We start from the raw sequence: 60,948 nt of genomic DNA on the forward strand, positions 1-60,948 counted from the left end.
GAGAGGGCACGGGGTGGGGGGGCAAGCCCCCGGTGGGCCGGGGTCACAGCCCCCACTGTCGTCCACAGCTCCTAGAATGGGCAGACCTCTGAGTGTGCGTTTGGAGGGGGTCACCCCGCCTAGCCCGCCTACTCACTCAGCAAATCTTGCTGCCGGAATGTCCTCGCTGACGGCAAGGAGAGAGGCCAGAGGGAGGCCTGCCACAGCTCCCGGGGGCCCTGGAGGTGGCAGACCCCGGGACTCCGGGTTCCCACTGACTGGAGGCACTGAGGACAGAGTCCGGCCAAGTTTAAGTTATTCTCCCGTCTCCTGGCAACACTTGATGTCCTATTTATGCATCTGTCTGGTCTGGAGTGAGATGACCGGCGACCTTCACAGCAGGTGGACCGAAGGGGCCGTCTCCCCCCACAGGCTCCCGGCTCTCCTGGTGTGTGGGCCGCCCACCGTGCAGTGCGGGGGGGCCCCCTCCCCATTGGTGCTTGGGGTTCAGAGGCCCTGGACTGGCTGCAGACTGAGAGAGAGCTGGGGGAAGGGGACCCCCTGCTTGTGAGTATCCCGGAAGGGCTGGTGGCACCTCACACTCGGTGTCCTGTACCGAGTCAGGGTTCCGTGTGTGTGTGTGTGTGTGTGTGTGTCCCCAAGCCACGCCCACAGCCCAGTGGGCAGCAGGGAGACTGGGTTCTCCCCAGGGCTTTCCACGAGGAAGAAACTCACTTTCCTCCCCTGAGTTCTCAACACTGGATTCATCGTCTTCTGCAAAGTTACTGTGAAGTTAATGTAGAGAGAGGTGGTGAGTTTATTGGTTAACCAACGCAGTTCCGACGAAATCTCTATGTATTTAACGCCCTGATTGTGTGGGAACGTGTATTAGAGGCGCGAGCAGGTGCAGTTCGAGGGGAGCCTGCCGGGTGGGGTCCTCGCGGGCTGGTCCAGCCTCCTCCTCACGGCCTCGTGCTGCTCTGCCCCTGGGGTGACGGCTCCCGGTGACCCAGAGGACAGTTGTTTGTGCTTAGCGTTTGGCGGGAGGTTTCCTCTGCACGCACCCGCCTGCCACGACATTCTGGAAACCGGCGCCGTCTTCCTGTGTTCACATGATCGTCTTGATGATGACCGTGGTAATAAAGTCCGCCCCAGGTGGAGATGGGCAGGATTATTCCTGGGGACCGGGGTGTGCGCGTCCCCGGGTGTGTGTGTGAGGTGTGGGCGCTGCTGGTCTGGGTGGGGGGGGGGCGGGGGAGGGTCCCGGTGGGCAGTGGCCACTCGGGGGGCCCTGTCTCAGGTGGCATCACCTGCTGTGCCCCGTGGGGGGGGCGTGGGCCAGGGCAGGGCTGTGGGTGGGTCGCCCCCACTGCCCTGAGCGAGGGGAACGGGATGCAGCCTGGGACCCGGTCAGAGGCCTCAAACTTCTTCGGGGGGAGGGGGTGTCAAAGGGGGCCCCTGCTGGGCAGCCACGGGCCCTGGAGCTTGGATCTGAGGCTCCTCCCGACGCTCCGGTCCTGGGTCCTCCCGTCCACCCGCCTTTCAGAGGCCACCCCAACTCCCGTGTGCCCCCCCACATGCCCTTTGCCCAGAGGCCTGGATCTGGGCAGTGCTGGTGGGCCTGGCCCCAGGGGTGGGGGGGTAGGGGGGGCTCTGGAGCCCTGAGCCAGATCAGAGATGGCAGGTGGGCTCGGGTGGGTGCCCCAGCCCTTGCCCGGCCCTCGCGTGGGAGCGGGAAGCTGGAGGCTCTCAGCACGTCCCTGGGCCCGGGGCAGAGGAGCACGCGGCCTCACGTGCAGGCCAAGCCTCGCTCTGGCCAAAGTGTCCTTCGGGAAGAGCGGAAGCAGGCAGACCCCGGGGCAGGGCAGGGACCAAGGGGTCCCCAGAGGTGGTGCTCAGCTGAGCTGGTGCCGAAAAGCCTGCTGTGTTTGTGGCTAGACTTTGAGGCCCGACCCGTCCCGGTCCCAACCGCAGCTCGTCGCTTCTCGGAGGTGGTGCCTGGTGCCTCCCCTCCCCCACGCAGCCCGCCTCCCACTGAGCCTTCCTCCTGGACCGGAGCCACTGTCCTGCAGGGGGACCCTGTCATGTTCCCAGTTGGGCCCGTGACTCAGCGGCCCTCTCAGAACCAGGGAGGAGGCTGTTGCCATGCTAACCAGGCGGGGGGGGGGGGGGGTGGGGGGTGGGGGAGGGGCCGACCAGGGCCCGGGCTTCCAGGGTCCTTCCCGCCGGCCCAGCGCTGCCAAGCTGTGTCCACACCCAGCCCGCTGCCCGGTCTGTCACCCAGGCTGCCAGCTCCGTTCCTCGCAGGCTGGAGCCGCCCAGCCTGACCCACTGGCTGGATGGTAAACCGAGGCACGTGGAAGGGTCTGGCGCCTCCGCCTCCAGCTCCTCCTGCATCGTCACCTCCAGCAGATCCCCACAGAAACGGACCCCTGAAGTCTGGACCAACTCGCAAGTGGAGGGCGCGGTGCTGGCCATCTGCACGCTGGCGACCTGTAGGAGACGGGGGCGGGCTCCGGTCCCTGTCCCTCCTTTCCCTGCAGCCCTCGCTTCCGGGCTGTTCCCCGGGTCCCGCCGCACCCCCTCTGTCCGTACTCAGGGCAGAACGGGTCTGTGCATCTCCCGACCACCCCACCTGACCTCCCCCACGGCAGCCTGTCAGAGTCCTTCCGGGCAGGGCCACCGGCCCTCATCCTTGTCCCCAGGGCTCTTCTGCCCGGCTGCTCAGTGCACAACGGGAACAAGGGCGGGGCGCACAGCTTTGGAGGGGAAAGGGGGTCAGGCCCGGCAGGCGCACGGGCAGCGGCCACCAAGTGCGGGCCGCCTCCCCGGGGCGGTGCCCGGGTCAGAAGGCGCCCAGGACAGAGGGCACCGCAGAGCCGGCCGAGCCGTGCCGGGTTGCAGGTGACAGCAGTTTGCGGTTTGGGGACCGGCGCCGTGGGCCCCGAGCCTTGTCACGGAGCCACCCGCCCCCGGCCCTCACCCTCCCTGCTGCGGGCCCCTGCAGCTGTCCCTGGCGGAGCCCCCGGGCCGTGGGAGGAAGATGGGGACAGCCGTCTGGGGCCTGGGGCGGCTCCAGGCTGCGGGCCTGGGAGCTGATCTGCTCCGGGCCCGAGGCGGGCAGGCGGGCGGGAGGCAGCTCCGGGAGCAGACCAGCCGGGCTCACGGCGCCCAGGCGCCCACCCAGCCCAGCCCCAGCCTGCCTGGCAGCTGGCCCTGCAGAGACGTCAGTGGATCTGGGCATCCCCGGAAATCTCGGGGGGGGGGGGGCGGGCAGGGACTCACCTCCCTGATCGGGACCAAACGACGTTTCCGGCAATTTGAACAAAAGCCTGTGTGCAGAGACCCAGCCGTGCCTTCCTGTCGCTGGCTTGTCCGCCGCTGCATGGCGAGCTCAGGCCACCAGGACAGAGCAGCGCGCACCGGGCGGCTCCCACGGCACTCGTTTATCTCCTCGGAGTTCTGGGGACTGGAAGTGTGAGATCAGTTGTCACAGGGCCGGTGGCTCTCGAGGCCTCTGCCCCGGGCGTGTAGATGCGTCCTCTCCCCGTGCCCTCACGAGGCCACCCCTCTGTGCGTGCCTGTGTCCTGATGGCCTCCTCTTCGAAGGGCACCGGTACCATTGCTCTGGGGTCACCCCGGGAACCTCGTTGTAACCTGAACGCCTTTGTAAAGAGCCCATTTCCAAATACCGTCATCTTCTGAGGGGCCGGGCGTTCGGGTTTTTGGAGAGGCATTTCGGAGGGACGCAATCCAACCCCTAGCCAGCGGTGTTCCAGAAGAGTGCGGAGGCCCCGTCTGAGCGAGCCGCTGCCGTGCTCCCGTAGCTTTGGCGAGGTCCCGTTCTGTCCTCCCATGTGCCGGGGACCCCACGGGCTCTGAGCCCGCCCTGCCCACGGGCCGTGGGGCACAGCTGCCTGCCTCTGCCTGGCTTTCGGGGCCTCAGCTCAGGGAGGACCCCGCCCTGCCCACGGCCTCCACACCTGAGCCTCACCCCGCGCCAGCTGCGGCCCAGGGCTCGGCCCCTCGGCCCAGCCGGCTGTTCTCCAGACTCTGTCCCCTGCAGAGTGTCAGGTACACCCAGTTTCTTCCATCTGCGCCCCCCCCCCGGCCAGGGCCAGGAAGGGAGGCGGGGGCGTCTATGCCCCCCGCCCTGCCTCACCCAAGACCCCACCCTCTCTCTGCGGGGCTCGCACCCAAGGTCCCTGTGTTCACAGAGGGCTCACGCCGCTCCGGCTCCGCGTCCCGTCTCTGAGGCCAAGGCTTTCGGCGTCCAACGGCCTGCGGCCAAACACATCCAGCACCCTTCGCTGCGCTCGGCGGCCTCTCCCCCTGTCCCCGCGCCCCCGCTTGCCCAACAGCAGTGCCCCCTCCGGAACCTCGAGTCCAGATCCCCCAGCACAGCACCAGCCGCGTCCCCGTCCGACCAAGCAGCTTCTGCGACGCGGACCACCGCCGTGGCCACCTCCTCACCGTCTGCCCCCGCCTTCCTCCAGCTCCCCGGTCCTCACCGGGAGTCTCTGCCTGTCTCCTTCTGTCCTGGTCCTTGGCAAGCCCGGATGCACGTAGCCCTCCCCTCACCGCACAGCCCGCAGAGGGGAGGCTCGGGAGGGCTGCTGACCCCGTTCCGACAGTGTCCTGGAAGGGCTGCAGGGGGGCCTGGGGGGGGGGCTCAGTCGGTGGAGCGTCCGACTCTTCAACTCGGCTCAGGTCACGGTCTCACGGGTCGTGGGGTCGAGCCCCCCGTGGGGCTCTGGGCTGACAGCCCAGAGCCTGCTTGGGATTCTGTCTCTCACTCTCTGCCCCTCCGCCACCCATGTTCTCTCTCTCTCCGTCTCTCAAAATAAATAACATTAAAAAAAAAAAAAAAAAAGGGACTGCAGAACCGGGGGCCAGTGAGGCCACCACAGAGGACGAGACATCCTGGACACGAGCATCCGCGTCTCAGAAGACGACTTGAAGGCGCCGGGGGGCGAGGCAGGCGGCAGCACGCGGACAGGTGTCCACACGAGAAGCGCCCAGTGCGGCCGGGAAGTGTGTGCGGCGGCGGGCCGGGCAGGCATTTCTCGAAAGAACTTAGCACGTTCGCGGAAGGGTGCTCAGCGCCACTCATCACGGGGCGGGGGTGTCGATGGAAACCACGGCGAGATCCCAGAACGCGCCCGTCCGCAGCCCGAAGGCGACACCAGCCCCGGGGACGGGGGGGGGGGGGGAGCCGGCCCCTCGGCAGGGGAGGGCCAGCCCCTCAGGAAGTCAGCCGTGCACCTGCCGCTTGACCCGGCACTTCTGCCGTGGGGGCCATCCAGTGGGAATGAAACGCGTGTCCCCCAGAGGGACCTTCCTCAAGTGTTCGCAGCACCAAAGGCCAGAAGCCGCCCGAAAGCCCATCCCCCACAGACCGGGCACACCACTTGCACGGTCCTCTCCCCGCGGGACAGCACGTAGCAATGAGGAGGGGTGGCTGGCAGGCCACCACGGCGTGGGCCAGTGTCCCTGTTCTGAGAAGGCGGGCAGGAAGGGCACCTGCCGTACAGTCTCCTTGGCGTGAGTTTCTAGAGCGAAGTCACGTCCAGCAGAGCAACCAGACTTTAGCCTCCGTGGGGGGGACGAGCATCGGCCGGGGGCACCTGCGAACTTTTCTGGGGCGACGGGCCGTTCTTGAGTTTTGTAGGGCGGAGTGCTACGTAGCTGTCAGAGTGGGTAAGGTTTACAGTGAAGACTGGTGCGTTCTGAAGCGTGCACGTTTAAAAAAATGATAAAAATAGTTGCAAAAGGGCAAGAACAGAGGCGTGGAAGCAGCTAGAAAGCGGGAAGAGGGCAGCTGTTGAGACCGATGACACAGGCAGGGGGTTTACTGTACCTCAAACACTTGCATGCGCGAGGCGCCCCGGGGGCTCGGCCCGTTAAGGCTCCGACTTCAGCTCAAGTCACGATCCCAGGGTTCATGGGTTCAAGCCCTGCATCGGGCTGTGTGCCGACGGCTCAGAGCCTGGAGCCTGCTTCGGATTGTGTGTGTGTGTGCGTCTCTCTCTCTGCCCCCTCCCTGCTCACGCTCTGTCTCTGTCTCTCTCTCTCTCTCAAAAAATAAATATTCCTTTAAAAAACTTGCATATTTGACACTTGCCTTAACAAAATGCTTAGAAACACTAGGGGCGCCTGGGTGGCCCAGTCGGTTAAGTGTCCGACTTCAGCTCAGGTCATGATCGCACAGTTCTGGGGTTCAAGCCCCCCGTGGGGCTCTGTGCCGATGGCTCAGAGTCTGGAGCCTGCCTCGGATTCTGTGCCTCCCTCTCTCTGTCCCTCCCCAACTCACACTCTTGTCCTTCTCTCAAAAATAAACAAATATTTAAAAAAGTTAAAACCAAACCCAATGCTTAGAGACACCGTTTGGCATCAGACTGGCGATGACGACGGCTCCGTCACCTCGGTCCCTGGTGGGGCCGCGGGGCAGCGGCGCTGTGACAGACGCCTGGCAGGCGCGAAGTCGGCCAACACCTGATTCCGGGGCGAGTTCGGAGCTGCTGCCATCACGGCGACGCGAGCGCTTCGACCCCGGAGTTCTGGGGATCTGTCGTCAGATAAGCTCGGACGTGTGCAGAACGGCGCGCGAGGCCGGGTGGCGGAGCGCTGTTCCACCCGGCCGGGCATCGCTGAAGGCTCGAGCACTGTCGGCAGGGGACCCGCCAAGCCGCGGTATTAAACGGGACACCACGGCCACAAAGGTGCCTGCGTGGCACCGCACGGCCTCCGGAAGCCCCCACCAAGTGGGAGTCACAGAGCACACGGGTGGCAGCGTGCCACCCTCCCGCCACGGAGAGCGGAAATTGTAAGCATGTGAATATTCGTTTGCACGGTTAACAAGATATTCTTGGAAAGATGTTGAAGAGAATAATCGGTAACTCGGGAATTCTGGTCCCTCATGGGGAGGGGACTTGTTCCCTGCAGGACGGGGAGAGGTGGGGAGACCTGGCTTTATTTTGGATCGGGTTACTGGGCATTAGTTGCCAACCTACGTGAATTAGGTTCCGCCTGAAACCCCGCCCTTTACCCCTCACCCCTCCCTCCTCTGCTCCTTCTCACGGACGGCTTAATTCTGTGTGCGGTTTCCTTCCTTCCTTCTCGAAGTGTTGCGTCTTCATCTTCATTCTGGCATTAAAACGGACACAGTGGACCTGCTCCCTCTGGCTCGTGCCCCCTCCCACCCCGTTTGTCCCTGCCTTTGGGCTCCCACTAGGACTCGTTTCTTGGGTATTCTCCAATGTTCCTGTAATGCGGATATTCTTTGTCCCCAGTGTCACCCAAAAAGGCTGCTGCACGATTCTGCAGCAGGGTAGCTGCTCATTCCTGCCTTTTCAGTTTGGGCTTTTTTCCTTTACTATTTTTGCTTGTTCGTGTTTCAGGTGAACTCTAGAACCGGTTCCTCTAGTTCAGAGGGAAAAGCTGTTTACTCCGCAACCCCCGCCAATACAGCCCCTTCCCCACGACTCCCCCCCCCCCAGCACTGCTCCCGAAACCAGCCACCTCCACGCTGCCTTCCCGTCACGTGGCCTCCTCCGTCTCAACAGCATCTCGCTCCGCTAACCACTCCCCGCTTCACTCGCTGCTCTCCCAGCTCCTTTCTACCCCACTGGCTTCGTCCACCTCCATCTCCGAACACGCCGGCACTCGGCCCCCCGCCGGGCTTCTCCATCAGCGCCGGTTCCTTAGGGAGCCTGGCCCTTTCCGTTTCGACAGATGCCATCTCCTGTTGGTGCCCCCTGAGCGGGCATTGCCTGCCACCAGCTCCCCTCTGCGTCCAGTCACAGATGCGACGCCTACACACGCCTCCTGCGTGCCTTCCAGGAGCACGGGATGAAACCCGGATCCCCCCCCAAACCGGTTCTCTCCCAGCTGCCCCCCTTCCAGCAAAGGAGAGCCCCGATGAGCTCGTCCTTCAAGCTGGGAGCCTGGGAGCTCCTTCTTCTTACTCCCCAGGTTCCACAGAAAGTTCTGGGCTCCTGTCTGCACAACCTATCTTGGGCCTGTCCGCCCCCGCTGGCAACACCCTAGTCCAAATCACAATCGTGGTCCACAGATACCGCGGCGGTCTTCCGAGGCACCCCTGAGATCAGATGCGGGTGTGGAATCCCCGCGGGTGTGCGCTCCTCGTCCCGCCCGCAAGGACATCCTGCCCCTTCTTTCCCTCCGACCTCGCCTCCCAGCACCCTGTCCTGGGCCTTTCCTAAGGTTTGGGGTCACCAGCCGCGGACCACGCCCCACAGCGCGCTGTGTGCTTTCCTGCCCAGCCTGGTGAGGGGCGGCCGGAGGTCTGGGGCCCCAGCCAGAGGCCCGGGGGCACCGGGGGGTCCGGGGTCCGAGAGGCCGGGACTCCCGCTCCTCGCCCCTCCGGTCCCAGGTTACACGCCTCCTCCTCACTCTATTCCCACCGGCCGCCGGTCTTTGATGCCGCCCGGGGAGGTTCTCGAGGGGACAATCGTCACGCCCCGCCCTCCCCGAGCTGGCCGGTGGCGAGGAGAGCGGCCGAGGGGCGCGGGGCGCAGAGCCACCGACACGGAGGACTCGACCCTCGGCCCGCAGCCCCCAGCCCGCCCGGAAGTGCCGGCCGGACCGCGCATGCTCGCCCCGCCTCCCGCGCGCTCCCCCGTCACGTGGGACGGCGCGCCGGCGCTCCCGGAAGTCCCCCGGGAAACGCGAGCCGCTGGGCCTCGGGTTCCGCCCGGCGGCGCTGCGCGGGGCTGAGTCCGCCGACGGGTGCGCTCGCGGAGGACGGAGCGCGCGGGGACGGCGCCGGACGCGTGGGCAGGGGGACGGGGACCCCGGGTCGTCCTCGCTGCGCCGGCGGGACCTGGCCGAGGGGCCCCGGGCGCCTGGGGAGAGACGCAGAGCGCGCACCCGCGCACGGCTACCGGCTGGCTGTGTTCAGGCCTCAGCCCCTGCCGAGCCCTCCGGCTTCTTCCGGGCGGCCGCAGCCCTGCAGACGGGTGGCCGCCGCGGGGCCTGGGCCTTGCTGGCGCCGGGTGGGAGGGCCAGGGGTGCTCAGGGTCCGATCCTCCGCGCTGCCCAAGGCAGCCTGCCTTTCCTGCCGAGCGCCTGCAAACCTCTCGGTGGGGACTCTCCGCGGCCCGGCTGGGCCCGGGTTTGGGAGGACGATCCTGGTCTTGCCCCTGGCCGGGCCCTGGCCGGGCCCCGGCCGGGCGGGACGACGCGCACGCAGCCGGGTGGCGTGCAGATCAGGTGGAGGAAAGGTTTGGAGCCAGCCGTGGAATGGAGAATTCCCACCCCGTCTGCAGAGGCTGAGATCCGGAGCTCTGCTTTTTCTCTCTCTCTCTCTCTCTCTCTCTCTCTCTCTGCCCTTGCCCCGCTTGTTCTCTGCTTCTCTCTCTCTCTCAAAAATAAATTGGAAAAAAAAAAAAAAAAGCTTTCTTAACCTTAGCTTGGATGGAGGGATGGTCGGATGAATGGATCACTGCTGTATGAACTGATGCATTTTTGGCTTCAAGTAGCAGAAATACTGACAAGTGCAGTCATTTGAACCATTGGGGCTTTGTTTTTCTCCCATAACGGGAAACCTGGAAGCAGGAAGGTTTCTGTGAGTTCAGCAGCCCACAGGTGAACTATCTCTGTAATCCTGTTGGCCTTTTCCTCATGGTCACAGAGGGGTGCCATAGCTCCAGACGCTACCTCCATGTTCCAGGCTGGAGGAAGGTGGAAAAGGATAGTGACAGAGATGTCTGTCTCTTTTATCATGGAAACAGTTCCCAGATGCTCCCCGGTAGGCTTCTGGCTACGTCACTGGGCAGAACTGTGTCACATGACAACACTCCTGCAGCATAGTAAAAGAGAAGAGAGTGGGGTTAGTGGCTGGGGGGGACATCTGTCACCGTGGCTGTCCAGTGTCTTTGATGGCTCCCACATTGTGAGTCCCGTCTTCCTTCCCGCTCAGAATTCGGAGCTCCCCCTTCCCCCGGGGTATGCATCCCCTTGTCCCCTTGCCACTAGGGGCAGATGTCCGACTTGGCGGGTCGTGGGTGGGGGGGCTACTGGGGCAAAGGTGGTGGGGTCTGCTTCCTGCCGCTGCTGGACACCGCAGTTCTGGGCTCGGTGGAGGCGGCAGATCCCTTACGCAGACCGGTTCTGGCGGCGGGTCCGTGTTCTGTTCTTGGAAGCTTAGCCTGATCTTCAAGCCACCTCACGGCTCCTAAATCCGTATCTGCTGAACAAGTGGGTTCTGTGGCCTGCACCCGTGTCCCCTCAAACATGATGTTGAAGTCCTAATCCCCAGGACCTGTGACTGTGACTTCATTTGGAAGCGGTCTTCACAGACGTAATCAGCTGGGAAGAGGTGATCAGGGTGGGCCTTAATCCAACATGACCCGTGTGTCTGCAGGAAGAGGGACACTTGGATGCAGACACAGGAGGGGAGAGGCGGACTCGAGCGGTGCAGCTGTGAGCCCCGGAGGGCCAGGACTGACGGCCACACCAGCAGCTAGGAGGGTGGCGGGGAGGCTCCGGAGGGAGCACCGTCCTGCCAACTCCTGGATTCCGGACCGGGCCTCCAGAAAGTGAGAGGGGAAACTTCTGCTGTTCTAGGCCCCCCAGTGTGTGGTCTCTAGTTCCGGCAGCCCAGCGAACTCCCGCAGCAACCAAGAACCCAGCGGCTCCTCAAACCACAGTGTCACGGGCAGGAGGGGGGGAAGGGAAAGGGGGGCGGGTGGACGGGTAACCAAGTGCCAGGGGGTGGAGTTTGCTTAGTGTTGAGGCTCCCGCACGCTTAAGACCGAATGATTGGCCCAGAGTTTTCTGCCTGTGCTTTCAAAGAAGCAACAGAACTCCCCTACCTGGCAGCTGCCCTCAGGCACCCTCCCTCCACTGTCCTGCCTACCTGTGCAAAGGGGTGGGGAGGAGGGAAGGCCCGGGGGAGTCCTTGGCCTCACGGGAGCACCGTGTTCACAGCGGGATGGGTGGATTCCACCGCCCGGCCCCCTGGGAGCCAGGTGAGGGAGTGCTCCACTCCAAGAAAAAGGGTCTGAAACACCTGTGGGCTGGGAATCTCGCCCCCCCAGCCTTCCTGGAGGGACCCTCGTCCTTGGTCCCCGGGGGCTGGATTCACCCTCCCTGAGTTGGGCTGCACACTCTCCCCGGGGGGCTTCCCTGTGGGAGGCACGTGTGCTGAGAGGTGCCCAGTGTCGTGGCTTGGAGGGGGAGGGCCTCTCAGAGGAAGACCTGGGTGCGGGGGGGTTTAGGGTGTTTACAGAGGGGTGGGGAGGGCGTGGGGCTCCCGCCGTCAGGTCAGGGGCAGGGGTGCTGATGCTGGCTGAGAGGCAGCTTAGGGGCCTACCCCCATCAGCCCTTCCCGGCCCTGGGCGGTGGGGGGGCCCCAGAAGTGCCTGCACATAGTCACGTGTTTTTGAAAATGTGTAACAGTTGTACAGAAGATAAAACATAAAATGTGAGCACATGAAAGTGTAGAAATATATGAAAGTGTAATGTGCGTGCACACGTGCATATATGTACACATGTATATACACATACACACACACATACACATGCTTCGGCCGCCAAAAGAGCGCTATAGACTGTGTCTCTGTGCGTGTCTGCGTCCCAATCTCCTTTGCTTTTAAGGACACCAGTCACACTGGGTCAGGGCCCACCCTGATGACCTCATCTCAACTTGATCACCTTTGTGAAGACCCTATTTCCAAGTGAGATCACAGCCTAAGGTGCTGGGGACTAGGGCTTCCACAGTAAAAAAAATTTAAGTTCCTGTATCTATTTTGAGAGAGAGAGAGAGGATGCAAGCGCGAGAGGGGCGGGGGGGGGGGTGGGGTGGGCAGAGACGGGGAGGGGCCCTGAGAGGGGGAGGGGCAGAGAGAGGGAGAGAATCCCAAGCAGCTTCTGCGCTGTCAGCACAGAGCCCGACCTGGGGCCGGATTCCACGAACGGTAAGATCGGGACCTGAGCCGAAATCAGGTGTCAGACGCTTACGGGACTGAGCCACCCAGGTGCCCCCCCAACAATAAATTTTTAAACTCCAGGAGCACACGATTCAGCTCATGCCTATAACTATGTGTACACTAGGTATATGTGTGACTGTGTGTGAATAGATACGTAAATACAGATCCGTGTGTGTGTAAGCTTTTCATTTATTTTCTCCTTGAAGAGGAGGAGCTCCCAAGTGTGTATTTCAGGCCGGACGAACCTGCAGTTGCCCGTGTCTGGACGCCAGGGGGCGCCAAACCCTGGAGCGCTGCAGGTGTGGGGATCTGGCTGTGGGGGGCGCGCCGGGGCGGGGATGGGGGTGGGGGCAAGGACTGCCCCAAACGTCTTCCCGCCCCCTCCCAGGCTCCTGCCAGTGGCTCCCACTCCCTGTGGGAACCCAGCTGGCCAGGGAGCCAGAGGATGTGTCGTTCTGAGCCGGTGGCCTGGGGGCGGGCGTTGGGGGAGAACAGACCAGTACAGCTCACACCTTGCGGCTCGGCGTCCACACCTGTCCTTCACTTGCGTGTAACCCTCATACCCAAGAAGAAAGAAATGAAGTCACAGAGGAAAGTCAGCGTGGCCATACTTCCAACCCAGCTCTGTCCTGTGGTGGCAGCCGCTACTAATCCTCTTTGTAGGAAGCAGAGGGAAGGAGAGGATCCGAACAAACCAAAAAAGGCCGGGTTCGGTGAACCTTAGAAACGCGTCGCCGCTACGACACTCACCCTAGCATTGGCTGAGCGCTGGACGAGGGCACGAATGGAAGTGCCCACACTGCCCGGCCCATGCTGGACCCTCCTTGGACGGATGGGGGATCAGCAGGGATGTGGCCCGAGAACTGCACATGGTTTGGAAACGGATCACGTCCTCCAGCGGATTGCTCTGCCAGACGTCTGCCCCCGCCGACCCCGTGCCTGTGCCAGCGACAACCTGACCCAGTGCCCCGTCGTGTGTGCTCAGGATGCAGGAGTGGGGAAGCATTTTTCCTGGCCGAGGTCGGGGGCAGTGGCCGATGTGGGGCAGAGGTGTGGAGGCACAGGTGGGAACGGGGTGCAGGTATGCTCAGGGGCACGGTCTGGGGGCCGCTGGAGAAGCTCACCTGGGGACTCCAGATGACGCTAGAAGGCCCCAGGGCCCTTCTGGGTGTGATTAACAGCAGGCAGCAGATTCCTGTGGCCCCACATGCAAATGGGAAAGTAAGTATTGGGGACGCCAGATGCTGACAGGGGTGAGGTGGTGGCAGCGATGGCCTGGCTGGCTGGGGCGGAGGCCGGAGAGGATTCAGACGGGGCTCGCTGGCGCCCGGGGGGGGGGGCAGCCGGTCTGGAGCTGAAGGAGGGAGGGTAGAGGGGACAGGGGAGAGTAGAGGTCTGTGGCCATTGTAGAGACTTTGACTTTCTTTCACTTTCTCTCACCTTGAGTGAGTGGGAGCCCCTGGGGGGTTGGATCCCCCGAGTGACAGGGTCAGACTTGGATTCCGACCGCATCTTCCTGGCCGCCGCGTGTCGAGCACGCACGCAAAAGCGGAAGCATCCGGAAGGTCAGGCGGTGCCGCAACTGTGCGAGATAGTAGTGCGGGGGGAAGGCTGGGGGGAGGCTGGGAGGACCGGGGTCCTGCTGAGGCGGGGGGACCTTGGTCCTTATGCTCAGGCTGTGGTGGTGGGGGGGGGGGCACTGCCCCTGGGACGGTGGACCACAGCTCGCTCAGCCGGGCCCCCGGGGGAAATCAAGCACTTTAAAGTTCCCAGATGAGGGCTCGCAGGGAAAGGTTTGGTCCATCTGGGAAGCTCTGCGGGCTGGGACGTGGGGGAGGGGTGGAGGACAGGGGTCCCACAGAGGCGAGCCCTGGACTCTTGCTCTGCAGCAGCTTGAAACCAGGTGTCTGCATGGAGAGGCCCTCTTCCTCCTGGAGTTCAGGGGTGCTGGGCCTCCCGGATGTTCTTAGCAAACTGGGGCACCCAGCCCTGGGGGCTCTTTGCATGCGGAGGAGGGGGGCTCTGGGCATCGAGGGGCGCTCGGTATCCCGAGGGACCCTCTCAGCATCCCAAGGGTCCTCAGCATAGGGAGTCTCCGCACGGGGCGGGGGCTCTCAGCATCCGCTCAGCATGGGGGGGGGGGGAAGCGCTCAGCACCCTGGGGACCTCTCTGGAGGCCTCGTCCCCGCGATCAGCGCGCCACCTGGCGGCCCTACGCCGCCAAGCACCCCGCGCAGGACCCTCCTCTCTTGGGGCCGCGCCGGGGGCTCCTCGGGGCAGACCCCCTGCGCACCCCGAGCGCGGGGCTGCGGGAAGGTGCCGCCCCTGAGTGCAGCTGGAGCGGGTGGGAATCTGGGGTTCCGCCGGGGGGTGGGGAGCGAAGACCTGGGAGACCCTCCCGGAGCGCGCGGGCCAGGGGGTGTGTGCGGGGCGGGGTCGCGGCGGCGGCCCTGGGGGACCCGGGGGAGCGGCGGAGGGGAGCGAGGGCTGGTCGCGGGGGCTCCCAGGAGAAGGGGGGACGCACGGGGGCCGCCTGAGGAGAGGAGGGGGCGAGGACCAGGTAAGCGGGGAAAGGCCTCGCTGGCGGCCGGGTGTGGAGGGAGGGGCGGCGAGGCAGGTGCCCAGGGCCGGGATCTGCCGGACGGGGAGGGCTGGGGGGCGCCGGGAGGGGGACCCCAGGTCTGGTACCGGGGTCGGAGAACAGGGGGGTGGGGGTGGGGGGCTGGAGAGGTAGCCGCGGTCCCTGCGGGGGCGGGGCGGAGGGCAGGCAGCGTTCAGGTGGGGACCCAGCAGGGGTCTCCGGGCAGTTTGGGGCCAGCATGGTGGGGGGAAGGGCTGGAGGCGCTCCTGTACCCCCAGGACTGCCGGGGGGTGGGTCCCTCAAGGAAGACGCCGGTGCCCACACTCAGCCTGCCCTCTGCCCCTTCCTCCGCTCCATCTGCTCGATTCTCTCCCAAACAGTCCCTGCAGCCTCTCCCCAAAAGCGGCTCCATCTGGGGTCTCCGGAGGGTGTTCTCTGTGGCCACCCAGCCTACGTGCCCCAGGCACTGTCCAGGGTGCCCTCAGGTGCTGTCAGAGTCGTCCTGGGGGAAAACGGCCTGCATCTTCCCTGGGGGACCCCCACGAGGTGGCCGGCCGCAGAGGGGCAGCTGGTAACACGGCTCACTGGTCCCCAGAGGTTTGGGGCCCCGGGGCCTCTGTGAGTGGGGGACGTGGCTGGTTTGGCGGGGGAGGGCAGGCAAGCGGGGAGCCTCCCCATCGCCTCACCCGGACTGTCTCCGGGTCCCTCCTGGCCTTGGCTGGATAAAGTGTTTGTGTTTGTTTGAAAGATTATTTAAGCTTACTTCACGTGTGTGTTTTAAACTTACAAGAATGACAATGTGTTAAAAATCATGCTGGGTCTTTACGGAACATGTTTCCCTTGAGGTGTGCGGGAGCCCAAATCTTAAGTGTGCGGTGAGATGACGTCACGGGTGTGGAGGCCCCAGCGGCAGTCGGTTCGCCACCCCCACCCCTCCGCAACCAGCCTCTGACCTTCACTCACACGTCAGCTCTGCCTGGCTTTCGGCTTCAGCTTTCTCTCAATGGGTAATGTGTCCCTGGGATTCGTCCCGTGTCCTACGGACAGGCCACCGCCCACCCTCCTGGCCGTGGGCACGTGGGCCGTTTCCAGTTTGGGGTGGTTAGCAGTAAAGCCACTCTGACCGTTTTGTCTATTTTCTGGTGGATATAAGCAGGCCCTGATTGTGTTTCTCCTTTACTTTTTTTCGAAGTATAATTTGCATCTAATGAAGGCGCAGACCGTTCCTGCCAGATATTTGTAAGATATTGTTTATATGCAAAGCCTCTTACCTGCTTTATGTTCTTTTTAAAAACTTAAAAAATTGAGATATAACTCACCTACCATAGGGGCGCCTGGGTGGCTCAGTCGGTTGAGCGTCCGACTTCGGCTCAGGTCATGATCTCACAGTTGGTGAGTTCGAGGCCGGCGTCAGGATCTGTGCTGGCGGCTCGGAGCCTGGAGCCTGTTTCGGATTCCGTGTCTCCGTCTCTCGCTGCCCCTTCCCTGCTTGTGCTCTGTCTCTCTCTCTCAAAAACTAAATAAATAAATAAATAAACATTAAAAAATGTGAATAGCAATTCACAGGCCGTAAGATTCACCCCTTTAAAATCTACAGTTCGGTGGCTTTTAGTATTATTCAGAGAGCTGTGCAGACGCCGTCCGTCACTGTGACCCAGTCGTGGCCCATACCCCTCAAAGACCCCCGTCCCCGTGAGCAGTGCCTCCCCACCCCACACTGGCAACCGCCGCTCCGCTTTCTGTCCCCATGGATTCGCCTGTTCCGGAAGCTTCACGTGAACGAGTCACTCAATATACGGCCTTTCGTGACCGGCTGCTTTCGCTTGGCGGAACGATCCGGGGTCCCCCGCGGGGCAGCCTGTGCCGCTACCGCACTCCTTATTCTGACGGAGTGTTTCCCGCGGGACGGAGCGGCCGCACTTTGTGTTTCCGGTCGTCTGCGGATGGACATTTGGGCCGTTTCTCTTACGAACAGCGCTGCCGGGAGGACGCACGTCCACGTGGTGCGTGGACGTGCGTTTTTCCTGCTCTCGATTAATTACCCGGAAGCCGGATTTCTGGCTCACGTGGTGGCTCCGTTTCAACTGCTGGACAAGAGTCAGGCTGTAGCCAGAACGCCTACGTCATTTCCGCCCCCAGCGGCGGGGCGCGAGGGGCCCGGTCTCTCCGTGTCCTCGCCCGCACTTGTTAGCGGGCGTCTCTTGGCTGATAGCTGTTCTGGTCGGAGGGGAGTGGTATCTTCTTTCTTATTTTTTAAATTTTTTTTGCTTGTTTATTTTGACAGAGAGAGAGAGCGAGAGAGAGAGGGAGCGTGGAAGGGGCAGAGAGAGGGAGAGAGAGAATCCCGAGCAGGCCCCACACCGTCAGCCCGGAGCCCGATGCAGGGGCGGGAACCCACGACCCCTGAGATCATGAGCTGAGCCGAGATCGAGCCAGATGTCCACCGCCCGAGCCCCCCGGGCGCCCCCCCCCCCCCACATACACACACCGCTGAAAGACCCCTGAGGCGCTAACTGACCGCTGCCCTCGCTCAGCTCTCGCCCAGCCCTGTTCTGTAAGGCTGCATGGCTTTCTTCGTTTCGGTCCCGGCCTTCCTTGGGGGCCCCCTTCAGTGTTTTCTATTTCTGCGTCACTGTGGCGAAGGGAACAGAGCGGGTGCGGAGGGGGCCTTCCCTCGAGCCTGGAGTCTGGGTAGGAAGACAAGACCATGGCCGGGCCACCTGCAGGCCAGGCCCGGGGGGCCTCAGGGTTCCCTTCAGCTGCCCGCCGGCCGTCGCCTCCACACGCGGCCACGCACACGGTCTGGGTGGGTAAAGTGGGACAAATGCGTGCCCGCGGGCCACGTCGAGGGGCTGCAGGGACAAACAGCAGGGCAGAGAGAGGGTGGGGCCGGCAGGTGCTCCTGGGGGAAGAGACCATCAAGCCGGACAAAGGGGAGGGGGCAGCAGCCAATAGCGTGTGCAAAAGCCTGAGTCCCGAAGGTGGTGGCCCCCAGCTTGAGGCTGGTGATGGGGCCGGAGGGGAGAGGCTGGGTCAGCGGGCCTCCTGCAGGCGTAGGCTGGCCGCTCGGCCCTGGGGGCCCCAGGGAGCCCGCTTGTGCTGGGCGGGGACAGGAGCCACATCACAGGTCAGGAAAAAGGGGTGAAGGAGGCCAGGCCCCACTGCCATGTGCCGGCCTGGGTCCCGAGACCCGAGGGAATGGCTGCTGTCCTCTGGACTGGTCTCCGGGGAGGTGGCTCTGACCCCGGAGAAGGGGAGGCCGCGGGCCTTCGGAGAAGGCAGGTTTCCCCTCCTCCGCCCCCGGCGACTCCCCCTCTTCCCGAAGCGGCCTCCCCTCCCCAAAGCGGGGCCCGTCCAGACCCTGGTGTTCCCACTGCGCCTGCAGCCTTCAGCCCACCCTACCCGGAGCGGGGACTCCCCGACCTGCGGGCACTCCTGGTCAGCAGACCCTGAGACCAGGAGAAAGTGGGCGGTGAGAAGGGAGTGGATGAGTGAGAGGCGGTGGGTGGCAGCCACGGTGTGCACAGGAGGCCTCTCCACCAGCAGGCTGTGGGACAGAGCTAGGAGCCAGCCCCCCCAGGCGCAGGGGCCACGGGGCACCAGCTTCTCCTCACCCCGTCTTCCAGGGCTCATCAGCTATGAGACTTCCATCCACCAAGTTCTTAATTTCAGTTATTTTATTTTTAATTCTAGAATTTCCATCTCATTTTTTTTTTCAGAGCTTCCAGGCCTCTGGTAGAATTCTCCATCCTGTCATTTATTTCTTGAATGTTTTTTTTTTTTTTTTAATTTTTTTTTTCAACGTTTATTTATTTTTGGGACAGAGAGAGACAGAGCATGAACGGGGGAGGGGCAGAGAGAGAGGGAGACACAGAATCGGAAACAGGCTCCAGGCTCTGAGCCATCAGCCCAGAGCCCGACGCGGGGCTCGAACTCCCGGACCGCGAGATCGTGACCTGGCTGAAGTCGGACGCTTAACCGACTGCGCCACCCAGGCGCCCCCAGACATGGATTTTTAAATAGCTGTGATTAAAACATTCAAGAAATAGGGGCACCTGGGTGGCGCAGTCGGTTAAGCGTCCGACTTCAGCCAGGTCACGATCTCGCGGTCCGGGAGTTCGAGCCCCGCGTCGGGCTCTGGGCTGATGGCTCAGAGCCTGGAGCCTGTTTCCGATTCTGTGTCTCCCTCTCTCTCTGCCCCTCCCCCGTTCATGCTCTGTCTCTCTCTGTCCCAAAAATAAATAAACGTTGAAAAAAAAAATTAAAAAAAAAAAATAAAAAAAATAAAAATCCATGTCTGATAGCACCAATATCTGGTCACCTGTGAATCTGTTTCTTGCATTCTCTCTCTCTCTCTCTCTCTTTCTTTTTTAGTTGTCTTTTGTTTCGGTTCCCTGGCATGCCTGGTCATTTCTGAGTGGATGTTAGACATTGTGTAGGAAAGCTGTCCGAGGTGGAGACAATGTTTGTTTTAATTTTTTTTTTAATGTTTATTTATTTACTTTTGAGAGAGAGAGAGAGAGCATGAGCAGGGGAGGGGCAGAGAGAGAGGGAGACACAGAATCTGAAGCAGGTTCCAGGCTCTGAGCTCTTAGCACAGAGCCCGACCCGGGGCTCGAACCCACAAGCGTGAGATCATGACCTGAGCCAAAGTCGGACGCTCAACCGACTGAGCCCCCTGGGCGCCCCTGGGGCCAATGATTGATCCTAGTTGGCTACAGCCTCACGTCCGGAGGCCTCGTCCGGAAGGCCAGCGCTCCAGCCTCCGTCTGCAGGGTCAGCAGACCGCTAGCCATGCTGCCTGGCATTTAGCTGCCGCTCTCTCGCCTCGCTTCCCAGCCCCCCACCCCAACTAGCCTAGAAACGATCACATACCTTGAGGGGAAAGGAGGAGCAGGGGGCTGGGTGTAGTTCGGTCTCCCCAGGCCTGTGGGAACACTGGAAGCCTTGAGCTGCATCCTGCGTGGCCTCCAGGCCCATTACCAGCCACAAACGAGCACATTTCCTCAGAGGGAAGGGGCTGATGGGGAGGGCTCCCCTCAGTGTGAATCCCTCTGGAAGGACCTCCACCCCTCAGGTCCTGACTTCCTCAGGGCTCACTGATAGCTGCAATCTGCTATGTGCTTTTCAGTCAAACGTTCAGAGTTGTTTTTGGTGCAGGGTTTTGTCTGATATTTGCCATCCTTCATGGCTAGAAGCAGAGGGTTTTGCTTTGTGCTGAGACTTTACTTTTGGGTGCGCGGAGTCTTGTGAATGTGATTAAAAATTAAGTGGTCTAATAAACCATAACGAGTGCTGTAGATTTGGTGGGTACATGATAAGATTCATCTACCGGATGCTCTGATGTAAGAGTGTTAGAGTTATATACCTTTGTGTGCATTTTAATTGTATAACAGAATAATGAAAGAGAGAAGGTTGCATTTATTTTAGTAAGAAACATACATTAAGAAAGAAAACAGGGATGCCTGGGTGGCTCAGTCGGTTAAGCATCCGATGTCGGCTCAGGTCATGATCTCAAAGTCTGTGAGTTCAAGCCCCGCATCGGGCTCTGTACTGACAGCTGGGAGCCCGGAGCCTGTTTCGGATCCTGTGTCTCCCTCTCTCTCTGCCCCTCCCCTGCTCATGCTCTCTGTCTCTCTTAAAAATAAACATTTAAAAAATTAAGAAAGAAAACATACCGAGATAGAGCATTTTCTTTTCTTTTCCTCCTCATAAAATTTGACCTGAGAGCAAAACCTTGAATCAAGACCCTCTGATTTCCCTGGCACGTGGCTTCTGGTGGGAACCTTATGCTCAGCTCGGTGCTAGTGCAGTTCCGGAACAGTCTGCGAGCCACAGTGTATCGACCACAAAGGAAGCAGCGAGCACATGCACGCCTCGTTCCCACACTTGGGAGCTGACTCTTTGGGTTCTGCCCTCCTCTGGGAGGCTGCAACCACTTATCTGTATTGGAAGAACTCGGATTTCTGCCTCATTTGATTTGGGTCCAGCTTGAGGCCACAAAACCTTGCTACATTTTCAGCACTCCCCTCTTTGAGCCACGGAACCAGGAGAAACAGTCGGTGCAGCGTACGGGTCCGGTATGCCACGAACACAGAAGGGCCGTGTGACACGTGTTGAGGTTGTAAAGCAAGGTCCCTGATTTGGGGCAATGGACAGGGGTCAGAGTGGGTGCCGGGCTCCAGGCCCTGGCTGCGGGGTGGGACTCACAGGTAGGTCACGCCTAAAATAGTATCTATAAATGCTGTTGTAACACATTTAAAAAATATGTTGACTTTTGGTAAAAGTTTAAAACTATACAAAGAGCTTATGTGCATGAGTCAAAATACACAAAGGACGTGAATGTCGAGTGTCAAAATAAATAGAAATATATAAAAATAAAATTAAATCTGAGACATAAAACAAAAAATTCCATCATGCGACTCAAAATAAAAAGCATCTTGGTTAATAAAAAGTGATATTTCAATATCTCAAGAAGTCTTTGATTAGAGCTATAGCAGAAGGCTTTTCTGCCATCCTTCAGTGAAAGGCCAGGTTCAGTCTTACTGACTGTAGATGGGATGTACTTTAGGCCATCAGCCTCCACCCCCACCTGCACCAGCCCCCCCCCCCGTGCACCTGCCCCCCCATGCACCTGCACCTGGCCCCCCCCACACCTGCTCCCCCATGCACCTGTCCCCCTGTGCACCTGCCCCCCCATGCACCTGCACCTGGCCCCCCCACACACCTGCTCCCCCATGCACCTGTCCCCCTGCGCACCTGCACCTGTCCCCCCATGCACCTGCCCCCCCTCCCCGCACTTGCTCCCCTATGCACATGACCCCCCCCCCCCCCGCGCACCTGCCCCCCATGCACCTGCTCCCCCATGCACCTGCCCCCCATGCACCTGCTCCCCCTGCGCACCTGCCCCCCATGCACCTGCCCCCCCCCCGCGCACCTGCCCCCCCATGCACCTGCTCCCCCTGCGCACCTTCCCCCCCATGCACCTGCGCCCCCCGCGCACCTGCCCGCCCCCTGTACACCTGCCCCTCCCCCAACCCCCGTGCACCAGCACCTGCTGCAGCCGGGAGAGACTGAGGCCGTGAACTGTGGAAGGTGAGCAAAACACCCCCTCCTGTCTGAGGGCCACCCTGAGAGAAGACCCCATGGGTGGGGGGATAACTCCCGCAGCCCTTCATCACCTGCCTTGTCCACCAGGGGGACCGCAGGGGTGTGGGCAGGTGTGATGAGTCTGGCGCTCAGCAGAGATGGGTTCTGTGTTCTGGCTGAGTGTGCAAGAGACCTTCTGGCTCCTCACCGTCCTTCTCTGTCCCATAGCGGTGGGGACATGGATGTGGGGGGACGGGGCAGAGGGGGCAAGAGAGTAGGAGGAGGGGCAGTATGGGTGGGGGAGGGGCTTGGATATGTGGGGGAAGCACCGGGCAGGGGCGGAAACGTGAGGGGCAGTGGGGTGCTGCCTTCCCTGCTCGTGGACCCCTGTGCAGGGATCACTTCCAGGAGGGTGCAGGCAGACGCTAACTCCCTGAGGAGGAGGCTCAGAGAGGACCTGAGGGGGCGCGGGCTCGCAGCCTCTCCCCCCCCCCCCCCCCGCGCCTTAGCCCTCAGGTTCACCCATCCTGGGGCTCGTGCCACGTCTGCCCCAGCCCAGTGCCCTGCTGCTCCCAAGCCAGGCCCTGGAAGGACGGATGCCCTGGTCCCAGAGTCGACGGCGTCCTCCTTCTGCGCCTGGGTCTCAGCTGGGGCGAATAACTGAGCGCCGACTCAGTGCTGCTGGGGGGGGGGGGGGGGGCGGGTCGGTTTGTGGGCCCTGCCCTCCTGCTGCCTGCAGATAATGACCCCGGCCATCAGGCTGAGTCTCGGGACGGGTCTCCAGGAAGCCAGCGAGCCTGGGAGAGCGGCCGGGGACTCTCCATGCCTCTGAAGGGGAGCGAGGCCACCGTCTCCAGTCCCTGAGCACGGCCCCTGCCCCAGCTGCCCGGACAAGCCCCACAGAGGGCTCCCGAGCTGCGGGCTGGCGGGATTAGGGCCTGCAGACAAACAACGGTTCCTCTCCGGGGCTGGACAGGCCCACGCAGACACAGCAGATGTCACCTGGCCTGGCCTCCAGGAAGGCCTGGCCCCTGGCTGCAGCTGGTCCCTGGCTTCTGGTCACCGGCAGGGCTGTGCGAGGCCCAGACTGACAGCTGGGAAGGGAAGGACGTGTGCGGTCCCTTCGCCGGCTGTGTGAGGGACGCCCCGGCGTCACAAGTTGCGTGCCGGCCCCGAAGGTGCCTTCTGCTCGCTGCGCTATGCCCAGTGCTCAGACTCGAAGCTTTTAATGCCGTGACACCAGCGGCTGAATGCAAAAGTCCCAAGGCAAGGGGACAGTAAGAGTTCCCCGCGGAAGGCGAGGCGGCTGGGCTCCACCAGAGATTCCGGGCCCGATCTCTGGAGAGCGGGCTGTGAGGCCCAGGAGGAGGCCGGGCCCAGCCCCGACCCCGCCTGGAGGCTGCTGAGTCCAATGGCTTCAAAGGGCCACAGGACCCTGGGGCTGGGGACAGACAACCCCCGTTTCCTGTCTCTGACTGGTCCCGTCTCCACTCCACCCCTGGAGGGGTCTGCAAACTCCATCTGAAGCGGTAGGCACCAAATCAGGCCCTGCCTGGCCCTGAAGCCGTGTGTCCCCGGCCCAAGCCCACCCGACCCGCTGGACGCTCCCTAGACCTGACACATTCCGCAGGGGGACTCTCGCCCCATTCCTCTCCCCTCCCTAAGAGATACAGCAAATTTTGTCATCCTTAATATGGCTTCCTGGTTTAAAACATTTCAAGCAGAGCCAAGGGCAGATGGTGGGATCAAGGTCTCCCCGCCCCCAGTTCCCATATGCAGAGGCCACCATGGAGACTGCACAGTGTGGGGGAGTCGGAGGGGCTGTGGGTTCACTTTGAACATCACGGAGATGTCCCTGCGCCAGCCCAGGACGCTGCCACATTGTGCCCCAGGCTGCAGACGGTCCAGCTTCACTCCGGGGCGCCCTTGCGTGGACCCACGTTCAGGCTGTTTCTGGCTTTGCCCTTAGGAGCAGGGCAGTGATGTAAATCAGGCCGTGCACGGTCACCCATGTGGATGTTCCCACAGGACGGATCCCAGGAAGGACACGGGCTGGCGGGACACAAGCCTTTATAAGGCTGACAGGCACTCCCCACCCCAAACTGCAAACTCCCATTCTGGGGTAAGCGGGTGCCTGTCTCTCTGCCCGTCCCCTCCTGACCCTTTTCCAAACTGCCTAGCTTCCCCAGGGGGAAAGTACTATCTCTGGGCGGCGTGTACCCTCACTCCTCTGGTTACGGGTGGACTTCAGCATCTTTCCGCAGACAGCCACTCCTGCTTCCCTTGGCAAACGCCCAGACCGCCCGACCCGCTTCTAGGAGGTTGCGGCCTGGGCCTTACTAACTCATGAGAGTGCTTCCTTGGCGGGGGAGGGGGTCAGCCCAGTGGTGGGCATGTGAGTTACAAAGTCGTCCCCAGTTTGTCACACATCCTTGACTTAAAAGGCTATTTCGGGGCACCTGGGTGGCTCAGTCGGTTAAGCATCCTACTTCAGCTCAGGTCATGATCTCACAGCTCATGGGTTCGAGCCCCGCGCTGGGCTCTGTGCTGACAGCCCAGAGCCTGGAGCCTGCTTCGGATTCTCTCTCTGTCCCTTTAAAATGAATATCAAAAAAAAATTTTTAAAGGCTATTTCTATGCAAAATGTCACAATTTGTAATTTAATTAGAGTGATAAACTCTTTTCTTAACTGGTTTCTGCTTTTGTATCACGCAGAGAAAAGCCTTCCTCATCTTGAGACTATTGAAGTCTCCTGTTTTCTTGGAATGCTTTTGTGGTTGTGATTTTTTTGCAGTCATGATTCTGGGCCAGAGGAAATTTATTGTGGAGGTAGGAGTCCGATGTTTTGTTTTGTTTTGGTTTTTTGCAGATGGCTGCCAGTTGTCCCAAACCCTTAATTAAATAATGCCCTTTTCCTCGTGGCTCTTGAATGCCAAATAATCGTATGCTGAATGATGACAGAAACCTCTGATCTGTGTGTGTGGTGAACTGCCCATAACAAAACGTTCCGGTTGGTTCTCTGATGGTCTGCCCTCCGGGAGGACTAGAGCCTTCTGTTCCAGAACTTTCCAGAACCTTCTGCTTAGTCATCTTTCTTTTTTATTGTGGTGAAGTACATGTAACATAAAATTTACCGTTTTAACCATTTTGAAGGCTACCTTCCGGGGGCATCAGTACATTCGCGTCTTTGTGAAGCTATCACCACCACCTATTTCCTGAACCGTTTTCATTTTCCCAAACTGAAATTCTGCACCCCTTAAACACCCCTCCCCCTCCCCACCCCCAGCACCCACAATCCTGCTTTCCTTCCCTGTGGTCTGAGCCCTCCAGGGACCTCATGGACGTGGACTCCCAGTGTTTGTCCTTTTGTGACTGGCTTATGCCGCTCAGTGTCCTCTTGAAGCTGGAGCCAGGACTTCCTTTTTAAGGCCAAGTAATACTCCGCGGGCTCAGCCATTCGTCCATCAGAGGACGTTTGAGTGCTGCCACCTTTTGGCTACTCTGAGTAACGCTGCTATGAGTGGAGACTTACACACGGCTGTTCGGGTGTTTGCTCGGAAGGGGAAATCCTGGATCATACAAACATTCTGGATTTAAGGTTTCGAGGCCACAGTGTTTCCCACAGCAGCTACACCACTGCACATTCCCACCAAGAGTGCACAGGGTTCCAATTCCTTCACATCCTGGTCAGCACTCGTTTTGTCTGTCTGCCTATCTTTTCCGATAGCAGCTTCAACCAGAGGTGGCGTCTCGTGTGGTGTGACGTGCCCTGCCCTGCCCTGTGACTAACGACGCTGAGCACCTTCTTTGGGGACACGTCTGTTCAGCACTTCCAGGCTATTATTCTCGCATCTTTATTCCCTACCTGGACTTTAGAACTGGTTGATGTAGCTTTAAGACAACATCTTGCGGCTGCTTTTGCTGAGTTGTATTCGATGTACAGATCAGTTTGGGTGGGACTGTGGCCCCGCTCACCCTGCTTTCTTTCTCCGCTCTCCTGTGGGTTCCTGGCTCCGTGTACCTCATTCTTTCCACCCCCTCCCTGTGGCTCCAAGTACTCCCATACCTGATGGTGCCTAAAACCACCCTCTAGCTCAGTCCTGAACTCCCAAATGCTGCCGCACAGCTCACCTGCTTGTCCTCTAGGCTCTGCACCCCTGTGTCACTCTCTCAAGGGCTGACCCCTGCACATCTGGTCCCAGGCTGGCCAGGTGACCGCTGGGAACCACCCTTGCCTCCCCCCTCCCTCACCTTGGAGGAAGTCAGGATCCTGGGAGGAGACAGACACAAAGAGAGAAAAGGACTTTTATGAAGGGCCATTTCCCAAGGTGTGTACAAGGGGCAGGTGAAGCTCTGGGTAGGGGCTGCTCCCAGAGCCCTGAGAGGGAAGGAAAAGCGCCCCTGGTCAGGGGCTGGGGCCTCAGGGAGAGAGCAGGTCTGTGCCCAGAAAAGAGTTGGGGAAATTCCCCAACCTCTGGGCCGGGGGCCAAACTCACCCGGAAGCCAGAGGGCGTGGGGGATGGGGCCACTGATGTAGTCCGGAGCCCAGGGCGGGGAGCGGCGGGAGGACGGCAGGTCTGGGGGCCAAACCGGAATACCCTGTCCAACCTCTTTCCTCTCCTCCGTCCCCACCTTCTCCAGCCCAGGGCCTCTGGTTCGATTCCCCACCCACTCCCTTCGGCACCCAGAGTTCTCTAACACCCTGATCTGGGCAGGTCTCGGCTGGCATCAAACCCTCGTGCGGCGCCACGCTGTCCTTGAGATGAAGTCCAAACTCCTTGCCCACCCAGAAGCGGGTCCCTCCCCCGGCCTGCTCCCCCTCACCCCGGACCTCTCCCCGCCGGTGCTCCCCGCTGGGGTCCTGTGCCGCGGGCGGCCCGCCCCCTCCTAGCCCCGCCCACCGCGGTGGGTTTCCACACGGTGTGCCCCTCCTCTCGCTCCCACGCCCAGGTCGGGGCCTGGTGACCAAGAGAGCGGCAGACGGCACAGGTGCAGGGCGGGTGGGCGCCGTCGCGGCAGTGAACGCCCGGCGGCTGCGGCCGTCCCACAGCCCAGGCCGCCCAGCGCAGGGCCCCCACGGCGTCGCCCCGGCCTTCGGCGGCTCACCTTCGCTCAAGGCCCTCCCCGCACCTGCAAGGCAGGCTGCCGGCAGGGCCGTCCCCCCGCGAGGCGTCTCCCACGCCGCCCCCGCCCTCCCCCGTCTCCCAGCTCCCGGGCCACGACGCCTCTGCGGTAACGCCCAGCACCGAGCCAGCGGCCCGTGGGCCCCGACCCCGGGAGCGGTGAGCACCTCCCGAGCGCCCGGACGCACCCGCCCCTCGGCCCCCAGCCGACGCCCACGACCCCCGCCCCCAGCCCAGCCCGGAACGCCCCGCGCCTGGGCGCCGGGGGCGCGGGCGGGAGGGCCCGGGCGGGCCTCGGGGACTCCCTTCCCCTCCCCCCAGGCTCCACCCGCATTTGGGCGGGCGGGGCTAAAGGTTAGGGGCTGGGAGGGCTCCCGGAGCGCGGTGAAGCGTTAAGCCGCGGGCGCAGGGCCAGGACTGCGGGCTGCTCCCGGCCCCAGGGTCCGCCGGGCACGCGGGGGCAGGTCCCCCAGCCGAGGCCGGGGCGGGGCGGACACTGGGAGGGGAGGGCGTCTGCGGGCAGGGGGGGAGGGGGAGGGGGTGGGGGGGGTGGGCGGGCGCGGGGGGCCGGGACGCAGACGGAGACGGGAGGGGTCTGCGGGGGGCGCGGAGACGCGGAGGGGAGCGCGCGAGGGGCGAGGGCGGCGTTCACCTGGCACGGGGGCCCGCCCTAACCTGGATTTCCGGGGGCGGGGCGGGGGCGGGGCGGGGCCCGGGCGCGGGGCGGGAGGGGGCGGGGCCAGGGCGCGGGGCGGGGCGCGCGCCCGCAGACGTCAGGGACCCGCGCGCCAGGCCGCGGGGCCGCCGCTCCGCCCGTGGGCTCGGCTGGGGCTGCCGCGAGCGTGCGGGCCGCGCCGGGCATGTCCTAGGCGGCGGCCCCGCCCAGCGCTCGGCCGGCAGGTGCGGGCGGGAGGGCCGGGGCCGCGCCGGGGCCGAGCCGCAGGTAAGCCCGGGGCCTCCCTGCGCCCGCACCTGCGCCTGCGGCGCCGCGCGGGGATGGAAGGGGGCGGGGGGCCGGGGGGCAGGTCCCCTCCGGGCGGGACAAAGGCGTGGGGACGGCGGCCGCGGGCACACCTGGCCGGGCCGGTCCCCGCCGCCGCGGAGGCGGCCCAGGGCTGCGCCAGGCCGGGAGGGGCGCCCGGCGCGCGTCTACGCGGCCTGGAGAGGGGCGCGCAGGCCTGGGCGCCGGGGTCCCCGCCCAGGCACCGGCTCGGCCATGGCCGCCCCGGAGAGCGCTGATTCAGAAGGCGCCTGTCCCTCCCCCTCCGGGCCCGGCCGCCGCCCGGCCTGGTCTCTCCTCCCGCGGTCCCTCCCTCCTCCTCGTTTCCCGTGTCGCCGCCGTCTCTCCGCGGTCCCTGCCTCCTCTCCCGGCCTGTCCCCGGCCTCCGTTCCGTCTGCTCCTTCCAGCCGCCCGCCCGCCCGCCCCAGCCCCTGCCGCTCCCGGCCCCTGCCCCCATCCTTTCCCGTTCGCAGTCCCGGCCGGCTCCCGGCCCCTGCCCCCATCCTTTCCCGTTCCCAGCCCCGGCCGCTCCCAGCCCCTGCCCCCGGGCGGCTCCACCTTCCTCCTCACCTCCTGGCGGGTGGCTTTTCTGGCTGGGGCGGCCGGGGGGACAAGTTTGGGGTGTTTATTATTCTCCGTCCTAGCAACGGTGGCCAGCCCAGCCCCGAACCAGCCGCAGGCTGTTTGGGAACGTCCACGGCTCCCCTGGCCTGAGCCCTTTCTGGATGGGCTGGTGGTGGCAGGGTTGGGTGGGCTCTGGAACAGCCGCAAAACCAGGCTCTGGGGGCCTGGCCTCCCTTTGCTGTTAAGTCGAGGCTGTGGCCTCCTCTGGGTGGGGTCGCTGCCTTTTGGAGACCTTAGCAGGTGATGCAAGAGTGTGGGATGTGGGGGCTGGGAAGGGCAATGATGGGGCGGGGGCTTTCCCAGAGAAAGCCTTGTCCCCTCCCCCAGCTGCCCTAATGAGGGAGGCCTCCACAGGTCCCCACCCCCTTGGCCTCGGTCTCCTGCCCCTCTGGCTGGACTCTCAGGGAGCGCCCGAGGCCCCGGGGAGGGGGTTCTGGCGGACTGGAGCTGCCTTCTGGGCTGGATTTTCCCACGGCTTCCCACCTGCTTGCCTCAGGTGTCATGAGGGTATGCGTCGGGACACATGGCCACTCGGGCCTTCCCGGACTGGCATGTGCTGGTACTGGCCTTGCTCACTGTCTGCCCAGAAGGGAGCTGAGACCTGGGCCTCTGGGTGCGGGTAGCAAAGGGACAGGGCCTGGGGACCCCCTCTGCTTCCACCAGGGTGGCGGCACCTTCCTCTCTCTTCCCGGTCGCCTCATCCTGGTCTGCCTAACCTCTCGTCCGTGCTGTGTCCTGTGAGTCACCTCGCGGCCTTGGGACCTCCAGGGCTGGCCACACAGGCGCCAACCGGGCCCGTGCTCTGCTCTCACTGACTGGAAATCCTTCATGACTTCTACACAAGACTACAACACTTGGGTTTTGCGCTGAGCCCCCCAGAGGTGAAGCGTGTCCTGGAACCAGCTTTTGGCTCCAGCCGCAGGCCTTACGACCCCACGTCTCTGCACTGGTTGTCCCTCTGCCTGGGACGTGCACATCCACCTCCTGGTGTTACATGTCAGCTTTCCAGGGCGCCTTCCCAGACACCCTCACCCCCCCTCCCCCTGCCTGTTCCTCCTCTGGGACACTCACACTTCCTCAGAGCCTTGCAGCCTTGCTGCGGCCTGCCCAGCTGGAGAGAGCCCCCGATGCAGGGCACAGCTGCTCACAGTCCAGGACAGCGCTCGGCACGCGGTGGCCCTCATGATGCGACTTGCCCCAGTGTGTGTGTGTGTGTGTGCGTGTGTGCGCGCGCTTCAGCAGTGTCTGTGCAGATAAGAGGGGCTAGCGCGCTCGTAGGCAGTGCTCCAGGTGTGGTGTGGCCCATGTGCACACGTGTGCCCCATGAGCGTGTGTGTGTTTGGGGCCCAAGTGCCTGTGCTGCCGTGATGGCGCAGCTCGGCTCTGGGGCCCTGCGCGAGCGGGCTCCGTGTGACAGCGTGTGCATGCTGGCTGCATGGGGGCCTCCGGCTGCCCCAGGGCCTGGTCTCCGGTGACACTGGCCCTTGTTGCCACTCAGGTTGTCCCCACTGTGCCCGTCCACCTGCCTTCGCTTCCCTGCTCATCTTGACCATACCAGCCCCTCACACCCGTCCTCCACCGATGCCTCCAGGACCTTGGGCACCAAAGCACCCCCCTCCTGGGCACTGGAGGGGTCACCTGATTCCTTGGCCACCTGGCGCTGGCCTGCGTGGAGGCCTCTGCCCCCAAAGTGTTCGGTCTCCTCGAGGTGATAGGTGTACTGACGGCTCAGGACTCCTGTCTTCAGCTGTCTCCCCCCGGGCCCTCCTGCCCTCAGCCGGGGAAGCAGATCCCCTGGTTCAGTGCGCGTGCCCTGGAGCGGGGGTGCAGGGAGGGACGCCTGCCCTAATGACTCCTTCCCCTCAGGGCCAGACGGGCCTTGCCTGCGCCAAGATGAGCGTCACCTCCTGGTTCCTGGTGAGCAGCGGCGGCACCCGCCACCGGCTCCCGCGAGAGCTCATCTTCGTGGGGCGTGATGAGTGTGAGCTTATGCTGCAGGTGAGTGGGGGCGCCTCCGGGGCGGGGCCGAGGGGCGGGGCCGGAGGGCACCACACACATCGCTGGGCGCATCAGGGCCTGAGCGTGTGCACAGGGCCGGATCCTGCGCCTGCGCATTGGCGCTTTCTGACCGGAAGTTGCTTAGGCTTCTATCAGGTTCTCAAGGTGTCAGGGACCCACCTTTGGAAGGTGCCGCAGAGTGGATATGTCCATATTCTTGTCCGGGGGCCCCACCTGGGCCAAGAGCCGAGTGGGGAGCCACGGGGCCAGCTCGGACCATGAGAGCTGTCCAGGGCAGCCCGTTGAGGCACCCTGGGGTGGGGAAGGGGCCTTTCTGGGGTAGAAGAGGCCGGTGGAGTCAGGGTACCGGGCACTTGACAGTCAGGAATTTCTCGGGCCCTGGGTTTCAGAGTCCGAGTTTGGCTTCTGTGGGGTTCACGCATCTGGCTATTTGGGAACGAGGAGGGAAGGGAGGTGGATGACCCTGTAGGGTTCGTCCTAGTTCTGGTGTCCTTTTCCCTGCCCTCTTGGGTGCGACGGAGCCAGGCTCCCCACGGCCCCGGCCCCTTGTGGCCCATGGGCCCCTGCCCCCCAGCGCCTCAAGCCCCATGCCACCCGCTGTGGGACTCTCGGAAGGAGAGGTGTCCTGGGGGTGGTGCACTGCCCGCACGGCCCTGGTTCCTTGTGCAAACCTGGCTGCTGCTACCCGTTCCCCAGGACGCGTGGGGCCGGGGCTCCCAGCCACGTGCACATTCACGTGGGCAGCACGTGTGTGTCTCCCTCTCCCGAGGGCAGACCCCATCCCAGTCTGGACACCCGGGCTTCTCCCCAAGGTCCTCTGCTTGCCTGACCGCAGACCAGCGAAGTTCCCACATCGTGTCTGTTGCCGGGCCTCTTAAGCATCTTTAATCCGGAACAGTCCGTCTCCGTATTTCTCTTCACGCCGGTGGATGCCGGAGGGACCGAGTCGGTGACTCTGTACAGGGTGGGCACGTGTCTTCCGTCAAGCCCTGGGTGTCTGTTGGGGGCCTTCCGGGCCGCACGTCCCCACGGCAGCTACTCCGCTTTGCCGGGATCCGGATGCGGCAGCCTGGCGGTGGTAATCCAGCTGACGCGGCTGGACCAGGAGGACGCTCCTTATGGGCGTTGAAGCATCAACCTCGTATGGTTCCCACAGGTCACGAAGGGGTCTTGACCTTTAGAAACTGCTTACAAGTATAAAGAACGCTCACGGCACTGGGTCCCCACGAGGCAGGCAGCAGCTGTGGGTGCGTCCGGGCCTCCGGGATGGCCCGCGTGGGTCTGGATGTGGCCGCTGCTCCCCCCGGGTGGTATCGTGGGATGTGACCCCTGCTCTCTGTCATGGGAGGCAGATCTGAACGTGTGCTGGCTTCGGAGTCACCGCGTTTGTCCCTGACCCCCGGCAAGGTGCTGTGCGCCTGTGTAGCGTATGGATGGTTCTGCCGGTCCCCCTAGGGTGGCTGGGAGGGCCTCTTGGAGGAGGCGGTGCCTGACAGGGGGCCTCTGTGGGCGTTCTTTCTGCCCACTGCCTGGCTCTGTCCCCCTGCATCGGACCCTCACTCTGCTTGCTTCTCTCCCCAGGTGTTGGTGGAGAGGCTTCTGGGTCAAGGGGTGGGGGTCAGGCTCATCGCAGGGTTTGGGGTCCAGTTCCTAGTTCTGGTGAGTCCGTGGTGGAGCCCTGAGCGGGCCAGGAGCAGTGAGGGCTTCTCAGCCGTTCGTGGGGGCCAGCCCCCGGCCTGGCTGTTCCTGTGTTTCTCCCCCGGCTGTCGTCCGGCACATGGGGAAACTGAGGCTCCAGGAGCTCACGCAGGCATAGAGGGGGTGCGGGGATGCCGTCCGCCCCTGCAGCCTCCCTCTCTGCCCGGACCCTGAGCATGCCGGGATGGCCACAGCTTGCACCTCCCTGGGGTCCTGTCCACACCCATGCTCAGATGATTCACGTGGTGTCCCGACGTGTCCCGCCCCCAGCCTCGAGCCCCCTGTGTTCATAGCCTGCTTGGACACCACAGAGGCAGCCCAAGCTGTGTGCTACTGAGCAAACCCGTCATCCTCCCCTCCGCCGGGGTCCCAGCCAGGGTCCCCGTCAGTGGTCCAGGGGCCAGCCCTGACCTCCCCTCGCTCACCTGTGCTTTGGGCCACCGCAGGTGCCACTGCCACTTCACCCAGGTTCAGGGACAGGCACACCGGGCCCAGCCTCGCCCTCCACCTGCCCTGGCTGTCCGGGACCTCTCCTCGGGTGCCCTCACCTGCTTATCCTCACCAGCCAGCCCCTCCTCACCCGCTCCCTGCCTCATGCTCCCGGAGGGCCTGGGCTTTCCCTCTGCACTGTCCTCGTGTTCGTTCCCACATTTGTGGCTCAACAGTTGTGATGGAGCACCGTCCTGTCCTGGCGCTGGGACGGCCACGCAGAGACCCTGCCCGCCCCTCCCCCGCCCCGCCCGGGTCAGCGCCCCAGGGGTGGGGCCGGCCACACACGTGTAAGCGGGACCAGGTGAGTCCCCAGGGGAGAGGCCCAAAAGAGGTGGCCCTGGGGACAGGATGGGGACCGTGGAGCTGAGCACCCAGGAGGAGGAGAGGCGTGGAGGGCTGGCAGGGGTGCCAGGCAGCTGGGGCCGCCGTACGGGGCAGAGGGAGGAGGCCGGGGAGCACGGGGCTGTCCGGGAGGCTTGTGCCGCAGATCAGGCAGGAGGGGCTGTGGCTTGGCCCCCGGGGGCAGAGGACGTGGGGAGAGCGTTCCGGAGGCAGAGACGGCCACCTGGCCACGTGCCACCCCGTGTCCTCCAGCAGCCCCGCGGGCGGCTTGCCACCGTGTCCATGCCGTGCAAGCCTGGCCCAGAGCTGGTGCCCCTCCAGGGTGTGTTAAGTAACACAGACGTGAGTGTGGACGCGGGCCCAGGTCAGGCTGCCGTGGCTCCTGCCCCCAGGGGGGCCGGGCACACTCGTGGGGGCCCGGGCGGGTGCACCCGTGGACGTAACAGGCACGCGCGTGCCCGTGGATAGGTGTCGTCTCCGCTTCCGCCCAGTTTGCCGGGTCACAGCCCGTTGGGATTTGTCCGCTCAGATCCTTCCTCGGAAACCACAGCCCCGGGCGGGCGGACAGGCCGAGCCCGTCCGCTGTGGGCGCTTGTGGGCTGGCAGGAGGGCGTGTCCGGAGCCCCGGGGTTTGGCCGCTGCCAGGGTCAGCCTGGCCGGGCGGGGCTTCCTCCCGTGCGGGAGTCAGACACAGAGTCTGGAAGCACATCTTTATTTCTTTTAAAGTAAGTGTCGCTAGACCTTTTCCCGAAGCTCGAAACGTTTGGAGCTTCTCGGGGCTGTTTTACTAGTGCGTGCCGAGGCTGCTTTCCACGGGGCGGCTGGGGGGTCAAGGGGCTGCCTCCCATGGGGACGCCCAGCCTCTGAGCACCTGAGCGTGGTGGAATTGGGGTCTGCTTCGGGCTTGGGGTGTCAGGGCTGGGAGGGAGGCTTCCGGAGGTCCCTTTCCGCCTGCTCCCCATCGGTCCTGGTGCCAGAGCCCTGGCTGGGAGTGGAGGGCGGGCCGTGGGTGCAGATGAGGGCACTGTGGCAAGCAAGGAGCCAGAGGGCTGGCCGGGGCAGGGCAGGGAGAGGAAGGTTCGGAGAGGCGTCCGGGGCCTTCAGCTCACGGGACAAGACCAGCCTTTCCTCTCCGGCTGGTCGGGAGCCCCGGGAAGTTTCTGCAGAAGAAAGACGGCAGGACCGATGGGGGCTGAGAGGATAGGAGGAAGGTGGCTGCGGAGGGGACGGGTTGGGGAGGAAGGCCAGTGGGTGCCTGGGGGCAAGAGGGCAGGGCGGGAACAGGTGGAGCCTCAGCTGGTGGCGTTCCTGGGGGAGGCCGTGGGGCCGTGGGCAGGGGGGGACGAGTCAGGCTTGGGCTTGAGCCGCTCAGAAGGTAGCCAGGGACGTGTCCGGGAGCGGGGGTGTGAGGCTTGGGGAGGGAAGAGAGTTGTTCAGGCTGGGGGGTCAGCCCAGAAGCCCCTCCAGCGGGGTTATTCCTTGGCAAAGGGGGTCTCCAACCCTGAGGGACAGCGTGCCCTTGCTGCTGCCTCGGGCCAGCCCCGTGTGGCACCAGCTCCTGGTATGGATCTGGCGAGAGCCCCGTGCATGCCCCTTCCCAGGGCTCTTCCCGGGCCTGCAGCTGCCCCCCCCCCCCCAAAATCTGCTACCCGGCTGCAAAGAGGGCGAGGCCCGGCTCCAGGCTCACTTTCCACAGGCCGGTGGGGGGGGTTCCTTTGGCACCCAGAGTGTCGGGCAAGGCAGAGGCGGGCAGCTGGCCTGTCCTGGAGCCCTGGGCTGAGCTTGGGAGAGGGCGCGGGTGGAGGCAAGCCCCCAGACCCCCAGCAGCACTAGCTCTCTCCGCCACCAGGCTGGGCTCTCGGCACTGTGACAGCAGACTCGCGAGGGACGGTTACCCGGCCCGAGGCGAGGCGGGCTGAGCGCTCAGGTCCCCCAGAGAGCTGCTGTCCTTGTCAACCCCACCTGCAGCCAGGGGCCTGAGGCCCAGGTGAGGGAGCGCCAGTGTCCCCCAGCAAGCCCCGTGCCAGGTGGGGGAGGCCCAGGCCAGGGCCAGTGGGGGGCTGCCGTGGAGGGTCTCTAGGGCCGGCTGTGGGGGTGGGTGAGTGCTGGGCGGGCCTGCGTCGGGGACCAGCAGGAGAGTCTGATGGAGGAGGCGGTGCCCAGCGTCCAGGGAGGAGGCTGCGGCCGGGGTGGCCAGGACCTGGCTGGCGTGGGTGCCCACTTTGGATGAGGGATCCGGGATGGGGGCAGAGGTGAGGCCTGGGGGGTGAGGCGTGGGTTTCAAGGTTAGACTCACCCGGTCAGAGCCCCGCTGCTGTGGGAGGCAGATGTGTTGGCACCGGGAGCCTCAGCAGTCTCGGTCCCGGGGGCTGACCAGGGCACATGCTCGCAGCGGGGCTGGCCCCTGCCTCCCTCGGCGGTGCTGGGACGGCCCCGCAGGCTGCTCTGCCCTCTGGATCGCCCCTGCAGCCCTGCTTCCTTCCAGAGGACCGGAGGCCCGTGGCCTGCGCCCCCTCCCCTCCTCATGCCTCTCCCCCCCCGCCCCCAGACCCCCCGCTGCAGCAGCAGCCTTGTGGGTCTGGCCGCATGGGGCCTCTGGTGGGCAGGCAGGGCTGGAGGCCGCTGCTGCTGGGGCCCTGCCCGCCCACTACGGTCTGTGGTCCAGAGCATTCGGCCCATCTGCCGCGCAGAGTGACCTGGGCAGGGCAGAGCGGGGCCAGAACCCGTGTCCACCCCCACCCGCACCTTGCTGTGCCCTTGGGTCTCTGGGTGAGGCAGGAGGCCCTGCCCTAGGGGCTTCTAGTCTGTGGGAGGTGCTAGAGGGGCCGAGCAGGTGGCGGGCGTCGGAGAGGAAGTGGGCTCTGTGGGCCCGGCTGTCTCGGGCAGGGAAGGTCTGGGCACTCACCCGTGAGAGCTGACGCCCCGCGAGTGGCATAGTCACACGGGCACCAGGGTCCCGGGCCAGGGGCCATCCCGTGCCCTTGCAGATAGGTCCGGGTGTCTTGTGGAGGCACTGCCCGGCAGGTGCACGGGGCCATACACTGCCATCCAGGCGGTCTGGACACCTCCTAGGTTGGCCGGTTCTGCTGGCCTCTCCGGGGGCTGGTCCCAGGCCTGGGTCTCCTCAGGTGGCGAGAGAGGGATGCAGGGGCCGCCCGGCCGCCCAGGGCCTCCGGCAGGGTGGGGGTGGGGCGGGCAGTGGCCGTGTGCCTTGTGCCAGGACCGCAGGCCTCGTGGCTGGGGGAGGGGCCGGGTGACCATCCTCGGAGGGGTCCTGAGGGGGCGGCGACCAGGGAAAGGTTAGAAGCGCTCGGTGTGGGAGCACTGATGCACGTGTGCACCTGTGTGGCCCGGTGTGAGCCCCGTGCGTGAGGGCACATAGACGCACCGCGTCTGTGTGTGACCCTCATTGGCAGAGGCTGCGCGGGCCCCTGTGGGGCTGACTGGGAGTGGGGGGAGGCCTCTCCCTGAGCCCCCCGGCCCGTCCATCCTCTCTGTGGGCTCTGCCCGCCCCCAACTGCCCTTGGGGGTGAACAGCAGCATGTGCCAGATGACCAGGGGGTTCCCAGCCCTCCCCCCGGCTGACGCAGGGGCAGCCTCGGGGATGGGGGGAGGGCCCCTGGGGGCGGGGGGGCAGCAGGGGGCGGGAGGACCCGGCCTTGGCCCCTCGGCAATTCCCTGTGGCCCGCTCCCGTGGCTGGGACAGCTAGTGGAGTCAGGCCGGGTGGGCTTTCTGGGACACACGCACTCAAGATGGGGGCGTGGGTGGGGCCTCGGGGGCTCCGAGGCCCAGGTGGCCGGTGTCGGTCTGGTGGTGGTGGGGGGCGGGTAGGAGAGGATGGGGCTCCCACTGGGGGTTCCTCTGCCTCCGCGGCCCTCACCTAACCGGGAAGGCGGGCTGAGGGCAGTCTGTGTGTCCCCAGTCCCGCAGCGTGGACAAACAGCATGCCGTCATCAACTACGACCAGGACAGGGACGAACACTGGGTGAAGGACTTGGGCAGCCTGAACGGGGTGAGTGCTAGGGGCCCTCTGAGCTGCCCCGCCCCGCCCCGCCCCCTTCACGACCCCTCCCTCTGAGCTGCCAGCTCCCCTCCCCCTTCACGACCCCTCCCCCTTCACGACCCCTCCCTCTGAGCTGCCCCCACCCCTCCCCCTTCATGACCCCTCCCCCTTCATGACCCCTCCCTCTGTGCTGGCTCCGCCCTTCTTCATGACCCTTTCTTCTGTGCTGGCCCTTCCCCCTTCAGGACCCCTCTGTCAGTGCTGCCCCCCCACCTCTTCATGATCCCTCCCCCTGTGTTGGCTCCACCCCCTCTGACCCTGCTGGCCCCACCCCTCTTCAGGACCCCTACCTCTGCTGGCCCCACCCTCCCTTTGTGATGATCAAGCCCTCTCATGACCCCTCCTCCTGGTGGCAGCACCCCTCTTACCCGCCCCCACCCCCCATCATGGCCTATCCCTCAGCCTTGGCCCTTCGTGACCGCCCCCTGTGTTGGCCCCGCCCCTCTCCCCTGGCCTCACCCCCCCACCCTCAGCCCACCCCCCCTGCCACCCCTTGTGGTCACTTCCCCTCGGTGACCACATCCCTCTGCTCTGTCCCCACCTGGCCTCCTCCTGAAACTCCTGCTCCGGTGGGGAGGAAGCCACCCGCAGGTGCCGTGGCCCCATGGCCTCCTCCCCTGGGCAGGGCTGTTCTGGGGAAAGGAGCCCTAGGGTGGGCAGTGGAGGCCTTGGACCACCTGCAGGCTGGAAGTGGGTCTGCTCAGGTGTCCACTGAGATACCCTGTCCCGGGGGCCACGTGGCCTCTCGTGAGCAGGGCGCAGCAGGGAGGGGTCCGGTGAAGGCTCTGTCCAGGGTCCAGTGTCCGTCTGGGTCCAGTGTCTGGGTGTGTTGTTTCTGCCTGCCCCAGGGGCCTCTCCCCCTGTCCCTCCGGCTCGTGCAGCCTGCCCTCCATCCTGAGTCAGGGGTCCCACAGTAGCCTCCGGCTGGCGAGTGCTGGGCACCCCGGACCGCCTCCCACCCAGCACTTCCGTCCAGGGCTCTGGGGCCCCCGAGCCCCTCCTCTCTTGGCCCTACCCGGATGGGGCTGCAAGGGGGGTGAGCACTCCCTCCGCCCACGTGGGCCGCACCGAGACGCCGACCCCCGGACCATGCCCTGCTGAGAGGGTCCCTGGGGCCGCTGGCCTGGTTGGTGCTCTCCCATCCTCAAAGGCCTGGGATGTCCGTGTAGTTGGGGCCATCTCTTGCCTGCCCGCGTGACACTGAGTGCAGCCAAGGACATGGGCGGGCAGGGCGTGTCTGCAGAGCCTCCCGGCTGCCCCCCTGCCAGCCCTGCGTCCTCTGCTCCCTGCTCGGGGCTGAGGACTCCTCCTCCGCATACAAAGTGTGCACATGGAGCCCTCTCAGGGCCTGCTCTGCCCGCCTCCGCCCTGTAACACGTCCTCCAGGCCTCGTGTTGCTCCTACCAGACTCTGGCCCCCACATCTGTCGTCCCTCTGTCACCCAGGGGCCCTCAGGGTGTGCGGGGCTCTCCCACTCATCTGGCCACGGCGTGGTATCTGGCGACCAGACAATTAGAAGTCCCTGGGTGGGGGAAGACGGTTCCAGGAGCGGGTGGCTTTGCACAACCAGACCAGCCCCGCCACGTGGCCACTGCCAAGGACACTGTGGGGCTACCTGAGGGTCCTGGGAGTCCAAGTGACGCCGGTCCTTCAGCGGCTGTCTGTCCTGGGGTCCCTTCAGGGTTGAGGCTGGGTGCACATGTGTCAGAGGGCCAGTGCCCGGCCCAGAGCAGTGCGGAAGGAGCGGACTCCTGAGTTGTTGTCCTGCTTGCCGCTGACCGGGCCCTGCCACCTGCTTCCTCTGCAGACGTTCGTGAATGATGTGCGCATCCCGGACCAGAAGTACGTCACGCTGAAGCTCCATGACGTCATCCGGTTCGGCTATGATATCCTTTCCGGGCCGTGCCCCCTCCTTCTGGCCCAGGTCGCCCTAGGTTGTCCTGGCCCAGGTTGTCCTGGAAGTGGTAGGGGCCCCAGTGGACACAGCTGCTCTGTGCTCACGGCCCACGGCCATTAGCCTGGGCTCCGGCCTGACCTGTACCCGCTCTTCCCCAGACGGAGGCCCCGGTCTCAGGGAACTGCTTCCCACCTCCTGGTCTGAGCTGACACAGGGCTCCAGGAACCAGTGCGCCGACCTGGGACCCAGGGGCAAACCGGGGGCTGACCAGGCGTGGCGTTCTGTGCTCAGAGCATGTGTGAGTGAGGGCTGGGCCTCCGCCCCGAGCAGCCTGGTTGCTCTGGGGACCCGCACGCAGCTGGAGCCCACCCTGTCTTCTCCTCTGCCCGCCGCAGCCTGCGCTTGTGTGGGCGTACCCCCCCGGGGGTATGGACACAGCCCCTGGCTGAGCCCTCCCCTCCCCACCTCTAGAACATAGGGAGGCCAGGGCTGAGGGGTGGTCTGGGATGGGAGCCAGGAGCTAACTGTGTGGCCTGGCTCCTGGGCGCATCACCTGCCCGCCCTGCCCTTTGTGGGGGGCGTGTAGAGGGCATGTTCATGACCCTAGTGGTGGGCGGGGGGAGGGGTGTGCTGGGTTCCGGAACGGGCTGTGTCCTGCGTCTCTGAGTTGGGCAGCCTGGCACGCAGGTCGTTGGTGCAGCGTGGGCACGGGCCTGGTGCACAAGCGGCTGTTGGGCAGCACACGCCTCTCCTCTGGGCCGTCCGCTCCCCCGCTGCCCTGCGCCCTTATCCTGGCTCCTCTGCTCTGGGTTTGCCTTAACTCGCTGCCACATTCCAACATGTACGTGCTGGAGCGTGTGCAGCACCGGGTCCCCGAGGAGGCGCTCAGGGTCAGTGCCGGCGCGCAGCTCAGGGGCTCCTCCCACAAGGCCCCTGCGCCCCACAGCTCTCCCGGGCCAGCACCCTCAGCCTCTTGGCTCCCGTGGCCTGGTGCTGGTGCCATGAGTCAGCCCAGCCTGGTGGGGCCTGTCCTGCCAGACTGGCCAGTCTAGCGGGTGGGGAAGACGGTCACTCCCCCGAGGCTGATGCAGCCGCGGGTGCTGGGCACGGGGAGGGGGCTGCTGTGTGCCTGTACCAGCCGGGGGGTGGGGGGCGCCGAGAGGCATCCTGGGTACCAAGGAGGACCCCAAGCAGTCTACCGCAGGTGGTGGCCAGGAACAGGCAGGAGCGGTCAGTATTTGGGGACAGCCCTGTAGGGGTTCCGGGGGTACTTTCGGTCAGGGCTTGAGGGGCCCGGGTGGGGGGGCCACGGCAGGCCGGCCATGTCCTCTCCCCTTGCTCGTTTGTGTGGGAGTCTTGGAGCCCTGACTTGGGGGACCCTGCCCATAGCTTTACCCAGGAGCTCTGTGTGGGGGAGACTAGCCCGAGCCCCATCTTTGGAGTGAGCTGTGGGCAGCATCGGGCGTGTGGGCGGCCTGCCTGGAGTCACCGGCCAGCGTGAGGCTGACTTCTACAACCGCAGGGCTCGACCAGGGGAGCCCGGCGCGCACACACGCGCTCACACGCGCTCACACAGACGTACACAGACGCACGCATGCAAACCAACATTCACGTGCACGGTCTCTTGGGGTAGACCGCTGCTCCCCACTTCCCGTGCCCTGGGGCCCATCCCTCCCCTCTCTCTGGTGGGTCCTGGGCGAGGTGTCACCTCTGATGATTGCTGCCCGCCCCTGCCTCCCTGGAAGCTTCCTGGTCTCGAGGACCCCCCAGGCTTGGGCAAGGACCCCCGGTTTCCACCTCAGGCTGTCACTTCCATGGGGTTCAGTAAGGAGAGCTCGTGCATGGGGCCAGTTCCTGCCCCCTCTGGACTCAGAGGGAGGCAGGCTGCCCTGGGCGTCTCCAGAGCTGGACCCCACCCTCACCCCCTCACCCCCTCATCCCCGCCTCACTGCCCGCAGCACGAGAAGTACACTAGTCAGCTGCAGGTGAGCGTCAAGAGCCCGGCACCCAGGAAGGGCGAGGCACTGCCCCAGCACACCCCCTACTGCGAGTCCTCGAGCCCCAGGCCGGAGAGGGCGGACCGGAGGCCGGGAGCAGGTAGGGCAGCCCCGAGGCGCACAGGCCGGCCCCCCCACGGGTCTGACCCATCCGGATGACCCTCCCCTCCCAGCACGGACCCTTGCCCCGTCTCCCAGCCTCCTGGGCCCACTCCACCAGCAGCAGCCATGGCACAGACCTGCTCTGTGTGAGCTCAGGCACCTGTGTGTCCCCCACCCACGCCCACCTGGGTACACTGCACCCCCCGTGCCCCGTGTGGTCTGGTCAGTCTTTAGTGGGCTCAGCCTTCAGGGCCCCCTTTGTGGCCTGAGTCACTTCCAGAGCCTCGGAGAGACTGTCCCTGGGTATGGACTCCTGTCCTCCTGACCTTCTGACAGGCAGGCCCTGGGGAGCCCGGAGCTGGGCTGCAGGGGGTGCCTGCCCCTCAGGGAGGCCCGGGCGGGGCTGGGGGAAGCCAGTGTCCTGGACTTCCTGCGACTGTCCCCCACTGCGGATGCAGAACAGGGCTCAGAGCGGTCACGTTGAAGCAGTCAAGGCAGGGTCCTGGGCAGCCGCAGGTCTGAGACGGGAGCTGATGCCGGGACCCCTCCAGAGGCCAGCGTCTCCCCCGGCTCCGGGTCTCCCTCCTTGTCTGTGTCGGCGCCACAGTGACTCGGGGTGGGACTGTCCTCCCTCTGCAGAGGCAGCGGCCTACCGGACCCCTCTGTACGGACAGCCCTCCTGGTGGGGCGAGGATGAGGGCGACAGTCCGTGTGAGGACCGGCGCCCGGAGGAGCCCGACCCAGGTGGGTCCCCAGAAGCCCCGGAGGTGCCTGCTCTGGGGGAGACGGCGGTCTTGGCAGACACGGGTGGGGTGAGGATGCTGCCCTGCAGCCCCAAGGACGTGTTTTCTCCCCCCACCGACGTAGAGCGGCCCAAGGAGCCGTCGCAGCAGGACAGGGAGCTGGCCGGGACAATGGCCGGCTTCCGGGCTGCAGCGGAGCCTCCCAGCTACGCGTTCAGGCGGGAGCCCAGTTACTTCGAGATCCCCACGAAGGAGGCCCCGCCGCCACGGCCCCCCGAGGCGCCGGTGCAGGAGGCCCCCACCAAGGACGTGGAGCCCGGCCTGGCCGGTGCAGCCCCCGTGGTACAGAGCCACGCCTCCTTCACCATCGAGTTTGACGACGGCAGCCCCGGCAAGGTTAAGATCAAGGACCACGTCACCAAGTTCTCCCTGCGCCAGAGGAGGCCGCCCGGCAGGGAGGCCACGCCTGCGGAGGCCGTCTCCGCGGAGACCAAGGTGGCCGACTGGCTGGTGCACAATGACCCCAGCCTGCTGTGCCGGGCCGGCCCCGGTGACGACCGCCACAGCACCAAGAGTGACCTGCCCGTGCACACCCGCACCCTCAAGGGTGAGTGCCGACCGGCTGGCCCACCGCGGGCCCTGGGACCGCCCCGCGGCCCCCTCGCCTCCCTGGGGGCGCCCCGGTCAGGTTGGTTGATGTCCCGTGTGCAGGCGATTGTGTTGGACTCGCCTCGCGCTTGGGGCCGTCCAGCGCGTTTCGGCCGCTCGTCTTGGCCGTGTGGGGCGGGGGGTGGGGCGCTGTGTCCCCAAGCACCTGTGACAGCTGGGGATCCCCCACTCCCAGGCCACAAGCACGAGGACGGCACACAGAGCGACTCGGAGGACCCCACGGCCAAGGCGGCGGCGGCCGGGGTCCCCGCGGAGGGCGGCGGGGCGCAGGTGCGGCTGCAGAGGCAGCTGAAGCGGGACCCCCAGGAGCTGCTGCACAACCAGCAGGCCTTCGTCATCGAGTTCTTCGACCAGGACGCGCCCCGCAAGAAGCGCTCCCAGTCTTTCACGCACACCCCTGCCGGGGACCCCAAGGCCGACAAGCGCCGAGGCCCCGGGCCGGCCGACAGGGACCGCCCCGGCGCCCTGGCCCCGGCCCCGGCGCGGGGGACGGGCGGCAGCGCGGGGCCACAGCGGGCCAGCTCGCTCAAGCGGGAGAGGACAGAGGAGCGGCTGGGGGGGGTCCTCGCCCGCCCCCCGGGCCTCCCCGCGGCCCTTCGGCAGTGTGGGGCGCCGTTCCCGTCTGGCCCAGGACTTCATGGCTCAGTGCCCGTGGGACGGCCCCCCTGCCGCCCGGCCCGGCCCCTGACAAGGCATCCCCGGAGTCGCCTGCCCCTGAGACCCCCCGTGGGGCCAGCCCCGTGGCCCCTGCGACCCCACCGCCGCCCCCCCGCCGACCCCCAGCTGACCAAGGCTCGGAAGCAGGACGAGGACGACAGCCTGAGCGACGCGGGGACTTACACCATCGAGACGGACGTGCAGGATCCGGAGGTGGAGGAGGCCCGCCAGATGATCGACCAGGTCTGCGCGGCAGGGGAGTGGGGGCCCGGTCGGGAGGGGATGGGCGGTCGGTGGGCTGGCGGTGACCCGGGCCTGGCCGTCCCTCCCGGCAGGTCTTTGGGGTACTTGAGTCTCCCGAGCTCTCCAGGGTGTCCTCGGCCACCTTTCGTCCGGTCATCCGAGGGGACAGAGACGCGGCCGGTGACGGGGTGGCCCAGCGCATGGCCCTCCTGCAGGAGTTTGCCTCCCGGCCAGTGGGCATAGACCCCCAAGGGGGGCTCCAGGTATGTGGGACACACACTGCTCCGGGGAGGGGCCGGGCGAGGGAGGACGGCAGCCAGGCTGGGGCCCCGCCCTCGGGTCCTGTAAGCATGCACTCGAGAGTTGTGCCCTGGCCTGCGCGGCGTTCCAGCCCCTCTGCGAGGCCGGGTGGAACCTTCCGTGAGTGGCCCGCCTGGCGGCTGGGCGGGGGGCCCCTGTGTGGAGGGCTCAAGGGCAGGCCCTGGGGCTCTGAGTCGGGTGGGGCCCCTGGGTACGCCTGTGCCCACGGGCAGGGCTGGCCTGAGTCGCAGCTGCTGACCTCCGGGCCGCCAAACTGGGCTCGGACCAGGTAGTTACGTTGGCAGTTGCATGGGGCTCCCCCAAGCCCATGGGGCTCCTCCCCAGGGGAGCGCGAGGGGTCGCCTGGCTGCCTCTGACGGAGGAGTGTGCCGCAGGTGCAGGGATGGCCAGGTGTGGGGGGAGTTGCCCCGCTGCCCCCGCCCCTCCTTGCTGCAGACACAGCTTGCCCTTCGCTCCGCAGGGCCTCACGGTCCCGGGCTCCCCCGGGGGTCAGAAGTGGGTGTCCCGCTGGGCCAGCCTGGCTGATAGCTACTCAGACCCAGGCCTGGCAGGTAAGTGGTTCCGGCCCAGCAGAGGGGTGGGGGACGGAGGGGGAGGGGGAGGGGGGAAGGGGTGGCCTCAGGCCCTCGTGCTGGACACTCGGGTGCGCGTGCGCGCTGGCTGTCTGGAGGAAGGCCGGGCTTCCGGCGCTCCTGAGGGCCTACAGGCGTGTGGCCACTCCAACCAGGTCGCCCCTGTCTTTGCAGAGGAGGGCCCTGGCGCAGAGCCGGGGAGCTCGAGGGGGCTCTGCCCGTGCGCCAGCGACGGCTACTCCCACAGCTGCCCCGGCGGACAGGGCAGACAGCCCTGGGGCCTTGAGGCCACCAGGAGGAGCGGGCCCCGGGCCTCCGGAGCCGGGCAGTGAGCAGGCCAGCTGCCTCTTGGGCCAGGAGGACCTTGGAGCCCGACAGCCTCAGCGATGCCAGTGGGTCGGATGGTGGGCGGGGCTCCGAGCTGGGCGGGGCCCCGCGTGAGGAGAGACGCAGGAGCCCCCAGGAGGGTACCGCGTGGACGAAGGGCCGGCGCTCGCCAAGGGCCCCCGGGGAGCCAGCCCCCACCTCTTTCTTCATTGGGGACCAGAACGGGGAGGCGGCCTTCCCCAGGAAACCGTCTGTGGCTCCGGGGGAGGCGGAGGGCCCAGGACGGGTGGCCCAGGCCAGACCCCCCGGTGAGGGACGGCGTCTACGTGAGCACCAGCGGGAGGATGGTCATCCAGCTGCGGACAGGGCGGTCCCGGAGCCCGAGGGCTCTGCCCGGCCTTGGTGCGGCAGGAGAGCTTCAGCAAGGAGCCGGCCGCTGGCCCCCCGGCGCCTGGCCAGCTTCCACACATCTCCAGCCACCCCCTCCTGCAGGACCTGGCCGCGGCCCGGGCCTCACGCACAGACCTCCACCCTCAGGACACCCACCTGATTCTGAAGGAGACGGAGACGGCCCTGGCAGCCCTGGAGGCCCGACTGCTTTCCAAGCCCACGGACGAGGCCGAGGGCCAGATGGGCAGTGCCCCCGGGCCGCCGGACGACTCCCTGTCCGGGGACTCTGACGTGGACACGGCTAGCACTGTGAGCTTGCTCAGCGGTAAGAACGGGCCCAGCCCGACCGGCGCCCAGCCCACGGGGCTGCAGAAGGACAAGCCGCCGTCCCCGCCGGCAACACAGGACCCGGGGACCGTCTCCTTGAACAGCGCCCGGGACCGGCTGTCAGAGAAGCGTCGCCCGCCGGGCCCTACCGACGCGAGGCGCGTGGCTGCGCGGCGTGGCCCTGGGCCCCGGGTGCCCTCGGACTGGCCTGATGAAGAACGAGGCTCGGGCCCGGCCCACCCGCCTGGCACGGACACGGTCACCTGTGACCACGAGCCCCCCGCGGCCAGCGGGGCAGGGCGGCCAGGGCCTCGCCGGAAGCCTGCGGCCCCACCGCCGTCTCCAGCCACCCGGGAGGAGCCGGGCCGAGGCCCCACGGGCTCCCAGAAGGCACAGCAGGTGCTGACCCGCTCCAACAGCCTGTCCACCCCCCGGCCCACGCGGGCCTCCCGGCTGAGGCGGGCCCGGCTGGGGGATGCCTCGGACACGGAGGCTGCAGACGGGGAACGGGGACCCCCCGCCAACCTGGAGCCGGTGGGCCGGCCGGCTGCCGAGCAGGCCAAGAAGTTGTCACGCCTGGACATCCTGGCCATGCCGCGGAAGCGGGCCGGGTCCTTCACGGGGCCCGGCGACTCGGAGGCGGCCCCCGCCCGGGCCGGCTTCTCCGGCCGCAGCGTCGAGCTGTACTGCGCCGGCCGCAAGCCCGTCATGGCCGAGGCGCGGGCCGCTGCCAGGAAGGCCGCCAGTTCCACCACGGTGCCCCGCCAGCCCTTCAGCAGGGCCCGCCCGGGCAGCGCCCGATACTCCTCGCCCAGTGAGTGCCGGGGGCAGCCAGCCTGGGCGGTGGGTTCCTGTGCTGGCCTGGCGCAGGGCTGCGGGGGTCCCGGTTCTGGCCCGCGGGGAAGCCCCCGCTCCCGCAAGCAGGCGTGTCTCCACAGACACGCGCGAGTGCCGCGGGAGGCCCAGGGCCGCAGGGGAGCGGGGCTCTCGCTGACCACCGGGGGGACCCGGTGGCTGCGGACAGCCGGCCGGGCTGCTCGCTCTTCCCTGGCGCTCGGGCTGGCATCCGGCTCACGAGGTACAGGCAGAGGCCCGAGCAGTGCCGGGGCCCGGGGAGGGTGTCTTCCTGGACGCCACAAAGCCCGCGGGGGGAGGGCCGTGCGTCTCCCACGCACCCCTGGGCAGAGGCCCCGGGCGCCAGCGGGTGTGGCGACACGAACGGCGGGACAGACGGGGCGTGGCGGCTGGCGCTGGTCCTGACGGGGGTGGCCCGATGTCTGCCGCTGGGGAGCCGTCACCCGAGCGAAATGAAGGGTGGGCTCTCTGGCCCAGCTCCTCTAGGGCGCCCTGCTTCTGGTCCCGGGCGGGGTGGGGGGGCGGCCATGGGGCCTCCACCCCGCGTGGGCAGGGGTGCGAGGGCCGGGCTCCACTGGAGGACGAAGCAGGGTCAGTGTGGTACTGGGGGTCAGGGACCCGCTGCCCGTCCCCGTGTTTCCCTCTGAGTGTGTTTGCCGCCGCTGTGGGGAGTCAGGTCTGAGACCAGGGAGGGGCTGGGGCTGAGCCACGTGCAGGGTTTCGCCCTGGTTTGGGGTCTCCGTGGGTCCCATTTCCTGCCGCTAAGGGCGCTGACCTCCCCAAGGGACGCGCAGCTGCCCGGGGCCGATCAGCCCCAGCCGTGGAGGCGCCGGGTTGCCCGCCCCTGTCGGCTTCTCGGCCGGCGGTGGCCTGTCCCGCGGTGCCGGGCCCTCGCCCAGAGGGGCCTGGGCTGCCGCAGCTTGCTGAGTGCTGCTCTGTTCTGTTCTTGCTCCTGGAACGAACGCGCGCGTCCAGGCACACGCCGGCGGCAGCAGGGCTCGGACTGCACGTCCACGTCCGAGGAGGAGTACGGCTCCCCCAAACACGCACGCGCCCGCACCTCGGCAGCCACGCAGACCCCACGGGCCGGCAGCTCCGGCCGGACCCGACCCCGGGCCCCCGGCCTCCGGGACACGGACGACGAGGAGGAGGATCCCGACCCCTACGGTTTATCGTGCAGACGGCCAGAGATCGCGGAGATTGCCAGGTGAGCCGTCCATGCAGAGGGCGCCCCCCGCCCTGGCAGGGCAGGGCAGGCCTGGGCTTCGGGCTCTCTTCCCAGACGGGCTCCGCGGACGCTTGTCGGACGGATGGTTCGCGGGTGATCGCGTGTGGACGGGTGGGCGGGTGTGGGACCTCCGGGCTGAGGGAGGACTCCGCCGTGGTGTTAAGATGAACTCTCCCGTGTGGTCGTTTGCCGGGTCACCTGTGGCCGGGTGCTGGGAAGGACGGTGCAGACGTGGGGGGCTGTTGCCGGGGAGCGGCCGTTGGCTGAGCGCTGCAGGGCTCACGGCAGGGCAGGAGCCTGGGCCCGGGCTGACGGTGAGTGTTTGGTGCTGAGGATGCTAAGCTTGAGCCGTGAGGCTCCTAGAAAGAGGTGACCAGAGGCAGGTGGTTCCCCGGAGAACAGCCCGTGTGGGCGTGGAGACGCAGGGCTGGTGACGGAGGCCGGGAGACTCGAGGTGGAGCAGAGAGGACCTGCCAGGCACGGAGAGAAGGGGCGCAGGAACCGAGCTCCCAGACACTGGGGGAGGGGGCGGTGCCTGTGCGCTGGGGTGGTGATTGAGGGGTTCTGGAAGGGAGATACTTCACCCGGAGGAGGGAGGCGAGCAGGGTGCAGAGGAGAGAGGATGGGGAGTGGAGGGCCCCCGGGGGCCTTTTGGAGGCCTCTGCTTCCAGAGTGAGCAGCTTGAGCATCCGATATCTGGGGGCCAGAGAGAGGAGACGGGTCCGGGGCAGGGGCCCGCGGGCACTGAGTCGGTGCATGCGGGGCGGGGGGAGTCGGGCACTGAGGCAGGGGCACGTGGGGGCGGGGGGGGGAGTCGTGGCACTGAGGCAGGGTACACGGGGCAGTGGGGTAGTCGGGCACTGAGTCGGGCATGCGGTTGCGGTGGGTGATTCGGGTCACTGAGGCAGGGACACGCTCGCGGGGCGGGGGGGTGGGGTGGGGGGGGGAGGGGTCGCGGGCCCTGAGGCAGGGGCATGCGGGGTGGGGGGTGGCCACAGGCACTGAGGCAGGAGCACGTGCCGGTTTGGTGCTGTCGTGAATTTGAGGGGCTTCTCTGTGTTTCTGGACGTAGGGAGGGTGGGGAGGGTGGGGCCCAGTTGGGGGAGCCTCATCTTGAGGGGACCTAGGTCAGCCTTGCCGGGGAGGGGGGGCCGGCCAGGATGGTTCCTCCAGCTGTGACTAGCATTTCTGGGGCTGGCTCGGGCAGCCCGCCAGGCAGGGAGTGGATTGGGCCCTGGGGGCCGCTGGGAGGTGCTCTGGGTGGTGCTGAGACCGCCGGCCAAGGGCGGAGGGCAGAGACCTGGTCCTTGGTGGCCTCGGAAGCCCCGTCCCTGTCCCTGGGGCGACCGCAGGCATTGACGTGGGGAGGAAAGCTGGCGGGGTGGGCCTTGTGCCCCTGCGGTGAGGGGGGATGGTGGCGGACAGTGACAAGGGGCTCCAGTGCCTCAAGCCTGGGCCAGGGGCTCCGGTGGCACATGATCTGCTGGCCGTGGAGCCCGATGAGCTTCGGGGACAGGGCACAGAGGCTGCAGGCTGGGCCTGGGGACCTCGCAGGCAGTAGGGGCAGAAGCCGTCCCCGGTCCCCGGGGGCTCGAGGGGACGCACGTCATCGCCTGTGCAGGGCGCGGGTGAGGCCAGGCTGATGCTGGGGGCTTAGCCTCCCTCGGCCTCCCCGCCTCCCCTGCGGGCAGGTGCCCGGTCTCTGCCTGGCTTGTCAGCCTTTGCCTGATTCTGATCGTGGTCTGTGACCCCTCCCCCACCTCGGTGTCCCTGCCTGCGGAGGAGGGCTCGTGTGGCCACACGTTCTGTGGCAGCCCTGATGCCCGGCCCTGGTGGCCGGAGGAGGAGAGGGTGTGTGTGGCTCGCTCTGGAGCCCTTCCCACCTGGCCCTGCCGGGCCCAGCTCCGGCCACCCCTCAGGGGGCACTGGGGCCTCGAGCCTCCAGACGGGGCCCTGCCAACTCTGACGTTGCCGATGGCCGCTGGGGCACAGTCTGGGCAGGCTGCGGGCCGCCTGCCCCTCACCGGCACTTGTCCCTTGGAGGGGCTCCTGCCTGCACCTGAGAGGGGGAGGTCTGCCTGGGGGACGGGCACCGGGTTCTGTCAGCCTCCTGCTCCCCGACCTCCCAACACCGGCCCCCAGCCCGGAGGACCCACGGCACCCGCCTTCTTCCCTGCTCCCGCAGGCTGAGCCAGACGCTAGTGAAGGACGTGGCCATCCTGGCCCGGAGATCCATGACGTGGCTGAGACGGCGACTCGTTGGGCTCACCGGGGCCCGCCCGTAGCCCCTCCCTCAGCAACGTGCCCAGCACCCCTGCTCAACCATCTCCGCCCGTGAGGAGGTGAGCCCGGCCGCCCCCCCCGCTCCCCCGGGCCGGAGGTCCGGGCAGGCCCGTGTCCGGCCTCCCCCGCCCTTCGGCAGGCTTCCGGCAACACCTGGCAGAGGGCGGCAGGCACCAAGGCTGTGCGTCCTACCGCTCGGCTCCCCGAACAGCTGCCTTGGGGGCAGGGGCGTCCAAGGAGCCCTGAGCGCCCAGGGCGTGGGGTCGGCTGTCTCCTCGCTGTCGTAGCAGGAGGCGCGGAGTGCCCGCACCTGCTGGCTGGCGGCCCCCGAGGTGCGCTGACGCAGCCCTGCCCTGTCGGCAGCTGGTGCAACGAATCCCTGAGGCCAGCCTCAACTTCCAGAAGGTGCCACCTGGCCCCCTGAGCTCTCGGGACTTGGACCAGAACATGAACGACCGCTGTGAGGACCCCCTCGCCAACAAGATGCGGCCTTGGAACCGTGAGGAGGCAGGCGCCCCCCCCCCCCCCCCGCCCCGCCTCCCTCCCCTGCAGACAGCTGGCCTGGCTGCACACAGGGGTCCCTCTGGCCAGGGGTAGGGTGGTGCCCACGGCTCCCGGGCACCGCACTGACACCTGGTCCTCGCAGGTGATCTTTGACAACCTGATGCTCAACCCCGTGTCCCAGCTGTCCCACGCCATCCGAGGAGAACACGGAGCACCTGGCCGAGAAGATGAAGTGAGTAGGGCCAGCGGGCTCCAACAGGCCCCTCGGACACACACACGCACGCGTCAGGCCAGGGCCTGCCGGGGCCACACACACACACACACACACAACCCGGCCCCCGGCCGCCAGGCCCCGAGCTTGTGGTAGGCGGAGCCCCCAGGGCGACCCCCAGCCCTCCGTACGTGAGGCAGGGACGGGGGCTCTGGCACCAGCCAGGCCCAGGCCCTCCTCCGGGCCTCAGTTTCCCTCGGGCACGGGAGGGGCGTGGTGGGTGGGGTGGCCCGGGAGCCTATGGGTCTAGGCTTCGGTCCCTCACTGTCCTCTGCCCGTCCCGCTCCCACCCCTGGGCGGCAGGATCCTCTTCAGAACACAGGGCGTGCCTGGGAGGAGCTGGAGCCAGGATCAACTCGGAGAACGAGGTGCCCATCCTGAAGACGTCCAACAAGGTGGGCGCCGGCCCCGTCCCCCGGCCACCTGGCTCCAGGGAGTGGGGGGCTCCGGCCACAGACCTGGGGGAGAGGCGACCCCTTGGCGGTCCTGTCCCATCTCCCCCTGCTCGCTCGCTTCCAGGAAATCAGCTCCATCCTGAAAGAACTGAGGCGTGTACAGAAGCAGCTGGAAGGTGGGTGTGGCCAGACGCGGGCGGGCGGTGGGGGGGGGGGACCCACACTGGTGCTGCTGCCCCCCACCCCCATGCAGGGTCCTTGGTGGTGGGAGACCAGATGCACTGCCCACCGTTAGCCGGCTGGGAGGCCCCGGGGTGGGACCCTCGGCTGGCCTAACGCTCCCAGCCCCCGCAGTCATCAACGCCATCGTGGACCCCAGCGGGAATCTGGACCTGCTGACCGGAAACCGTGGCGCCGCGGGCTCGGCCCAGCTTGGGAAAGGCCGGCCGGCCGCCCAGAGCCCAGCGTCGCCCCCTTGGCCCTGCCTCTGAGGAGCTGCCCGCCGCGGGCGAACTGCGGGTCCCCCGGCCCCCGGACCCCGCCTTCCTCCCCGACTTCCTCCCTGACGCGGAGAGGTTCCTGATCTAGGCGGTGGGGGCCGCGGCGGTCCCCTGTGCCCCGGGGCCGGCGCCGCCAGCCCCCTTTAACCCCGCCACTGCGGCCCTTCCCGGCTGCGGACGGTTCACGCGGAGCCCCCCGCACGTGCCATACCCCTGGGCAGGGGCCTCCGGTTCCCCGGGCCCCTCCCTAGCTCCCAGCAGCACCCCAGCTGGACGGGCCGGCCTGGCCCGGCTCCCGTTGCGGCCCACCGCCGAGGCCCGCGTCACAGGTGTGTCCCCTGCCTCCTCTCCACGCTGTCCTTTTGTCTTTCAGCTTTTGAGGAAGAGTCGTCTGTGCCATCGCAGCGGCTCCCTGGGCCCCGAGGCCCCTCCCCCGCCTCTGGCCGCCGGGGGCCGCTGTTCTGTCGGAGGCCCCGGGCGCCGGCCGCGGCTGGGCCGGGGGGTGCCATTCAGTGCCAAACACAGAGCCGGGAGGGGCTGGCGGCGCCCCGGACCGAGGCCGGGGCGCACCCGCCGGGGCCCTCACGGGCAGCTCTGCGGCCCAGTGGCCTGGGGCGGGGACCGTGGCCCGCGGAGACGTTCGGGGCGGGGACCCCCACTTCTTTGGTGCCAACGCAACTGCCAAGCCCACCGAGTGTGTGGCTGCTGCCACGCCGGCCGTGCACACGGCACACACGCATGCCAGACACGCGCCCGCGCTCCCGGCCAGCCCAGCACGTGTCCACACTGCAGGGCGGTAGGTCCCAGCTCGGGACGCTGGCCGCACTCGGCTTCCTGCGTTCTAGGCCGGGTGGGGGCGGGGGGGGGGGGCGTGTGAGCACTAGACCCAAGTGGCTGGAAAACCGGAGCCTCCCGGGGCCGCCCGCCCTCCCCCACCCTCACCCCCGTCCTCCCTGATGCTGTGGGCATTACCTGGGTGTCTGGCTCGGGGCCCCGCAGGCTGTTTGTGCTCCGGTCCCGGTGCAGGGGCGGGGCGGGGAGAGCAGGGAGAGACTCCCCCCCCCCCCCCCCCAGGGACAGTTTGCCTTCTCAGGGTTCTTTCAGCTGGGAACACGCCGGGGGAGGGGGGCAGAGCACGCCCCCCAGGGGGGCCCGTTTCTGGAGCCTCTAAGCCAAAGAGCCCGCGGGCTGTGGCAGGTGGGGGCGGGGCTGGCCCACCCTGGCCGCCGTGGCGCTGGGGTCGCCGTGCACCCTGCCTGGCGCCTGTGTGAGTGGCGGTTGCGGGACGGGGCCCGGAGGCCAGTGGGTGTGAGTCCGGGCCCACGGGTGACGTGTGTGTCCGTGTTTACATTTAGCTGATGTGGACTCGTGTGCATGGGTCCTGTTACGCCCCCCCCCCCCCGTTTCTGTGTGCGAGTGGTGGCGGGGTCCCTGCCAGGACCCTGCCCCTTGAGCCTACTGGTCCACACGGAGGAGGTGCCGGCCCGCTGTCTCCTGCATGCCCCACACAGTCGCCCGCAGCCCGTCCCCTGGAAGCAAACAGTGGCCGTTCTCCATCCACACCCACCCTCAGTGATCGTTGTACGCTTTTTTTATTCACAAATTCCTGTTCCTCCCCCTTCCAGCCTTCGACTCGGGATCGGTAACTTATTTGCTGGCTTCTTGGAGGTACTTCTGTCTGTCTGTCCTCAGGTGGTCTTACGGCTGTCTTTCGGAAAACGATTATTTTATATGAGTTGTCATGGAATTTGTTCTAATAAATCATTCTATCACATGGCGAGGTCCCGGCGTCCCTTGCCTCGGCCTTCTCTCCTCCTCCGTTGGAGTTTGGCCTGGGGATGCCTGGCCCCAGGGGTCGCCCTTCATTGGCCGGAAAATCCCATTTGACCCCCAAGACCAGGGATGCGGCAGTGTAGAGACATTGCCAGCAGGGGGCGGTGTAGGCGAGAAAGCAAAGCCTAGAAATTTCGCGTTTGCTCCTCCAGAGAAGAGTTCTCATTTTATCCCAGCCGTTGAAGGACGCGCCGACCAGCAGCGCTCTAAAATAGGCCTGCTGTGGACAAGTAGCGGGAGGGGCACGGCGCTGAGTACTGAGCCTCGGTTTCTCCCAATTCCTTCACCCTTTCTGTGCTTTGGAGCGATCTCTGACCTCACGCCGCAGCTGTGGTGGTGTCGTGCCACCCGGTGCCCGGAGCCCTGGGTCTTCCCACCCAGGGGACCACATCCCCACACTCTGCCGCAGGGTGGTACCCAGAGGAGATGGGCAGTTGGGCTGGAGAGCGTCCAGCCTGCCGTCCGCCCACACTGCTGGCTGCAACAGAGACCGATCACCAGGTCGCTCGACCACGGCACAGGAACCACTTGTACCCCACTGCTCCCCCACCAGCGCTGTTCCCCACGTCAGCTCCCTTCCCACGTTAGCTCCGTTCCCCCCTTAGCTCTGTTCCCACACAGCTCTGTTCCCACCTTAGCTCTGTTCCCCACACCAGCTCTGTTCCCCGCACAGCTCTGTTCCCCCCACCAGCCCTGCTCCCACGTTAGCTCCGTTCCCACACCAGCTCTGTTCCCTGAGTTAGCTCCATTCCCCACATTAGCTCCGTCCCCCACGTTAGCTCTGTTCCCCAGGTTAGCTCTGTTCCCACACCAGCTCTGTTCCCCACATTAGCTCTGTTCCCCCCACCAGCTCTGTTCCTACACCAGCTCTGTTACCCCCACCAGCTCTGTTCCCCACCACCACCTCTCTTCCCCCACGTTAGCTCTGTTCCCAAACCAACTCTGTTCCCCCCACCAGCTCTGTTTCCACACCAGCTCTGTTCCCCACGTTAGCTCTGTTCCCCCACCAGCTCTGTTTCCACACCAGCTCTGTTCCCCACACAGATCTGAAATGAATAATACATTGAATGGTATTAATAGCCGGGAGACACTGCAGAAGAAAAGACTGTTCATCTAGAAAATATAAACAGGAGGAATTACCCAAAATGAGGCACAGAGAAAAGGCTTTAACAAAAAAGAAAAAGATTAAATTAAAAAAATAAACAGCAGCACTGATAAATGGCACAATATCGAGAAGTCCAACACACATGTAGTTGGGGTCCCAGGAAAAGTGTGGAGAAGAAAATGTCCAAAGAAATGACGGCAAAAGATGCCTAGACTGGATACAAGCTAGAAATTGATGGATGTGATAAGAACCCCAAGGCAGGCGCAAACGAAGGTGATCACCAAAGCGCATCGCAAGTCAACAGCTGAGACTCCGTGACAGGGAAGGACTGGAAAAGCAGGCAGTGACTCGTTCTGGAAAGGCAGGACTACGAAGACAGTAAGAGCTCCGTGGTTTCCAGGGGCTGGCGCTGCGGAGGGAGGGACCGGGCCCTGATAGCAGATGGGTACATGTTGTCGTACCCTGGCCCAGACCCAGGGCGTGTGCGCGGACTGAGCCCTCCTGTAGACACAGGCCCCGGTGATGATGACAGGTCACCGTAGCTTCCTCAGGGCACTCACGTCCCACTGTGGTGGGGAACGCCGACGGCACAGGGGGCTTGCGTAGTGCAGGTGGGAAATCACTGTCCTCTCCCCACTGTTTTACCGTGAACCTAACATTGCTCAAAAAAGTAAAGTCTTAATAAAAAATTAAATTTTAAGAGATTTATTACAGGGGCACTAGGGGGGCTCAGTCAGTTAAGCGTCCGTCTTCGGTTCAGGTCACGATCTCATGGTTTGTGGGTTCGAGCCCCGAATTGGGCTCTGGGAGGACAGTGCAGAGCCTCTCGGGATTCTCTCTCTCCCTCCCTCCGTCCCTCCCCCCACCCCCACTTTGTCTCTCTCTAAAAAAACAAACTTAAAATCACTTAAAAAAGATGTATACATGTAGAGGAACAAAGATACGGATCTCATCAGACTTCTAATCCAATGTCAAAGGTACAACATAACATCTAGAAGGTGAAATAAAATTGTGACTTTGGGTTACAAAGATTTCTTAAATAGGACACAAGAATCGGGGCGCCTGGGTGGCGCAGTCGGTTAAGCGTCCGACTTCAGCCAGGTCACGATCTCGCGGTCCGTGAGTTCGAGCCCCGCGTCAGGCTCTGGGCTGATGGCTCGGAGTCTGGAGCCTGTTTCCGATTCTGTGTCTCCTCTCTCTCTGCCCCTCCCCGTTCATGCTCTGTCTCTCTCTGTCCAAAAATAAATAAACGTTGAAAAAAAAAATTAAAAAAATACTTATTTGGGGCGCCTGGGTGGCGCAGTCGGTTAAGCGTCCGACTTCAGCCAGGTCACGATCTCGCGGTCCGTGAGTTCGAGCCCCGCGTCGGGCTCTGGGCTGATGGCTCGGAGCCTGGAGCCTGTTCCGATTCTGTGTCTCCCTCTCTCTCTGCCCCTCGCCCATTCATGCTCTGTCTCTCTCTGTCCCAAAAAATAAATAAACGTTGAAAAAAAAATTAAAAAAAATATTTATTAGTTTTGAGAGAGACAGCACAAGCAGCAGAGGGGCAGAGAGGGAGACGGAGAGAGAGAGAGTCCTAAGCAGGTTCCGCTCTGCCAGCGCAAGCCTAACGTAGGGCTCGATCCCATGAACCACGAGACCATGACTGAGCAGAAATCAAGAGTCAGACACTTACCTGACTAAGCCCCCAGGCGCCACCCCCCAAGGGAAGTTTTTCTTAAACTGGGCTAGCTCAGCTAAGAACACTCATTCATCCAAAGATCCCTCTAAGAGCGTGAAAAGGAACGATATACCTATAACTAGATTCAGCAAGTAACCCGTATCCAAAATACATGGGTCCTATAAGCAGAGAGAACAAGACAGACAACGCAATAAAAATGGTCAAAAGGCTGAGCGGCTGCTGTACGTGAGGAGCACAGGGGGTCGGAGAACGGTGTGAAAAGAGGTGCCACCTCGTCTGTCCTCAGAGAAGCGCAAGGTAAAACCATGATGAGACAGAACAGCACGACCCAGCAGAGCTGAAGCGAGGGGTCCCTGTCAAGGCTGGGGGAGAGTGGAACAGCTTGACAATCTTGGAAAAAACTCAGCACTAGTTACTAAAGCTACCCAATGCCTACCAGTGACCCGGCACTCTGCTGGGTCTACACCCAAGGGAAACAGTGCGGTGATCCCCAAAAGACATCATGAGAACGCCCACGCAGCCTCTCATAAGCAGCTACAAGCGACCTCCGTGGCCATCAGGAATGGAATGGATCAGTAACTTCTGGTATGTTCACGCACTGATAGTACACTGCGGCGAACGGAACCTCACACGTTGTGATGAATCCGCACACACAACCAAGACAAATGGAAGCCAGGTGCCAAATCTATGCGCTGTGTCGTTTTGAAAATAAGGAAAACTAAGCCATGGCCGTGGAAGGCAACACCAGTACTCTGGAGGGAGGTATTGGCCAAGGAGGGCTTGAGGTAACGTCCTCCGTCCTGATTTCTGTGGTGGTTACCCAGGTGCATGTATACAAAAAAATCCATTGAGTCGCGCACCCTGATATCTATGCCCTCCAACGGGTACCGTATACTGCAATAAGGATTCAAAAAAACTGATGATGGAAAGTGAAAGGTATTGACACAAAATTGCTCATAATATTTGCTTGTCATCCTTTTAGGGTCTGAGGGTCTGCTTTCTGTGCTTTTTCATTTTCACCAACTCGCAAAGAGTGGTGATTCACACCTTCTCTCTCTCTCGCTCAGTCTTGCTGGGGTCTACCACTTTATTTTTCTTTCTGTAGAGACAACTGCTTGGGTGGGTTCGCAATTTTCTCTATGATACATTGTTTTTTTGTTGCATCAATTTTGCTCTTATTCTGTATTTTATGCTTATGTTAGTTTTCACCCTCTCTTCCCTGTTTTAAGCTTCTTTCCTCCCCTTTCCTTTCTTCTTTATTTTGTGAGATGGATCATCATTGATTTTCAGCTTTCCTTCTTTTCCGATATATGGATTTCAGGCTACAAAATTTCCTTCAAAAGACAACGTTTACGCTGAATCCCATGAAGTTGGAGATATTGTATTTTCATTGTCATTTGGGTGAAACAATTTTTAGTGTTCATTAAGATTTCTTCCTTGGCCCGTGAGTTATTCAGATATGTGTTGCTAAATTATCAAACATTTGAGGATTTTCCATTATTCTTTTGTAATTGATTTCTAGCCTATTTTCCACTGTGGTCTGAATATATATTTTGAATTATTTCGATCATTGGAAAGGTATAGAGTATGCTTTCTCGTCCAGAATATGGACAGTTGTGATAAATGTTCATGCGCCCTTGAAAAGAATATATATACTTCCATATATTTTCCGTCTTTTATCAGTTTGATCAGCTTTATTTTCAAATATATCCATTAATGTTTTGTCTGCTTATTTCACCAGTTGCTCCAAGGGCTGTGTTATAGTCTGCCGTTGTGATTGTGGATTTATCTATTTCTCCTTTCGGTGCCATCAGTATTTCTTTATGTGTTTTGAAGCTATGTTATTAGTTGCGTACAATTTAGTTGCTATAGTCCTGGCTGATGAGCCCTTTTATCATCATGAAGTTCTTTTTATCCTGAGTTATTTTCCTTGCCTTAATTAAAGTCTACTTGGTATGATATCCGTATATCTAGCTTGTCTCTGGTTGGTGTTATCCATAATCATCCTTTTCATCCTTTTATTTAAACTTTTGTAGATTTTGTTTTTACAAACTCAGTCTGACAATATCTATTTTTTAGTTGGAGTGTTTTTTTAGTAGATTCTGGCACTTACCAACGTATTTAACTTTAAATCTGCTATATTATATCTATTATTCCATTTTTCTTCCCTTTTTGTGTTAGGATAATCAAGTATTCTTTTACTGCTCCTTCTCCTCCTCATCCCTCTCCCTCCCTTCCTCCTCCTCCTCCTCTTCTTCTTCCCCATTTGCTTGTTTCCCCATTTGCTTGTTAGTAATTCTTTCGTTATACTCTTAGTAGGTACCCAAACAATTATAAAACCCATCTTTCACTTATTATGGTCTAATGTGAATTGTTCTTTTTACTGCTTCCTGGCAATTTACAAAATAATTCACAACTCTAAAATTCAATTATAAATTTATCTTTCACTTATTAGGACCCAGTGTGAGCTCGCAGTTTTTGCTACTTCCTAGACCACATACAGACCTCTCCAGCTCTTGAAATCCGTCTGCCTCTTCCCACCTATGTGCTGTTACGAGCAGGCATTTTAACTCCGCAAATATTATAAACCCTACAATGAATTGTCTTACTGATTTCTGCAGTCAACATGCCCTGAAGGTACTGACATATTTGCACTCTTCTTTTCAGCCGGCATTTCCATGTTTCCACCTGGGGTCATTTTCCAATAGACCGTCACTGAGATTTCTGGTTTTGGTATACAGGTTTGCTGTGACGAAATCTCTCTGCTTCTCGAGTGGGGAGTGTTTGGAAATGTTTTTATTTGCCTTTTCCTTTCACTTGGCACATTGATATAATATTCCGAGTTGGCAGTTACCCTTTTCTGGCACTTAAACTACACCGTTCCGTCGTCTTCTGGATTTCCTTACTTGCGTGGAGAGGTCAAACGCGTCACTGCTGCCTTTCTAGATGGTGTCTTTTTCTGGCTGTTTTAGGTTTTCTCTTTCGTTTTAGTTTTTTGGTGGCTTTCCTACAATCAGGAGCAAATCTGCGCTCCTCTGTGTTGAGGTGTGTGGCACTTCTTGAACTGGCCTTTCACCAGTTTGGGGAAAGCCTCAGCCATCCCTCTTCAGATATAATTCTGCCCCAATTTCCCAATTCCCCTTGCTCGGACTCAGTTTACCTGCGTTAAACCTGTGTGCATGTCCTGTGTGTCTGTCATGCTCTTTCCCGCATTTTCTATGCATTTTTCCTCCTTGTGTTCATCTTTTATTGTGTCTACGTCACAGCTCGCTAGGCCTCCTGCACTTCTGTCCTGGCTGTGAACCCATACGTTGCACTTTTTACTGTGGTTATTTCATTTTTAATTCTAGAATTCTTGATTTAAAAAGAACGTCTCCTTTCTCCAAGTGAAAATTTCCATCTTGCCATTTGTTGTTCTGAACATATTAATCACAACTGTTGCCAAACTTGTTTGATAGCTCCAATACTTGACCCCTGCTTCTCCTTTGGCTCGATGTGCTGCTGTCTGGGTGACTCTTTTTTTTAAGTTTAAGTTTATTTATTTAAAAAAAAATTTTTTAATGTTTTTTAATTTATTTCTGAAGGAGAGAGAGAGCATGAGAGGGGAAGGGGCAGAGAGAGAGGGAGACACAGAACCCGAAGCAGGCTCCAGGCTCCGAGCTGTCAGCACAGAGCCCGACACGGGGCTTCAACCCACGAGCTGTGAGATCATGACCTGAGCCAAAGTCGGATGCCAACAGACTGAACCACCCAGGCGCCCTTTAAGTTTATTTATTTAAGTAATCTCCACACCCAATGTGGGGCTCATACTCATGACCCTGAGGTTAAGAGTCACACATTCCTCGGACTGAGCCAGCCCGGTGTCCCTTGATGTCTGGTGACCCTTTTTTGTTTGTTTCTGAGAGAGAAAGAGAGAGAGAGAGAGAGAGAGAGAGAGAATGAGAATCCCAAGAAGGCTTCAAGCTCAACACCGAGCCAGATATGGGGCTTGATCTCACGACCATGAGATTATGACCTGAGCTGAAATCAAGTCCGATACCTAATTGGACTGAGCCAGAAACTCCCAGGGACTCTGAATTTAAAGTGACAGACATTGTGAACGGGGACAAAAAGAGATCCTGTGGATGAGGTTACACTTATCAGAGAGGATCACCCCCAGAGAGGGACGGATCCCTTCAATCCACTCAGGGACTGAGCTGTAGACAAGGCTTGTTCTACCTCCTGTCTGCCCGTCCTTCCGGGGCTCTGCTCTCCTGGAGTCCCCAGGAGTCCCACCTGTGAGGCGCACGACGTCACCACGCCCTCCTCCTCTGAAGGTCGCCCTGAGCTCAACTCCGCATCCCCGGAGCGGTAATGTTCCGGAGCCCCCCTGTGCTCGTGTCCCGTGCAGCACACGAGCAGCAGGTGCCTCAGGAGAGAAAACCGGCCCCGAGGGTCTGCTCCTCTTTCTCTGGAGGATCTGGACCCTCAGTCCTGGAGGCCCCGGCATTGCTGGACCGCGGTGTTTCCCCCCTGGCTTGGCGAGTCTGCCCGCCGCATTCCTGCCGTCCTACCCGGCTTCTCAGCCCCTCACGCTTTCTGCTTCCCCTCTGACGACCAGAACATCTAGAACCGTGAGCTGAACGTAAATCGGAACCGGACGCAAAGCTGAGATTTTAAGAAGAAAGGGAAACCCCGCGTACCAGGAGTCCAGGGGGAACTGGAAGCCGGACGGTCAGGGAGCGCCGCAGGGCCTCTGGGGGCAGCCGCGGGCCCAGAACCGCCCGTCGGGGCCGGGCAACGCGGGCTCGGCAGACAGGGCTTGTGCCAGGAAGAGCAGCGGTGACATCAAGACCCCCGCTCCGAGCTGAGGGGCCCCAAGTCTGCACGCGCAGGGTAAGGGTCAGGAAATCTCTCCCGGGGCCCAGCGAGAGGCCAGGGAGGCGCATCGGCTCCGGGCTGTGGGCGGATGGAAGAAAAGGCTGCGGCAAGAAACGGAAGCCCAAGAGAACGCTGAGTGGCCGGTCACAGAGCTGGAGACGCGACTGGGCTGGCGGGCGGGGGTGGCGGCTGGAAACCGGCCCGACGCCACCGCGGAGGTGGA

At 63.6% G+C, this 60,948-nt stretch overlaps 2 protein-coding genes across 2 annotated transcripts in view; both read left to right on the top strand.

Moving 5' to 3' along the window:
* Positions 1-1,139, top strand: part of ZBTB42 (zinc finger and BTB domain containing 42) — a 3,419-nt gene extending 2,280 nt beyond the window's left edge. Inside the window, exon 1 of the mRNA XM_030320123.1 lies at positions 1-1,139. This exon is cut by the window's left edge and continues 2,280 nt beyond it. The gene's annotated coding sequence lies outside the window, so the exon portion shown is untranslated.
* A 27,113-nt stretch (positions 1,140-28,252) lies between these two features.
* CEP170B (centrosomal protein 170B) lies at positions 28,253-53,022 on the top strand. The gene is given in 32 exon segments (XM_030320125.1): positions 28,253-30,348; positions 36,825-36,914; positions 38,773-38,851; positions 39,694-39,752; positions 40,821-40,959; positions 41,601-41,705; positions 41,829-42,311; positions 42,549-42,928; positions 42,930-43,049; positions 43,051-43,137; positions 43,139-43,273; positions 43,366-43,536; positions 44,055-44,149; positions 44,341-44,416; positions 44,419-44,529; positions 44,531-44,791; positions 44,793-44,887; positions 44,889-46,024; positions 47,041-47,272; positions 49,479-49,516; positions 49,519-49,536; positions 49,539-49,607; positions 49,610-49,635; positions 49,940-50,083; positions 50,223-50,279; positions 50,281-50,316; positions 50,655-50,694; positions 50,697-50,746; positions 50,871-50,922; positions 51,101-51,220; positions 51,223-51,273; positions 51,276-53,022. Coding segments are annotated over 32 exon segments (5,031 nt in total). The 5' UTR covers positions 28,253-29,931; the 3' UTR covers positions 51,335-53,022.
* The last annotated feature ends 7,926 nt before the right edge of the window (positions 53,023-60,948 follow it).

The sequence above is a fragment of the Lynx canadensis genome, chromosome B3 (assembly GCF_007474595.2).
Source record: "Lynx canadensis isolate LIC74 chromosome B3, mLynCan4.pri.v2, whole genome shotgun sequence".
NCBI lineage: Eukaryota > Metazoa > Chordata > Mammalia > Carnivora > Felidae > Lynx > Lynx canadensis.